This window comes from Thamnophis sirtalis, unplaced genomic scaffold, assembly GCF_051295495.1.
Source record: "Thamnophis sirtalis isolate CommonGarterSnake01/CBP01778 unplaced genomic scaffold, rThaSir2_p1.2 scaffold_5, whole genome shotgun sequence".
Taxonomy (NCBI): Eukaryota; Metazoa; Chordata; class Lepidosauria; order Squamata; family Natricidae; genus Thamnophis; species Thamnophis sirtalis.
In genome coordinates, this window is record NW_028261385.1 from 33,689,102 (window position 1) to 33,761,190 (window position 72,089).

Below are 72,089 nucleotides of genomic sequence, written 5' to 3' on the forward strand. Positions count from 1 at the left end.
CCTTTTCTGTTCAGGAGCTCAAACCATGTGATCCTGTCCACCATTAAACCATCTCTCCAAGCAGTCTCCATGTTTCCAGTGTCTTTTTCCCCACTTGGAACTGAACCCAGATGGACACTTCTTCCAACAGTACCTACTAGGTTATTAGTATTTTATATCTATTTATAAATGTTTATTTATTTATGCTGTCATATAACTATGATGGAAACAAAACAAATGTCTCAATCCATAGATGAATTTTAAAGAGCTTGTTTTTAACACCTTGAAATATGAAATTCCACATTTGCATTGAGATATCCATTTTAATAGTTTAGATATTATTTTTAATAATAGAGTTATCTCTTTCAAAATGATTTGAAAAAAGTGTTTTAGACCTTGGACAACTAGAAACATAGCATTATTTCCAATTCATTTACCTATCAACCATTTTTCAGGGTTTTGCTTGACCCTGAAAAAAACAACCAATGCCCCTACTTTATGATACATGGACTATAGAGCAAGTTCTTAAAGAAGAGAAATCTGTTTAAAATTGGGCTACTTTAATTTATGGCATAGATGCTGTGCTTATGTGAAGTCTAAAGCACTTATTTCATCTGGTTTTAGAAGTGGGTACAACCATAATGTCTAATATTTTATTTAATAAAGCTAAATTCTTGATACTTTAATCTGTTAATTTATGAAACTGCCAAAACTGAAGACAAATTGCTAATATTAACATGGGGAACATATTTAAATTCATGTGCATTTGTATGTATTTCATTACTTCAATAAACATTCTGAAAATACCTTGGTCACAGTTCGTTTCAGGTATTGACTTACTCATTTAGTTCATTTAGTCACTGTTCAAAGTTACAACGGCACTGAAATAAATGACTAATGACCTTTTTTCAAACTAATGACCGTTCCAGCATCCCCGTAGTCATGTGATCAAAATTCAGATGCTTGGCAATTGGTTCATATTTAAAATAGTTGCAATGTCCCATGATCATGTGATCACCTTTTGCAACTTTCTGACATACAAAGTCGATGTGAAAGTCATATTCAATTAACAACTGTTACTGACTTAACTGCAGTGATTCGCTTAACCACTGTGGCAATAAAGCTTATAAAATGGGGCAAAACCCACCTAACAAGTGTCTCACTTAGCAACAGAATTGTTGGGCTTGATTATGGTCAGAAGTCGAGGACTACTTATCTTATTTATTTTATTTATATTTCATATTTAACCACCCATCTCCCTCCAAGACGTTTTTGCTATTATTAAATCCTCATGATTGCTTTGTTTCATATAAAGGGATTGTTGCTACTGAACTGATTCATGTTAAAATATACTGTATTGATCATAAGTCGCAGGGGTAGGTTTTATATATAAGATTTCAAATTGTATTTAAGGTTAAAAGGGGAATACCGTAAGTTGGTTCTCAGAGGTCTTATGGCTAGACATTAGACCAGAGTTCTCAACTCCTCAGAACTTGATAGAGATTCCTCAAGGGACTAAGGACAAAAAAACTCCTCAGCTAAATGTATCACTCAAGCAGTTAGTTTTCTATCACTAGATGCTGGCTGGGAAATTCTGGGAACCAAAGTTCACCCATCTTAAAGTTGCTAAGAGTGAGACTCACTGAACTAGAGCTTTACCTCTTGACTAAGAGTCAAAGGGTTTTTTTTTAAGTAATAGGTTCCACAGCCTGAAAACGTTTAAAAATCTGCTCTAGACAAATAGCCTTAACTAGATACTTGGGACAAGAAAATGTTTATTGTATTTTAAATCTTTAGCTTCTACATGTGAGCTAAAGTATGAGTTTCATCTCACCCTTTACAATGTTTCTTTCCTTCTGTTTATATAGTTGCATCGTAGGCACATAGAAAATAGATCTGGTTGTGCTGGTTTTATTTAAGAAAATGTCAGTGCTATGAAAGCACTGAGTAATTGATTAAGACAAGATCTAAATCTGATTCTTAGAATACAACAAAAGAATCTTTATCTTTTCTTTCAAATGGTTCTGAGAAAAGTAGGCATGTTATTCTCAAATTGCTTATTCTGGATCATATCCTGAGGAGCTTAATTTAATCTGTATGGATGTAAGAAGATACAGATCAATGTGACTTCATGCTTTATGGAGTATTGTTGAAGTCATGGCATTTGAAAATGCTTCCTGCTGAATCATTGGTCCTGCTGACCATTGCTTCAGCCCAGGGCAGGTGTGGGCAATTTAGGGCTCTCCAGTTAATTTCATGCAGTCCTTGGCCTAATTTCAATCCCACCCCACCCCTCACTCCGCTATCTGCCAAGTTTATACTTCTGGTAAGAGCTATGGCATTTGTTCTTTCCTGGGGAAGGGAACAGGGTGTCAGAAAGAGCAAAAAAATGAGTATCCGAAGTAAGATACTTTGGATTTTGCCTCTATTCACTTCTTGCTGTAGGCTCACCCAACCTGCGGACTTCAAACAGATTAAGGAACTATGGGATTTAATATATTTTTGCCTAACTCTGGTTGAGTTAGTGTGGAATTAACTATTACAAATGCCAGCTTCTTTTCAGGTCCTGCCTGGATAGGCGAGAATTGTGGGAAAAAGTTTGTAAGTGAGCTAATAGTATACCTCCACCATCTTCAGGATTCAATTTCTGCATTACAAGTTAAATTTTGCTTATTCAGTATGTGCCAAGGTATGCCAAAATACATGGTCTGGAAGCCAACATACATAAACTCTACTATTTTTCTCTAACTACTATGTGTTCAATAGTCACATAAATAAGCTCCAAATAGTTAATTTTGAAGAATAGTATTATTGCTTTGGCTTTTGTTTTTAAATGATAACAACTGTTTAGCCATTAGTAACCTAGAATCTAGGAGTTACACCAAATACAGAACTAATTGAGTTCCTATGCCATAGTTATAGAGTAACTATTATGGTAACCTGAAAATCCTTGTGCAAGCTATAATAAGGATAATTTAATACTAAATTAAACACATTTTCTCCAAAAATGTAAAATCTATTTACATCCCTATTTATTTATCTTCTGCCCACTCTTACATTTCTTATTCCTCAGAAAAATCTTAAATGTAGCCTCTGGCAATAAAAACACCTCACTGTTGATCTCTAGCAAACGTGAAGTGCTTGCAATCTCCAAATGAGGCTAAAGTAAACTTCCAGTAATCCCAACCACCTAGGCAACAGTGACAGAAGTTGAGAATGCTATGTCATCCCTATCTGGAGTGCCAGATCTATAGCTTATCTCACTCTATTACTTCTAGTAATACTAATAAATGTGTGTATACATAGTTCAGGGCTGAACTGTGAACCCTTTGGTGTTGAGATAAAATGGATGGATGGGCAGAGGGGGATATAGATATCTAAATATCTCTATATGTCTCTGTCTCTCTACCATAACTGCAACCTGGTTAATGTGATAGAATCAAGAAGAACCCAGATTTAAGTTCATCCTCAAACATGGAAGCTCATTGGATGACTGAACCAAGTGCCGTTTGTCTGCTCCATTGACTCATTCATTGCAAGTTACACATCTAATGTACTGATCAATTCTTACATCAAACTTGTTGTTAAAGTAAAACATTTTTAAAAAGACTTTGGAAAAGAAAAAATAGAGACTGATAGCTTCTTGGACACTAGTGATGACATTTTTAATGGATGTCTGGCAAAAAGGAAAATATATGGGAGAACAAATGAAAGCAGAGTCTAATGCAGGCATAAAAATAATAAAACATGTAAATAAAAGAGGAAACTAATACATCCAACTGAATTTAATATAATGTATTCCTAAATAAAGGAGCATAGGTTTACACTCTAAAAGGTAGAATTTGTATCTGAAATACCAAGGAGATAACTCAAAAAGAATTATATAGAAAGGGGACATTAGGAATAAAGTCAAGATTCACAAAACCAGTTCCCTATCTTACGTGCCCTACATGGTGACAATAGTATAAGGTTGGGCGGTCAGAGGGACATTTTGCTGTACAAGTCTTCTCAAAAGTATTTTGTTGCCTTATTTATGTCTTTGTATAAGCCATGTTTACTTGAAAGAATGGTTACTAAGTGAATGCTTCACTAGAAGTTTCTCAGATGCACCCTGAAAAATGTCCAGAAAATACATTGCAAAGGTTAATTTGTAATTTTAAAACATGTGCACATTTAATTCACCAAAAATGTGAAAAACAGCCAAATGATTGTGTGTGTTCATTACTTGCTTCACTACTGAGGTTGTGAATTTCTGTATCCATGGTGGAGAAAGTATAAACTAAAAAATAGCTTTAGGAACAAAGGATTTATTGAAACCACAAAATATTTTAAGTCATTCTGCATAGACTGTAAACTTTCCATAAAACATTTAACAGCAACACTGACTCAATAAGACAATTTGCAAAGAATACTCTATGTGTTCCTTACAATAATTATTTTTCTTCTACCTAAGCATACCAAATATTTTCCCCAAGATCTTCTTTTAAAGTTGCAGAATATTTTCTCTGAAGAACTGCTTTTTTAAAACAATAGGTCTTGAAAACTTTACATGTTCATTTAGCACAGAACTTGTGGATTGGTGTTCTAAAATTTGGGGTGTATGCATCAAGAGCCACAGTGGCACATTGGTTAGAATGCAGTACTTTGGCAGTTTGGGTCTCACCAGGCTCAAGGTTGATTCAGTCTTCCATCCTTCTGAGGTCGGTAAAATGAGGGCCCAGATTGTTTGGGGGCAACATGCTAACCGCTTAGAGAGGGCTGTAAAGCACTGTAAAGTGGTATGTAAGTCTAAATGCTATTGCTAAGGTAAAGGTAAGGGTTCTCTTCGCACATTGTAGATTGTAGATTGTAGAAGTTTATTTATATGCCGCCCTTTTCCCTGGGGGGACTCAGGGCGGCTCACAACCCAAAAGGGGGGGGAAGACAAACTTTTAACATATAAGACAATACATAATTAAAACACAACATTCATACCATTCGGGCGGGTTACAGTCTTAGCCCCAGGCCTGACGGGATAGCCAGATTCTGAGGGCTGTGCGGAAGGTCTGGAGGGTGGTGAGGGTACGAATCTCCACGGGGAGATCGTTCCATAGGGTCGGAGCTGCCACCGAGAAGGCTCTCCTCCGCGTGGTTGCCAGTCGGCATTGACCGGCAGATAGAACTCGGAGGAGGCCTAATCGATGAGATCTAATAGGTCGCGTGGAGGTAATTGGCAGTAGGCGGTCTCTCAAGTACTCAGATCCACTACCATGAAGGGCTTTATGGGTGACAAGTAGCACCTTGAAGCGTATCCGGAGATCGACAGGTAGCCAGTGCAGCTCACGGAGGATAGGTGTTATGTGGGTGAAGCGAGGTGCACCCACAATCGCTCGCGCGGCCGCACTCTGGACTAGCTGAAGTCGCCGAATACTCTTCAAGGGCAGCCCCATGTAGAGCACATTGCAGTACTCCAGCCTAGAGGTCACAAGGGCACGAGTGACTGTTGTGAGAGCCTCCCGGTTCAGGTAGGGGCGCAACTGGTGCACCAGGCAAACCTGGGCAAATGCCCCCCTGGTCACAGCTGACAAATGGTGTTCGAAGGTCAGCTGTGGATCCAGGAGGACTCCCAAGTTGCGGACCCTGTCTGAGGGGTGTAGTGTTTGACCCCCCAGCCTGAGAGATGGAATACTTGCCGAGTTGGTGGGAGGGAAACACAACAGCCACTCGGTCTTATCTGGGTTGAGCACAAGTTTGTTAGCCCTCATCCAGTCCCTAACAGCTTCAAGTCCCTGGTTCATCACGTCCACCGCTTCATTGAGTTGGCACGGGGCGGACAGATACAACTGAGTATCGTCCGCATACTGGTGGTATTTTATCCCGTGCCGCTGAATGATCTCGCCCAGCGGTTTCATGTAGATGTTGAAAAGTAGGGGGGACAAGACCGAACCCTGCAGCACCCCATATGTTAGGGGCCTCGGGGTCGATCTCTGCCCTCCAACTAACACCGACTGCGACCTGTCAGAGCCAAGGTGGCGCAGTGGTTAAATGCAGCACTGCAGGCTACTGCTAGATCAGCAGGTCAGCGGTTCAAATCTCACCGGCTCAGGGTTGACTCAGCCTTCCATCCTTCTGAGGTGGGTAAAATGAGGACCCAGATTGTTGGGGGCAATATGCTGACTCTCTGTAAACCGCTTAGAGAGGCCTGAAAGGCCTATGAAGCGGTATATAAGTCTACTGCTATTGCTATTGTCCGAGAGGTAAGAGGAGAACCACTGCAAAACAGTGCCTCCCACCCCCACCTCCCGCAGTCGTCGCAGAAGGATACCATGGTCGATGGTATCGAAAGCCGCTGAGAGGTCAAGGAGGACCAGGATGGAGGCAAAGCCTCCGTCCCTTGCTCTCCAGAGGTCATCGGTCAATGCGCCCAAAGCGGTTTTTGTGCTGTAGCCAGGCCTGAAGCCGGACTGGAATGGGTCAAGATAGCTAGTTTCCTCCAAGGACCGCTGGAGCTGAAAGGCCACCACCTTCTCAACAACCTTCCCCACAAAGGGGAGGTTGGAGACTGGACGATAATGGTTAAGAACGGCTGGATCCAAGGATGGTTTCTTCAGGAGGGGTCTCACCACCGCCGCTTTGAGTGCGGGGGGAAAGACCCTCTCCCAAAGGGAGGCGGTAACAACCGCCTGGATCCAGCCCCGTGTCACCTCCCTGCTGTTAGCAACCAGCCAGGAGGGGCACGGGTCCAGTACACATGTGGAGGCACTCACAGCTCTCATGGCCTTGTCCACGTCCTCAGGGGCAACATCCTGAAACTCAACCCAGCGATGGTCTACCAGATTATCCCCTTGTGCCTCGGCTGGATCTGCAGAATCGGACTCCAACTCCGACCGAAACCAAGCAACTTTGTCCGCTAGAAACTGGACGTAGTCCTCAGCCCTACCCTGCAGGGGATCCCCCGTGTCCCTCCTATTTAGGGGGGAATGGGTTATCCTAAACAGGGCGGCTGGGCGTGACTCAGCGGAGGCGATCAAGGTGGCAATATGCTAGTTGTTCCCAACTCTAGGGGGCGGTGCTCATCTGTTTCAAAGCCAAAGAGCCAGCACTGTCATGTGGCCGGCATGAGTAAACACCAAAGGCACATAGAACACTGTTATTTTATGCTATTTTTTCTACTTGCATTTTTACATACTTTCACACTAGTGATTCGAACCGCCTAACTGCCGACCTTTCTGATCAACAAGTTCAGCATCTTAGCCCCTGCATCCCTTGTGCAATTGCTATCCCCACCCTAATGTGCTTTTGGCTTAGTTGTACAATTCAGGATATAACTGAATATGTGTCTATAATATGTGAAACAAACTGTTTTTTTCAACAACCTGTTTAAACACTGAACATTTAAAACAATAATGGCTTAAAGGTTGAGATACGATCAGCAAAATTTAAAAATCCAAGTTCATTTTTCTTCAAGTCCCAGAATTCCCCAGCCAGCATAGCTTAAGCATAGCTGGCTGGGGAATTCTGGGAATTGAAGTCCACAAGACTTAAAGTTGCCAAGTTTGGAGACTCCTGTCCTAAAGGGTTAAGTGAAAATCTTTTGCATAGCAATCTCGACAGCGCCAATCGTTCTTACTTGGGACCTGGAGAACTGTCAAGGGCAGCTTCCCCCACCAACTACTTTTCACGTACGTTGAACTTGAACACCCCATCATGCCCCACAAAAAGAAATGCTGGCTGGGGAGAGAAGAGAAAGTGAAAGCCAGCGTATTTCAGCGCGCTCTGATTTTTGGGAGAGCCAAGAAATCCGGTGATACGGCAGCAAAAAGATTCAAAGCACGACCTCACTGCTCCCATTTGTGGTCGCCCATATTTTGCACCCCAGAATTTAACGAGGAGCACCCAGGTTGGGGAAGACGTCTGTTTGGGGGCTTCCGCCCACGCTCCCCCCCCCCCCGCCACCCCTCGCGCAAGCCGTTGACTCGGGCGCGCGCTTCGTTCGTCCCCGAGACCAACGGCCATACGCGCAAGCGGCAGCCTCAACACCCAGCCTACGGGGAGGCTCGCGGGGCGGGGCTTTGCGAGGCCAAAGGTGAACGGTGTCAACATGGCGTCTTCAATGGAGCTGAGTTGCTGGGGCGGCGACTGGGGGTTGCCCTCGGTGCACGCCGAGTGCCTCGTTGTCATGGTAACGGGGGGACTGGCCAGGTCACGCGAGCGAAAGCCTCTTTTGTGGGGAGGAGAAATGAAAACTGCTGCTAGAAATTATAGAAGGCGACGACGTCCTACAAAAAATGGGAGGGTGGTCCGGTTCTGGCCGCTGCAAGAACCGGCCTGGCGGGCACGGTCGCCCACCCTGGAGTAGTCGAACTGGGGAAACGGAACTTCCGCGTTTCGTTGTTGGGCTGGCTTACCCAGAAAGTTCAAACGAGTCTACATAAATCGGGCATTAGTTCTGAAAGGAAATAAAAATGGATTAAATATTGCGACGTTAGCTTTCGGGGTCTGTAGCTTGGTGCATCGCAAGGACGGGCAATATCTCCCAGATTAAATAATTAGGAATTGCCTTTTAATGCCGGTATTAATTTAATCCAATCACCATGTTTGACGATGATAGATGCTCTAATTCAACACATTAGTAAAGCATGGGGTTGAAAAAACTGGTATAATCTGACACCTGCACCATATAATTATTGAGTTGTTAGATTTATGCTTTCCGTCTTCAGAAGGCAAACTTCCTTTGGCCTTATTTCTGAATATATATGTATGTATATGTGTGTCACACACACACACGCATGATTAATGATCAGTCTGACTTCTGAGCGAACATACATGGTGCTAAACTGAAGAAGATATCTGCCTGGTCTCTGAAAATATGATATAGCAATAGCAACAGTCAGCATATTGCCCCCAACAATATAACAATAACAGAGTTAAGGGGCTTTCTAATCCAACAGGATTGGTCAAATAGGAGACACTATACCATTTCAGACAACTGGCTGTCCAGTCTCTTCTTAAAAGCTACCAGTGATGCAGCACTTTTAACTTCTGAAGACAAGCTGTTCCACTGATTAATTGTTCTGTTTGTTATACAGGAATTAATGTTATTGACTAAAACTGCCGTTCACAAATTTGTGCCCTTCAAATACTTGTATTACAACTCTTAATATGCTCTAAAACTCTGAACATTCTGAATGAGATTGATAAGACTTTAAAAAGTAGTATATTCAAGGGCATTGGATTGGGGAAAGTTGTGTTTCATTTGGAAGTCTGGCCTTCTTTCAGGGCTGATTCTAAGGCTTTAGGCTAGTGAAATAATGTCTTAAAAATATGTGTCAGCATTTGTAATTTCTATATTGTTTGTCTTAAGATAAATTAGATTCATATGTGGAAAAAATAAAACTGGATATTTAAATGGATATAGCTTTCTTCTAGTGGCCAATTAATATCCCTCTGAAATTCATAGAATTAATGGATAATTTTCTATTGGTTACTATAGCCTTGATTACTATGGCAAGAGCAAACACAAGCATAAACATTAAAAGAAATAAGCAGCTTCTGTTTTTCGAAGCTGAGCAGTCATTTTCTCTTTTTTTAAATTTCTAAATGGTACATTATTGAATTGTGTTTTTTTTTAACTTTTATTACAGGCTTACGCCAGGTTTTCAGGTGCACCATTGAAAATCAGTATAATAGATAATACATGGAATGCACCAAGAGGTATTACTTTAATTTTTTAAAAGTTTTATGGCACATTTAAAGTCAGACCTGGGCATTTTATGGCCTATGCACTGCATCTGGCCCTTTGACTGCCTCTGTCTGACCCATGGCAGTGGTGGGAGGGGGAGGCAACAAGGAGTAGGTGGGTGTGGGTGCTGGCAGGGTGGTGGCAGTGGCGCCAGCCCTCCAAAACTATCCCAATTTCTCACCCTGATTGTCTGTGTGTGTGTGTGTGTGTGTGTGTGTGTGTGTATGTATGTATGTATGTATGTATGTATGTATGAAGAACTGTTTAAATAAGAATTTGGTTTGACTTGGCTTATAGTCCAGACTTGAAATACAAAGCAAATGGGATGGAATCAAAATAAAGTTTGTTTTATACCTGCACTATGTTACAAGGCAAGTGCAGCAAAATATTGAATAAATTGCTTTGATGCAGTTCTGTTATTTAAAACAGTGGTTCCCAACCTTTCTGGCACCAGGGACTGGCTTTGGAAGAAAAATTGTCTTCCACAGACTGAAGTGGTTTTGCCTGTAACCTAGATCCAATGCACGCCCGGATGGAACTTCGCTTGCACAGCCCAGGTCCTAACAGACCATGGACTGGTACCGGTCTGTGACCTGGGGGTTGGAGATCCCTGGTTTAAAACATAATTGCACAATGCAAGCTATGTGTGAATCATATAATAGGAATTAGGTAGGATAATACATTGTCAACATTTAGAGCTATAATATTTATCTAGTAACAGAATCAAAACCCATCCAAACTCGCCTGGTATGCAACATATAAGCATTATTACAAAGACATGACTTGAATATAAAATTAAATGACAAGGTGGATTACAATCTGATATAACTCAGACTCTAGATACTGAACTAATAATTATCTAATATAATCAAACCAGGGTCTGTTGAGTTACCAATGTAGTTCTTCTGTTTATATGATCTTATCTGATTTAATCTTTTTTAGGTAGTATACCATTATTAATATCAGATGATATTGTTATTTCTCAGCCAGCAAAAATATTAAACTTTTTAAGAAAACAGGTAGGTTTTATAATTACTATTACCTATTTCAGTATGTTTAAAGATTAAGCATGATATACCCTAGATTTGTTTATATTTGTTAGTACTGTATATAGTTTTGTCACAGGAATACTGGAAGAACTGGTGCTAGTTAATTTAATTTTCTATACTAAATGGACAGTATCAGCAGTAAACTATTTGTACTTTCTCTGACATAATTATATCAGGTTTAGATTACTACAAACCATGGCTCTATTAGTGGTATAATAGAGAAGTGGAATTTTTGAAATTGAAGATATAGCACATCCATTACTTAGCATTGATACTAGCTACATAGTACAAATCCTTTTGCTTTGGCAATTGTAGGGTATAGGATGGCAGCATCATTATCTTTGTTCTTTGTATTGCTACCTGCTTAAATTAAGAAGTATTTTTTGTTTGAATGAGGGGGTTGTTCCTTTACCTCTTAAGAGGGGGCCCTGGTTTACTCCCTTCTTAAGAAACCATTGCTGGATCCCACCATACTGGACAATTTTCAGCCAGTATCTAACTTAGCTTTTTTGCATAAGGTGATTGAGAAGGTAGTTGCATAACAGATTCAGAAGGCATTGGAAGAAATAGATTATATGGATTCCTTTCAGGTAACATTCCAGGCCTGGGCTTGGGACAGAAATGGCATAGATCATGCTTTTCTATGATCTTTGATGAGGGTGGGATGAGGTTGTATCCGTTTCTACTTGAGCTCTCTGCAGCATTCAACACCTTTGGCCATGGTATCCTTCAATATTGGCTTAGAGGATTTAGAGTAGGCTACAAAGTGTTGTGCTGGTTTGCTTACTTTCTCCAGAGTCAATTCCAGTTAGTGGTGATTTGGGAGGAGAGATCCTTCCCCCAGCCTTTACCGTGAGGGGTGCTGCAAGGTTTGGTGCTTTCTTCTCTTCTATTTAATATCTACATGAAGTCGTGTGAAAGAGCTTATTCCTCATCCTGATATGAGGTATCATTGGTATACTGATATACCCAATCATATATCTCTGTCTCTGACAAATTAAGTGATGCTATAAATCTCTTATCACAGTGCCTAGAGATTGTGAGGTTCTAGTTGGGGAACAACAGCTTCTGCTGAACCCTGCAAAAACTGACTGGTTTTGGAGATTTACCTGTTCTAGGACTCTGTCATCTTTGGTTCTGGATGGGGTCACACTTCCCCAGATAGATCTATTCTTAGATTGCAAAGCTCTGCTCATGTCTTAGTCACCTCCAGATTGGATTTCTGTAATGGGGCTGCTCTTCTGAGTATTCAGAAGCTTCAGGTGGTGCAGAAGGTATTGCAGTGGCATGGACAGTTATCTGCTTCCAGAACAGCACACCTCTGCTCCAGGAACTGCATTGGTTTGCTTCTGAGTCAAATTCAAGATATTGGTTTTAACCTTTCAAGCTCTTCATGGCAGGAGACCAGGTTATCTGAAGGATTGTCTCTCGCCAATTACATCTGCCCATCCCATTAAGATATACTTTAGTTCATCTGTTAGGAACTTTAACATTTGACAGTCCCTGGAGGTGGGCTTTTTCTCCTGTAGTGTAGTGATTGCCTGGAACAGATTCTCCCACCCTCACCCATATTAGGTTAATTCCATCCCTTTTTGATTTTTCAGTCTTCACCCAAGACTGGCTTTGTTATCATGCCTGGTAGGGTCTCAGGGAACCAAGGATATTAAGAAGGCTCTAGCGTTTAATTTACTGTTTCCTACAGTTGTATTATAGAGCCATGGTGGTGTAGTGGTTAGAATGCAGTATTGCAGACTACTTCTGCTGATCACTGGCTGCCAGCATTTTGGCAGATCGAATCTCACCAGGCTCAAGGTTGACTCAGCCTTCCATCCTTCCGAGGTCGGTAAAATGAGGACCCAGATTGTTGGGGGCAATATGCTGACTCTGTAAACCACTTAGAGAAAAGTTTTAAATTGTTTAAACTCTAATACTGTAGTCTTCTCTTCTGGAACTCAGACTAGATGATCTGTTTCTAAAGGAGTCAAGCAGAAATTAGAAACCTAGAAAACTGCTTATCACTGAATCATATTTATGCAAGTATTATTGACACTAACTGGTAGATTTTTCAGGCAGAGGTTTTTCTAATGCTCCTGAAGGTACATGAGACCTTCAGCATGCAAATGTGATGTCTAATACTGAGCTATGCCTTCCTTCTTTCCTGGTTACTGTTATATCAGACATTGTAGAATTCCAAAATGTTAAAGAGAAGGCAAGCAGTAAAGTAAATAACTGTGAGTAGGAGGAATCCCAGGTGCTAGTAAAAAAAAAAAAGGACTGTTTTTTAACTTGGCCCAAGATGTTTCAAAAAATGTGTTCTTTTTCAAGGGCATTCCTGGAACATACATGAACAAATTGACAGAGTCAGTTCATGGATATTCTAGAAGTGTCTTTGAAAAAGAACACATTTTCTGAAACGCATCAGGGCAAATAAAAATCATGTTTTATTGGCACATAGAATTTCTCCTCTTTTTTTGTTTAACTTTTCTGCTAACAGAAACTGTTTACAAAAGAACCAGAGAAGATTAAGTATCTTGCTCAAATCACAGGCTTCTGCGTAAAGTAAAATTCATGAATGGAGAAGCAGTTAAGAATGGCTGCAGATTGATTTCTACTATAGCATCTGGTCAGCAGAGGGAATTATATTTTGTTCTCTTAGGGAGCTACTGAAACTGGATATTGATATGCCTATTCATTGTAGAACCGAATTGCATCTCCTAAATCCATAATTTCATCAAAATATTCTGATAGGATGCAATTTGAAATGTTTTGAATATTTATCATAGAATAGAAACTAGACATCAACTGCTTTCTTCCTTTCTTTTGTTATAGACTCATGCAAATAATAATTCATCCTGTTATATACTAGTATATACTATATACTCTGCCAAGAGCATAACTTTATAAAAGATATATTTCAAAGGTATACATTGAATCAATGTAAGCAACATTTATATATACTTTGTGGGGCAACATGGCGCTTATGATGATCTGTGAGTTTTTTGGTACTCACAGACTATAAAGCATATTTTCCAAGGCTATTGTAATTTTGAATAGTTGTATTGTAAGTTGAGGACTATCTGTAAAACAGTTGACAAAATATAATTCAACCTGCTTCATTAACCGTAGTTCAAAACAAGCTTGTTTCAGCTCCAGTAATTTATTGGATTCATTTCAATAATATGGAGCTCATCACCCGAGAGAACTGAATTGATTATTGATGACAAATGTATCCATATTCTGATGTTTTAAGAAGTAAGAAGAATTGAATGAGAGTAGATAATTCTGTTGGTTGTTTGGATCTAACAACCTGCCTTTAAAATTCAACAAATAAACAATTTGACATTGTTTTATGGATTTTATAGTCTGAAAGGAGAGCAACATAGCAACATAATTTAGGATGCATATGCACAGTATACACCTTGGTGTTTTGTAACCTGCCTGAAAGATGAAACACATAAGACTCCATAGGAACAACAGCATTATGTTGCAACCATTGCAGTTTAACTTCCTCGGAGAAAAACAAAAACACAACCGAAAACACAACACAACAGTTATCAGCAGAGAGCAGTTCATGTTTAACTGATTCTCCCTTACCCCATGTCAGGCTTCCAAGATTAAGAAAGATACAGAGTAATTCTTCCAGCAGATTTCTGTATTGTTCCACATCTATAGACAAAATCTTGCCAAACTGAAGCAAGCTACTACCTACATGAAGATATACTGTGGGAATTATTAGGGAGGAGCTGTCTTTATCCTCCTTTCACACAAATTATCTGTAATCACTTGTCTCTTCTCTGGAATACACTCCCTTCCTCCCTCACTCCCAGATTACATTCCATCATATTTCCCCTCATTTAGCTCTATCCAGTGGCAATAGATATGAAACCTTTCATTGGCCAATGCATTCTCTTAAGAATTTTAAAAAAATAAACACAAACCAGTTGTAGACATCAAGAACACTCAAAAAAGCTCCATTGGTTGCAGTTTCAAAGCGAAAAAAGAAAACAGAATTTTCCATTTTCAGAACATTTCAAACAGGCATGTCAACTATGTAGAAGAAGAAAGAAATGTTATTTTTTATTATACCATGTGTTTAGTGAAATATAAAATGTGTAATTAACTTCAGTTATTACATCTAGTTTCTTTTTAGAAAGTTTCATATAACTCTCCGCTGCTTTTTTTTGGCATCTAGTTTCTTTTTAGAAAGTTTCATATAACTCTCCGCTGCTTTTTTTTTGGCAGAAATATAATGCTGATTATGAATTGTCTTCAAAGGAAGGAGCTGACACACTGGCATATATTGCGCTGCTTGAAGAAAAACTACATCCTGCTATGGTAAGAACTAACTAGTTTATCAACTTTCATTTAACCACAGCACAGTTATTTCCTTTCCGTCCTCAAATTATGGCCTTTATCTTCTCCCTGGTCCACAAGTTTGACTGACAAACTAAATTGTACATAGCTGTATCAATATTAAAATAATGTTTTTCCACTTACTGTGACTTAGCAAGGTCGTTATGTTTAAACATCCTTTATATTGGAGATGAAGTCAGGTGATTAGCAGTGGGCTTATTGGATGTTCTACATCTCTCCCTGTTGGTTCCCAATAAGCCTCTTCTGTCACCATTCTGCTATTCATTTCCTGCTGAGCTTGAGAGAATTATTTTAATCAATTCCTCACTTTTATATTGATGTAAATATACTTATCAGGGTGGGTGCTTATGGTCAAATTCAGCCTAAAGAGAGCTTTGTGTTTTCATTGGATGGACACCTGATGCTACTCAAGGAACCTGCAAGTGTGTCAGAAGTTGGGTGGATTTGCATTATGGCACTAAAATGTTTAGTTCATATTTTTGTGAATACTTTTTCTACTGTACCTCCTGGTTTCCTCAAGACTATAGTAACATGACAGAGAAATGAAAAACCAGTAATTGTTCTCAGGGAAAACAGCATGGGAATGAGTGGACACTTTATGAACATTTTATGCCAGAATGGTTTGTTGAAACAACAGCATACAAATTGGCCTAAAGCCATCTGACAGAGCCCAGTGTTGCACTCTTTCATTTCTGCTGCAGGAACACAATTGGCAGATGTTTCTCCTGACTTTGTAATATGTTGAAAAATGAGGGCTGCAAAGCAGTAGTATGTAGCCAGTCTTTTTATGCAGCAGGCACTGAAGATACGTAAGCAATACTAGAAATCGCAAGAATTCACTAGTGATTTAGAAAAGCCAGGATAATGTTAGGCAATGGTCAGTAAATTTCATGTTTATATAGGTTTGCATAAGATAAGGATCAGTTATGAATACTTTTTAAAAGAGGCATAGAAAGCTACTACATGTGTCAAAGTTAATATTTTGTCATTTTCTCTTTGAAATTATGTGCCATCAAGTTAGAGTTAACTCTTAGCAGCTACATAGATTGATTTTCTCTATGACTATCTGCCCCTAAACTGATCATTCAAGTCTTCTAGTGATGCATCAGTCTTACAGCTAATTATCCCTTTCTTCTCTTCCATTTTGCTCAGCATTAGCTCCTTTGCCAGAGTTAGGATTTTATATATTGTGTTTAAGATAGCATAATTTGAGCCCTGTCATTTATGTCTTGAGAAAGAACTCTGTGTTGATTTATTCAGTGATCTGTTTGTTTGTTTTCTTGACAGCGCATGGTATTCTCAGGATGCTTCTCCAATGCCAGAGTTCAAAATTGTCACTATGGTACTATTCCTATCCTGCTTCCATGAAGTGGCATAGGGAATACTACTGCTAGCATTATTTCAATTTTTGCAGTATAAACACATCATGGCATCTTTTCAAAGGCTGCCTTAGCCTTTCTACCAAATACTAATCTGTAGTGTATTTCTCGACTACTTGTTCTTTTACTATGATCCTAAAAAGCAGATGCTACTTCAATATCTTCATTGTCAATTCTAAGCCTTATTTTTATACCTGATGTTATTAATTTGGTTTTCTTTTTGTTTAATTTTAATTTTCACTATACTCTCTGACTTTTATTATTAGAGTTTGCAGATTCTTTTCATTTTCACTGTCAAGAATAATGTCATATCATAAGGCAGGTTATTGATGTTTCTTTCTCCAGTTTTAAAATCACCCTCATCTCTTTCAGTCCAGGTTCCCTTAATATATATCCGGCAAATAGGTTAAATAAATGAAAGGATACATCCTTGTTTCACTTCTTTGCCAATCTGGAGTCAATCTGTTTTGCCGTGTTCTGTCCCTACTGTGACTTCTTGACCCTGTATATAGGTTTTACATTAGGATAATAAGATATTCTGGAATCTCCATTTTTCTAAGCACATTCCATAGGTTGACATGATTAACACAATCAAAGGCCTTTCTATAATCAATGGATCACATACTAATTTTTTTGTATTCTGCGGCTTTCTCAATTATCCAGCGTGCATCAGCAAAATGTCTCATGTTTGTTAGCTTTTTCTAAAGCCAGCTTGAACATCTGGTGTTTGTTTTTCCATTTGGGTTGTAATCTGTTCAATGAGCTGAAGTATTATTTTGCTATGTTGGGAAATTAAGGATATTGTATGATAGGTGTGTGTGCATTGTTAAGTTTCCTATTTTTGGTATTGGAATGTAGATTAATCTCTTCAAATCTATTGGCAACTGTGTCATTTTCCAGATTTACTGGCATAGCTTGGTTAGAACTTTTACTGATTCTTTTTTTATTGTTTGCCATATTTCTGTGGATATTCCATCAGTTCCTTTAGTCTTCTGACTTGATAATGACCAGGGTGCTGATTTACTATAATTTCATCTCCTAATATTAAGATTTATGTAAATAGTGAATGTGTTTTAAGGTATCTTGGATGTTGACATTTCTACTGTGTAATATTTCAGTATGCTCCTTTAATCTTTGATATCATCAGTTACTATGTCCACTGGCATTCTTTAGCATACGAAATTGAGGCTGAAACTTTCTTCAGAGATTTTTCACAGCATTATCCTTTTTAAATGTTGGCTTCCATCTTCTGTATCTCTACAGATGTTGTAATAGTGCTTGATGTGTCTTCTAAAAGCTCTCTGAAACTCTTCTTAAGTTCCTTCCTGAGTTTTTTTACCTTTCTTGGCTTTGGCTTCTCTTCTTTTCTTGGCAATTTTGATGTTTTTTCCCCTGACATCCAGTTTGTGTTCTTCTGTTTCTTCATCTTTGGCAGTCTCTTTTCACTTTCCTCCTTAGCCAGTTCCTCTGGTTCTGTGTCAATAACTTCAGAACTTCAAAATAATCCCTGATGTTCTCTGAAAATGGTAGATATATGTTCATATTGTGGAAACTGTCTGTCTTCTTCTTCTTTAGCCCAACTAAGAACCTGCACATGAGTATTGTGGTTTCTAATCTCTTACATAGTCAGCACCTGGCTTTCCGTTAGATGCCATAAGTGAACTCTTCTAACCTATTTTAGCAATTGTAGTCAGTTTGATTTCTATCTACTCCATATGATGCTTCCACAGATACAGGTATCATTTCAGTTGTTTGAAGATAGTGTTAACTATAAAGAAATAATAGATTGGGAGAAATTGATATGTTCATGTCCTCCTTCATTTTTGATTCTTAAAACCATGCAGCGTAACATTTTCTTTAATATTTCCAACTTTGGCAATCCAGTCTCCAATCACAAGCAGCAGATTTTTCTTTCATGTTCTGATGGTTTTAAATCAAATTTGATTATATAACTTAATAATCTCATATTTGTATCACTAAAATTAATGAAATTAATTAATGGGATTTGTATTTGTATGAATGAGCTATGAAACACTTAAGGAAGTGTCTGTTTAAAATCAACATTTAAAGTTATAATTGAAAATGAGATTAATTTAGTCAACTAAATAGGAAGCTTAATCAGTTTTGTAAGTTACACTTATACGGCCTACTTCTTAAAAACATTAGTTCAGCCTAAGTCTGGACTGTGATACTTCACACTGTGAATGGAGATTTGATTAAAATTCAAAAATTCTTGACATTTTTATCATGTAGGTTTCTGCCTACAGTTTGTAAAAAACAAGGCCTGTGATATCACAATCATTAAGCTAATTATGAGATTGTTTGAAATTTCAAAGTTACATTCACACACCATGCTTAACCATAATGTTACTTATCTTGATTTTAGTTAGCATTATTCATGAACTTTCGTATTATGGTTTGCTGTGTTTGAACCAAATTTCTGTGGCTTGTTGAGCAACTGATCAAAACAAGTCATATGTTGGTGTGATATGTGCTCAACTATTGTTACCATGTATGTTTCTCAATAGAGGTGGAGATAGCATCCATGCATGAGTTTTCATTGTCCGCCTTCTGATTGGACTGAGTCTGATTAAAGATAGTTAAGACATGCCCCTTGTTGCTAGCCTTACCCAGTTTTTCAACTCAGTCCACTTTGAGGATGGTCGTCGTTAGCTCCTTTATAGGATTATTAATTGTAGTGTAGGTTGAATAATTATTACATCTATTTGTTCTCATCTACCTTGCCTGGATTGAGGAAATAAGCCTGACCTTTTGGAATTGTCAGCCGGGCTAGAGGGGAAGGCCTTGTGCCCATTGCTCGCCCTGAGGAAACGCTTAAGTGCTCATGTAATGAGGCGGAGAGAGTGGAGCACTCTTTGTCTGTGCCATTACATCAGCACAGATTCCCGCCTCTGTCCAGGCTAACAGACGATTCATCCCTTATCGCTTCTGCGATCGCTGAGGCTGCCTCGCGAAGTTGGAATTTGACGGCTTGCCGAGGCTGCCCCATGAAGTCGGAGCTTTGACAGCTTGTGAGGGCGCCGCGGCTGAGGCGATCAAGGCTCGCACGCTGTAGCATTGCCTTTCAGGCCAGTTTCCCAACCAGCTCTCAGGAGCCGCAAGGAAGACAAAGCCAGTCGGGTTGCTGATTCTTTGTTTACCGCTGGTGGAGCGCATCCCTTTAGCCGCCTCAGGAACACGTGCTTAAAGTGTGGCCACAACACTTCCACCTCCAGCCCTTTGATCGCTCACAGTCGGGCTTCATTGATGGCACTTGTGTAGTGTTTTGGGAGGTGCTCAGGCAGGAAATGATTGGCGTGAGCAGATTAATAGCAGCAGGTGAGAGGCAGTGCTGGGCCTGCATTTCCAGATTGACAGCCATAAGGGAGAGGTTCTCCACAATGTGTGAAGCACAGCGGGCTGTTAGAAAAGGTGCGAGACACCATTTTGTTTGCCTTAGTGACACAAGATTGTGGAGGCTGCTGCTGTGATGGTTAATAAGGCCCTCACTACTCCTGAAGGATTATTGAGCCCTGGCATGGGGGCAGCAGAGCAGGGGCTCCTTATAACAGTGGAAACACCCACCTCTCAGGCCGGTACTGACTCCAAGGGGCAAAAAAAGGCAGAAAAATCTGCTGGATATTCAAAGTCCAAGAAGGCCTCAAAATTGGCCTCCAGAGTGAAGAAGGGGCAGGATAAGCCAGCAAGGGCCCTCTACATCTCATAGGCCCCAACCATCCTCATCTAAAGGGGATCAAGCCTCTCACATTAGCAGCAGATCTTTCCTCATCTCTCCTATTGGACTTGAGCAGGACCCTGGGCCCTTCAGCCCACTATTCCCAAAAACACATCGGGCTTTTGGGGGGGTCAGGCTTGGATTTCCAGGACAATATATTGGCAGGGCAACAGATAGGATCTGGGAGTCATAGGCCTGCTGAGGCCACTTTTACTCTTACAGCTGCGGGCCTCCGCTCTGGCTTAGAACTGAATTCTCTAGCCTTGCCCAATATTCAAGGCATTATTGCATCAGCCATTAGCTAGGGCATAGCAGCTGGGCTACATCAAGGGGCAGCGGCAGTTCCGCCAGTAGTTCTGCCAGTTCCGCCTATGGCCTCACTGGTGGCCCCTCCCACTGCTGCTTCAACACCTGCTTTGCAGGAGACCGTATCTCCACCTCATTCTCAGCATAGCCAGTCCCCAGTGTTGAAGGAAGGAGAGCTCAAAGATGCAGAGTTCTCTGAGGATGAAGAGGCAGTACCTGAAAAAGCCTCGTTCTCAGGTTTGTTCCAACCAGCCCATTTCAAGACTCTGCTGACCAAGGTCAAAGCTTCAGCCAGCTTCGGGGCACAGACACCACCTTCTGCACCCATTGCAACTTCTGCTTCAGCAGATTCCTTTTTTACAGAACAAACTGTTGAAATGGACATAGTTCCTGCTCCTAAGTTGTTCCTTGATGTAGTGCAGAGACAATGGGCATCCCCAACATCGGGCCCTACACCTTCTGTAGACAAAAAATTCTACAATGTGGCCAATGACCTGGGTCAGCTCCTGCAGATCCCGACGATCAACGCCCCATGGTGGCCCTCTACACAGCGACCACTATGCCGGGTTTGCAAGAGGAGGTCCTGAAGCCGGAGGAAAAAGTGAGCCGATCTCACAATGCAGCGTGGTCATCAGGCTTCAACAGTTACAGCAGAGGATCCCAGCTATGGACTCAAGAGCTCATCAGAATGTGACTAAGATCATTGCTGCAGTCCAGTTTACTGCTGATGCGATGTTTAATGCCACACAATTTGCATCCAGGGCCATGGCTTCATTTGTCGCATTCCGCCACTTGTGGCTCTGCCAGTGGCAGGCAAACATGAGGCGTAAGTGGCATCTGGCATCTTCCCCTTACAAAGGGGGGGGGGGTCACTGTTTGCAGAGGCTCTAAGCCGTTACTAATAGAGAATAAGGACAAAAGAAAGATTTTACCATCAGCTTCCTGAAAGGGGACTCCCCGCACGACACCTTATTCCAGGACGCGGTATCTCCTTTCGGGGTCATGATCATAGTTCCTCAGGTTTCAGATCCCAGGGCAGGTATCATCAGAGAAAGAGACAAGAAGCCCTTTCGGGCGGCGGAGGTCGCAACTTTCACAAGTCATAGCTCCCTCAAGACCTCTATACCCATCGAGGGGCAGTTAGTCTTTTTCACAGACCGATGGGAGAGATTACCTCCAACGACTGGGTACAGCGTACCATTAGGTCAGGCTTAGCTCTAGAATTCCTCTCTACACCCCCAAGTTTCTTTATTTGTTGCCCTGTGTCCCTCAATCCAGACAGACAAACCGTAAGGAATTCGGCAATACAACACTTCCTGGACATCAGGGCTGTCCCAACTGGTTCCGGATGACCAATTACATCAGGATTTCTATTCTATTCTTTTTGTTATTCCCAAGGCCTCGGGGGGATGGAGAGAGATTCTAGACCTAAAACAGCTCAACTGTCACTTAAAATATTGCAGATTTAAAATGCATTCGTTGCATTCTATTCTAGCAGGGGTGCGGGAAGGTCACCTCCTCACATCCATTTACTTGACAGAGGCTTAACTGCACATCCCTATTCTGCCTGAACACCGCAAATTTCTGAGATTCTGTTATGGGGGGTGGCACTATCACTACAAGCCCCTGCCATTTGGCCTTTCCTCTGCCCCCGGGCATTCGCCAAAGTGCTGGCGGCATTGGCAGTACATCTGAGGGCTTTGCCCTTGTGTGTCCAATGCTACCTCGATTATATGTTGTTACAATCCAGGTCATTATCTGGAGCAAGGCAGGACTTGGAAGTAACAATTCGCACCTTGGAGGCCCACGGGTTTTCTATAAACATAGACAAAAGTCATCTTGAACCCACCACCCAAATCTTACACCTGGGGACATGGATTGATTCCGCTTCCAGGCAGGTTTTCCTGTCAGGGGATAGGTAAGCGAGTATTAAACAACTGGTTGGGAAGGTATTGAGTCAGCACAGGGTCTCCCTAGCCACCTTGTCCCACTTGCTGGGGAAAATAGTGTCAGCTATCAACATCGTGCCTTGGCCACGCCTACACACTAGAGACCTTCAGTGGTCCACCAGGCACAGGAGGTCGTTTTGCCCAACTTCTGCCCCTCACCTAACCATCCCTTGGAGAGAAGGTGACACAAGTTGGATGTGTGACATGCCCTTAAGGTCTACATCAGTTGCACTTCTGACTTTAGGTTGGAAACGCTGTTTGTGTCGTTTCACCCTGCAACTCTAGGCCGGAAGGTGTCTGCCGCGACTATCGGCAGGTGGCTGTGCAGTTGCAAAGCTAAGGCATATAGTTCACAACAAAAGCCAATGCCTAGAGGCATAACTGCACACTCTGCGAGAAGTGCGGCTACTACGGCAGCCTGGGCTACACAAGCGTCTCTAGATGAGATCTGTAGTCTTCCCCATTCATTACCTACTATAAAATTGATACATTTGCGTCCGCGGAGGTGGCTTTTGGCCGCAGGGTCTTACAAGTGGTCTGTTTGGCCGCACCTGTTTCTGATCAGTCTGTATAAACTCTTAGATTTTGAATTTAGAGATAAAAGCTTCAATAAAAAAATAATAATCTGCATGTAGTTTTGAAGTATTAAAATAAATTGTAATCGTTATAGAATGTGCCTTCATTCTTGAATATTAACATTCTTTATCTTCATGGTACAGCTGTATACTTTTTGGATTGAAGCTGATAATTACTATAATATGACAAAACCATGGTTTGCTTCAAGGATTCCATTTCCATTGAGTTGGTACCTACCTAGAAAGATGTCCAGAGACGCTCTTAATAGGATCTTGCTGACAAAGGGAGGACCTCCGCTCTATAGCATCACTGAAATTGAAGTTCAGGTAAATTTCTTAGTCAATTAAAATTGATGCAGATGTATTATCACTCCATGAGAAATACAGTATTGTTTACTATTCTACTTTATGAAATGGTAGATGTTGAATCTTCAGAATGTAGTGGTGTCTTGTTTGATATTATTTACCGAATATTTACCTTTCTATCAAGGCAGAATATACAGTCTTTTCTTGTGTTTACGGATAATATATTCCTTTGAGAAAGACCCTAATTTTGGAAGCACCTTCATTTTTTCCAGAGCATTATAAAAAGATCCATTTGCTTTCTAAACCAAATCTCTCCTCCACGCACTTTATTACTAACATTAAAAAAAAGATTGATCTAATATGGTGCTATACAAACTAAGAAAAAATGTAACTTTGAAGGCATTCCAGACAAGTACTTTGTTTATACCTTTGTATATTCCAAAGCATTATTTTGGAATCAAATCTGAAGCCCTGCACAGGCTTTTTTTAAAAACAGAAATTAAAACAATAAGGGAAAACAATTGTTTACCATACAGGAACATTTTCCAGAGCTTTTACATAACTTTCTTTGCAGCCTTTGAAATCACTATGAGAGAATTTTCACCACAAAAGTAGTGCTCAAAAAGTATCCACTGTTGTGAAAGCACTCCACAAACATAAGTATTGGAAACATTTTGTGCAGATGAACTTTTCTCCATTTTAGATCTACAGAGATGCAAAAGAGTGTCTTAATCTGCTGTCAAATAGACTAGGCTCATCTCCATTTTTCTTCGGAAATAAGTGAGTATAGAATGTTTATGGTGTTTGCAAGGCATTTTAATGCTACAACATTTTATATTTAAAAATATATTTAAGATTTTGTTTGACTTGCCAGCTTTTAGTATCAACACTTGTTCAGTTCAACTACTGATCACCATAAATTAAATGATGACTAATTAAAAAGAACTTTAAAAAGAATTCAAGAACAGTTTCCTTCCGATTCTATATAAAATGAATTACTTGTACATTGAATATCAGTGGCATAATTTTTCCACAATTTTGAGTCAAAAAAACAAGAAAGTTACAACATACATTCTAAATCAGTCTTAACAATTATTTTTAAAAGCCAAGTTAATCACCAAGAGCCATATACATATTTACTACACACCATATTTACTGCATGTCCTTTGATCATCAACAGGTTACTTAGGCTAATGTGGCCATTTCGTCCCTCTTTCAAGCAGGCAATTACCTCATTGATTATTAATTTAAACCTAAATTAAATTTCTAGAACCCTCTCCAGTTTGTGCGTTTAAAAAAATTAAATTGTAGATATCAGAAATTATTTCTCTGAATAATAATGCAGATTTCCTGCTAGGGCACTATTGTATGGTGCTTTTGATAAAAGCTTTAAATTGCTAAAACTAAGACAATGATGTCTAGGTATTTTCAAGGGTCGAGCTCTCAGATCTGCTCTGCAAAAGGGCTTCACCATCTGTGTTTTTCCATTTTTAGTGGATTGCATGCTGAAGTGATGTTGATTTTTGTATAACATTCAGGATGCTGTTTTCCTTTAATGGTGGAAAATCATCTTTTTTCATAATTACATTCCTGTGGAGAAAAAACACAGCCACATGTCTGAATCAATAATACGGCCATGGAAGAGATTGATGTACCTTGTCTAAATTCCAAGCTAGATTTTCTGGGGCCACATGATAAAAGATTTATCCTGAAGCCACTTCCATCTTTTTATATAAGGGATAGATTTAATTTGATGTCTGCTGATGAAATGTAGATTATATTCCAAACATCAAAATCTGGCTTAGAGCTATTCATTTATCAATTCCTTTATATGAAGACCATCTTCTGGCATTGACAGGTGACATTACTAATAATAGACTTTACACTTCAGAAAAACTGCTGCTTTACATGTACAGCCTGCAGCTAATTACAATTGCTTAGTTGAATGTTGTAATTAATTAGTTTAAGCCCATTTGATGAAAACAAATCTTGACTGATCCTTCATAGTTAGAAAAGATCTTGAAGTAACTGGAAAAAAGGAAAACAAGGATTAGGAAAATTGCAGGATGGGGAGCACAAGCATAAATACTGCGTACAATGATACAATCATGAATTTACTCTGTCACTGAATACTGCACACCTGTATGGGGAAGAAGTTGTCATACCAACAAGATTGAAGTTTATCTTAATGATACAATAAGAATAACATTCGGAACCCTCAAATGTACACCAGTGTTCTGATTCCACATTCTTTCTAACATTGCCCCCTCCCCCCTTATCTCAGGTGAGAACAACAGACAGTTGGAGATTGGAATAAGATAAACAATCCATGGACTCCTAGAGATCTACCAAAACATAAAATATTATATTCCCTGTCTTGCACCAGGCTTAAGTCTAGGAAACCAATTTGGAATAACATACCGCAGTCTTACAATCTAGATGAAGAATGGCGATCAAAATGGATGACCCTTAATAACTATAACCAAACAGATCATGTAGAGCCAATAAAACCACTTCCAGGAATGCAGCTGCCACGAAAAATATGGAGCCATCTGAATAGAATCAGGACAGGCGGTCAGAAGTAAGGCAAAGCTTTTTAAGTGGGGAATGGCCAAAAGCCTGCAATGTGTCCATGGTGCATTGGAACAAACGATGATACATATAGTCTGAGAAAGTCTCTTTAGGAAGTTTAAAGGAACCTGGGATGATCTCATCGCAGCAACAGTAGAAGCAGTTATATGGGTTATTTCCTCAGATATTGAACTATAGCATCTATCTTATTGTGATTCTATGGGGCCATATTATAGTGATTTTATCATGTTTTTACCCTAATTCAATATTTTATTTCGTCTACGTATTGTCCTCACACTTCAAATACATGCTTATTCTGATGCTTTATTCAAACTTATATTTGAGTTTGAATGTATATGGCAGTGCTGGTGAGCCTTTTTCTTATGGCGTGCCAAAATTGTGCTTGTGCCCACTATCGCGTACCCAACCAATCCCCCCTGTCTACCTGCGCATGTGCACGCAACACCCCAAGTTCGGGACTTCCGGTTGGCCCGTTGGGGCTATTTTCGCCGTCCTCAGCCTCCAGAGGCTTTCCTGAAGGTTGAGGAGGGCGAAAACGGCGTCCCTTAGACCTCCGGAAGGGCGAAAAATCAGCTGGCCTGTGCCCGCATGTGTGCCGGAGCTGACGGCTAGCGTGCCACCAAATATGGCTCGTGCACTGGAGCTGACGGCTGGCGTGCCATACGTTCTCCATCACGGGTATATGGTTTATTAGTGTTGTATATCAGCGATTGCATGACCTCTGTGGATGCCATATGCTAAATAAATAATAAATAATGAAGACAAATTAGCCATTTTCACAAAATACAGTGTTATAAACTACTATGAAATAAGGACACAATTTATTGACTAGTTCTATAGTCAAGCATGTTACATTTTTATGAATTCAAAATATTCAAACATAACATTTTACATATGTTTCTGAAAGTTTTTAAAGGGGTTTTCCGATAATAATATCACGTTTTTATTATATCTAGACCTACAACTCTTGATGCCTTCGTGTTTGGTTTTCTTGCACCTCTTTATAAAGCACCATTCCTTAAAGTCCAGTTACAAGAGCATCTGAAGCAGCTTCCTAACTTATGTCACTTCTGTGATGATATTCTGAGTTGCTACTTTAGACGAAACTTCTCAGGTAAATGTACATATGCTTGTTTGCACTAAGTATATACTAGAAATAAATTCTTCACCAGAAATCTTGGAATCTGCCTTATAAATTTGTAAGGGCTTTAAAAATGGTAACGGTTTAGGACTCCATTAGCATATATTATATGATGCTTTCTCTGTGAAAATTCTTGAAATGTTTGTAGAGATTCTTGGTTGCTTCTAATTTTATCTTCTGTGTCTCTTGCCTATTTAGGGACCTCTCCGGAGGGACAAGATACAGTTGATGCGAATCTCCAGAAACTTACACAGCTTGTGAACAAGGAATCTAATTTGATTGAAAAGGTTCTTGTTCATTCTGATTTTCTAATAGATAGGGGCCAGATAGTACTTTTGGCTTTAATCAGCTAGAAAGAGAAAGAGAATGACAGCCAGAACTAGAAAAGAGCACCCAAGGAGAGCACAATCCATCCCAAGTTTTGGGATGCTTCCTACTGCAGTTGGTTTCAGCTGTTTTTATGTTATTTAATCTCTGCTGTCTGTAGTGACCTTCACTGCAAAAAAATATATGAGATGATAGGCTGTTGGGGGTGGGAGGGGAGAGAAGAATGCATTTCTTCTGCATTTATCATCTTTATGTTGCTTTTAATAGTGCCTCATTCTTTAGCTTTAGCCCGTTTCTCTGCCTTACTGAGCAGTTCTGTTGCACAAATATATGAAACTGCCATTGTTCTGGATAACTTAGTCCTAAATTATTGTGTATCAATAATTTAGGTTTTGAAATAACTGTTTGATAATATTCAGTATTAGATTATGTACAAATATTCTCCTTTATTGGTCAATTACGTTTGTTTAAAAATTCAGTATTTGCACTTGATTTAAAAAAGAGGGAGTAGGCAGTACTTGAGTTGATTGTATTTTCTTCCATAGTAAGTAAATATATAACTTGGATACAGAATGGACAATTCACATAATACCACCATAAAATTCTTTAATATATGATATATAAGCCACTTAAAGGAGCAGGCAGATTCATTATAATCTTTGGGTAGGTTTTATTTAATTAGCACTTAGAATCTATACCTAACAATAACTAATATTATTTGATAAAGGAAAGAAAAAAGTCATCTGACAATTAAGGAAGCTATTAAATAGGCCTTATGTATACTTTTATAGACAAATGCAATATGGAAAATGTAGGCAGTAATTTAAGCAATTCTAGAGTTTGAAGGACAAATGTGATCAAAAGGAATATTATGAAATCTAACAAAGCAGGTGGCCAGGCATTAGAACATACCCTAGACAATACTTTTCAGTATTTGGGGGTAGTAAAATTATAAGTCTCTGATTCAGCCTTCAACATTTGAAACCTTTGGATGTGCTTAAATTATTTTGATGTTCTACAAAGGATTCATTAGCCATTTCATAGGCAATAGATAGTAGGAATTCTGGCAAAAGGCATGAAAATAGATTCCCTAAAGAGACCGTCCAATTCAACTAAAAATTAATAGTAAATACTAAAAGAACTAGGACAAATTTTAATGTAATTAAATTTGAATGCACAAACGGTCTTTATTCCTCCTCAACAATATCATTTTAAATATAGTTTTTATGAATTTAAACACATTAATTGTATTTAGTCGTTACCTAGCAACTCTAAATGGCTCAGAATAAAAATATCCAAGATAGTTTAAGGGCATGAAGGTCTTATGACATAGTGACTAAACAGAGGTTTCCCGGCAGTGGTGGGATCCTTCCGATTTAACAACTGGTTCAGTAATCACATGTTTATGAAATCTGCTTTCTAATAATTTACATTTGTTATTTTTTTGTCCTGTTTTCTAAACAACTGAACATTTCCCCCATCTTCTGCATGAGAACCTTTCAGATACCTAAAGATAATTATCACATTTCCCTACAGCTTTCCCAAGCAAAACATATAGAAATCCTATAATTCTATAATTATTTCTCCTACATTTTTCCTTCCAGGCCCCTTACCATATTGGTTGCATTCCTCTGTACATCGTCAAATTTATCAATGCCCTTTCTAAAGCCCAGTACCAATAAAGGAAAAGATCAAGGAGAAAATGCAGTACCTGGAAATAACTCAACGCAGTGTTCTAGATGCATAAGAAAAATGAACACAGTGATCAGGGTTAAATTTCCTTTTGGGCATTTAGATCATCCTATATAATTCTATAAAATTTAATGCTGGGGAAATTAGCAATGTATCTCCACAAATGTTTGACCTCTGAATGCATATATAAATTAATGAGCATGTGATGAAGTGTTTAAGCTTCAGCAGCATTGTGAGCATGAAATGGTGTCTTAATAATATCCACTTGAAATTAACAGCCTAAACTACCCCTGGAGAAGTATAATTCAAATATATTTAAAATAAAGGATAAATTCAAATATTCCATGAGATAAAGGAGTGGTCCCATAAATAGAATTACTATTAGTCAAAATGATTAGAAGCAGTTATTTCCTTAGTTGTCAGATTGTAATGTAAATTAAAGTGTTAATAGAGGGAGACACTAGAGATGCTTGTTCAATCTTGGTTTCATTCTGGTTATTTATTCCAATTAAGTGATGTATTTTTCCTATACAGTCTTTTATTACCAGTAGAACAAATTGAGTAGATAATCAAAAAGAGCAACAGAGAGCAAAAAGTACTATTACTTTGGTAAATTAAGATAAATTAAATTATCTAGCCATTTGATGTCAGTACCCCTCCACTTGGTAATAGATAGTTTTGGGCAGGAGGAAGTTGGCAACTAAGATGGAGCAATCAACTTTTGAGTATTTGTTTCTCTTTGCAGACACATATTTTTTTTTAAGCATAACTTTAAACAGAAGATTTGTAGCTTCCTGTTTGGCAGAAACCAGAACTGTGTGCTTTTATATAACAGTAGATATTCAGTGCCTTGTCAGAATCAGTGGAGGGAACAAATTTTTTAAACGATTGGGTAATGCTCAAAATTGCTGTCTGACTCTAATTTTCTTGCTAAATAAATATTTAACAAGCTCATTTCCTGTTTTGTTATTGGCAGATATTTTAACGTTATTAGTAGTACTTTTCCCTCTCCGTTGTTTGATCTTAAGGAAATAGTAGTATTAACTCTGAATGGTCAAGAATATTATCTCTATTTCTAAACTGCTTTCTTATTTGATGGGAAGCTGCATGGTTTTACACTTAACTCCCTGTGAGAGGGGAAAAGAAATTTGTGCAGATAAATTGGAAAGCACGTTGTCATTCATGTGATGACATAAAATGAAGCATACAGCAATGTTTAGTCACGTCAGCTGAATGAATCAGGCCCACAAAATCAGAACATGGTGAAAAAGAGGGATGAATTACAGAGAACTGGATAGGAAATACAAAGTGTTTCCCATACATAGATAATCTTTAAAGGACCACATCTCCATTTCTTTTAAGGGATAGACAAGAAGTAACATACTTACTAGTCAGAGTTAAGCGATTGAAGTATAAAAAAATTATGCATGGCATTCATAAGGTAATTCATTTAACTCATTAGTTAATATGTTGTTTTTGAACTCAAGAAAATTGCACTATTGTGTACATAATTAACTTATAAAATAAATGATTGGATGTTACAATGTGAACAGTGTTAAGCCTAATTTTATTCAAATATCCAAACTGGCCTTTATCTTGCTTTTGCAGATGGATGATAATCTTCGCAAGAGCCCTCAGCATCCTCCTCGTAAGCTGACAACTGTCAAACTTTCTACAGCTGAGGAAGGAAATAATTCACTGAATCGATTGTCACCCTTATAATTTTTTAATTTCATATTTATACATGTGTTCTAAGAAACTGTTAATCTGTAATCAATTTTTGCACTAAATCTATGTCTTTATGAATCTCTGGCAAAGGATAACTTGACATGGATGCAGGTCCATTCATTTAACCGATTTATTCTATGGTCATGTTAAAAATACTGCACTTAAGTTAACATAGGAAAGATCACTAGGTAATTGTAAAATATGATGTTTAATGTCACCTTTAATGCTGCATAATGCTTGCCTTTTCAGGTCAATATATCCTTTGACCAAAAGCTAGGATTTCACTTTTTTGGAATTCACTAGATTAAGTTTTCAGTTTTGACTGCAATCATGTTGAACCTCAACTTGTTGTATATCAGAATAGGTACTTGATCCCCACTTTTAGCATTTTTGTAGTTTTCTACAATAGCTCAAATACTGAAATTAAAATAATCAGCCTATTAACACAGTGAATAGCGAATGGTATTTGCCATTTTGGAACATTTTGTGCAAGCAATGGTGAATATATGCAATGTATGCTATTTTTAAAAGAATATAGATTTTTTTTAAAAACTAGTCTTACTGCCATCGGCATCTTGTTTCATATTTAAATGTTTATTCAAATCTAGTTTTACATAGAACAGGCCTGGACAAGCCTGATTAACTGCCTGAAAATTGTAGCCATTTTTACTGAGTCCTGTTTTTCCTACTTTGTTCTCTCTTACTCATTGACACCTTTTTCATGTTTCTCCAGCAATTTCAAGTTCTCTGGAATAGGGAAAAACAAGATGAAGTGAAGAGAATGTCCTTCAAACTCCGTTTCTGATTTCAACCATAGCAATTGGCATTACTTCTGTTTAACCTGTTTTGTGCTAGTGATGCAATTGATTTTTGCCTTAATGCAATACATCAACACCAACCTGAATGACCTAGCCTTTTCTCGGGGTTAGAATGTTTCAGTTAATGAATTGACAGAATACTGAGCATGTGCAGTATGTTGATCTTTGCTGACAGAGTTCCTGATAAGCATGGGCTTCCCTAAGTACTTGAACCAAGAATGGTAGGTAATACTCCACTCAGAACTGCTGTATATAGAGCTCTGTCCTTGACACTTTCTTGTTACAGTTCATTTATTTATTTATTTATTTATTCTATAGGATATAAAGGTCTAAAGCACACATGACAATATAATAAAAATAACAGTAGAGAGAAATATAATGCCATAGCAGCACATTGGCATTCATTATAGGGATAGAGCTTGGCATTTCCTGAAAGTCTCTAAATCGGGCTCATTTTGTAACATCTGTCAATAATGGTACTGAGAAACATTTCAGTTTAGCAGTAGTTTTGCCACAATTAATATAACAACATTAATAGTCCAAAACTGGACAGTTGCTAATAGGAGGGGCTGGGTTGTTTAAAAGTCAGATGGTTAGGGATTGGCTTGCAAAAGGAAGGAATAAAGTAAGTTTTATAAGAAGGAAGGGGATATTGAAATATTTAAGTCTTGAGATCTTTGAATAGTATGGAGTTTTGAAGGCACATTTTACAGAGAGGTACTATGAACCTTTTTGTACCTGCATGAAGTAGCTCCCTGGGCCTCTGTAACACAGCTAGTGCCACAAAATAAAAGGGTACACTACCGTGGAAATCTGTAAAACACTGATGAAATAAAATGTGGAAAGTTGCATAAATTTGGGGTGTGATCTAGGCAAGGGCTTTCATTGACTCAAAATTTAATTTTGAATTAAATCAACATAATATTTTTTAGAAAAGGACTTAATCAAAATGGCATTTTCCTTCAATCAACTCATTTTTGGTGGGTATCGTAATTCTACATTTTTTATATGTAAACAAACAGCTTTCTTTTTGTTTGACTTTATTTTGCCAAATCAAACAAATCAACTTTTCTCTAAATTACTTAGAGTATTCTGTGAATGTAGAGGCATAGTTGTCTGAATAAGTTTGTAAATTTTGTATATAAATGTACTTGCAGAATATTACTTTGTAAAATAAAGAATGTAGCAATCTCTTCATGTATCTTGTATTTATAACAATATTTTGGGATGTCTAACAAATTAAAATTTCATGTTACTTCTGTAGGTGTTTCATTTGTTGTCTGGATCTGCAGATACCTATGCAAAAAAATACCTGTGAAAGGAAGTGTTAACTTTTTTTCTTGACAATGGTTTTCAAACAAGGTAGGGCTTCACTCCTCCCCCCACCCCCCAAGTGTTCATAATACAACTTGACAAAAGCAATCGGGTTCACCATGAAAAATTTCAAAATCTACCTAGAGAGAAATTGAAATGTACAACTTCTGACTAAGCCCTTTGACATGCCTGTCACTCTACTAAATTTGATTTTGCTGCTTCTGCGAAAAATAATAGATTTCCTATGATTGCCCATCATAAAGAATTTAATAATGTTTCCTTTATGTAACATTTGAAGGTCCCTGAGGTCTTGCATGTGGCCCTGGGGCCTCAGGTTATGTGTCCCTACTATATTCACACAGGTTCAGGTTTACAAATAGAAGCAACCTTCAAGGCTATGGGAACTCTTCATCTAGGAAAAAAAAGAGTAAGTGAATGCTACTAATTGATCTCAATAGGCCGCTGTGCATTTTTAATTAAACGATCAATATTCTAAGTTTGTAGAAAAGTAGCCAAGCGTGCTGTAGCAATTCATTTTAGCAATAGCAATAGCAATAGCAATTAGACTTATATACCGCTTCATAGGGCTTTCAGCATTCTCTAAGCGGTTTACAGAGTCAGCATATCGCCCCCACAGTCTGGGTCCTCATTTCACCCACCTCAGAAGGATGGAAGGCTGAGTCAACCTTGAGCCGGTGAGATTAGAACCGCTGAACTGCAGATAACAGTCAGCTGAAGTGGCCTGCAGTACTGCACCCTAACCACTGTGCCACCTCGGCTCATTTTAGAGGTTGGATCTGAGAAAAGTTCATTTTTTTATTTCTGCCATTTTTTTTATGTTGGATGTTTTGTATTATAACTTTTTTGTTGTTACTATATCGTCATAATAAAGCAAGCCATGGAATCAAATATACTGATACATTTTCTTCAGAGATTAATATGGTCTAACAGTATGATGGTAGTGGTGGTGGTGATGATGCCAGTAACTATAACTACATTTTGACAATTTAGTTTATTGAGCTTTCTCGTCTTTTAAATAGAATTGTTCAATTCAGATAGTACACTCAATCAAGCTCAAACAACATAGCTTAGATGATATATGAACCTAGCTATTGTAGTTTATATGGCAAAAGCATGTTGTACGAATTCAACTAATTGTGGCTTCTAAAATGATTACATGAACTATAATAGGATATGTGAACCAATGTATTTACTGTAGCTTGCCTTTTATCTCTTTCTCATTCTTAGAAATAATTCTATAGGATGTATTTTGGAATCAGATTGTAAAATCATGACTGATAACCCCAACATTCAGTAATGTAATTATGGTTCTGTAAGCAATTTTCACTTTGTATTATAATTCTTCCATATCTTATTTGCTACTGAGTGATGAGTCTAAAAAGCAGTTTGGGGGAAGTCAGAGATAAATGATATCATTAACAGGATAAGCCTGTATAGCTGCTTAAAAATAAATTCCATGCATTTTGGCGGTACTTAATTCTTATAGAGTTAGAATTCCATCCTAACAGAAGTTACAATCAGCTTTAGGGTCAGGTTTTGGGTTTAAATGCTGAACATTTGTGAAAATAAATTGCAGTTTTTACAACTGCTCTCTTGCCACAGGAAAAACTGCTCTCTTGAGAAAAAAAAATCCCTGAGGCATACAAAAAAGGGGTTTTGGGGGCAATGTTTGCTATTTTCATACCAAATTGAATTTCCATGTTAAAAAAATATACCCTTTGGCAAACTCTAGAAACCAGAGCTTTTTATTATTATTCTAAATGACACTCGATAAAAACAAACGGTTATCAGAATCTAATTTACAGTTTTCCTGTAAATCATATTTTTGATGCCACACATTTTTTATATTGCTATGGTTACCTATTAATGTTATGCTATTCCTCTTCCATTTTTCCAGACCAAGTTCTCTTGTGCTACAACAGCTGGAGAAAATAAAGTATTTATGTCCTGGCTTCATTCAAGTGGAAACATAGATGGATGGCAGGAAACATTAGCTAGTCAGCTGATACTGTACATACAGTACTGAAAACTGTATCTGGGCCTCTTGTTACATAACACGTGTATGCAGAGCTTAGAGAATGGGAGCCTTGACAAGCCAACTTTTCAGCATTAGTTCCCAAAATGACTAATATCAAATTATTGCACAAAGCAGCTTTTTGGATAATGAATTTTTGATCAGTTCTTATTTGCTGGCTCTTGCTCTTCTCTTGTTCTGTGAGGTGCAAAATAATTAAGCAACATTGTATGATATTCAATAAATAAAGACCAGAAATGATCAGGTCTGTTGTGTAGAATCCGAAATGATATCTTTGGGCCATAGAATAATTTCAAGGAAGAAAGCTATGCCTGGACTATAGTGCAGAAGAAAAGGAATAATTCTTGCTTCTAGTGACAATTCAAGAGCAACTTGTTTAGAGGAGCAAAGGGATAGGTTGCCATGTTATGAAGACAGCAAGGATTTGAGTGCCTGTTAAATATTTATGCAAATATGCTTACCAGTATTTTATTTTCCATAATTGATGAAGTTGAATACTGTTCTTGCTCCAGAAAGCAAGTTTCTCTATAGTTTTTTTCAAATCAAGAAATCATAACTTTAAAAAAAACCAGACAAGTTCCTTAGCAAGTAATTTGGATTGGGACTGTGCTGATGGATACTTTAATATAAATCTCCAAGTGAATGCAGAAGTGAAGTAGGGAATAATAATTATTTGGGAAGAAATACACTTTATCCCTTGTTCCTTACAGCAAGGATACATTACACTAGTGTGGACGCATGAGTTGTCAGCTCTTTCTGGAATAGCAACAGCTTAATGGGTGAGCCAGGGATCATGGTGTATGTGTCATATCACACATGAAGCAGAGATTAAGATACTTTTTTTTTCTGAGTTTGGGGATTTTCGTGGTGATTATTTACTTTAAAAATACAGTACAGAACATCTCTTAGAGTTTATGGTAGGTATACCTAGACCTTTTGTCCTTTCTATTATGTTTTTCTGTTTCTTACCTCAAAAACACGAAATGAACTTACCAAATTTTGGCAACTATATTTGGAGGGATTGGGTCACAGAAGAAAAACAATGGAGATACAGATCAACACCTCAATGTAGCAAAGAATGTATAGAAAGCTTCACATTGTAAGGTCTATATGTTTCAAATTACCATTTATTTATTGAATCTGCATGTTATTTGCCTCAGTGTTAAAGCAACTCTAGATACAGATAGTAATGAATAATTAAAACAACAGAAACAAAGGTTCCTTGGTGCTCTCTGAGCTTCGTTATTTTGTTGCAGACATTTCTTTACCCAAATGCCATAATATCATCAGTGCTGTGGGAAGTGGAGTTTGCTCTGATTTTATCTTCTAATGCCTTGCCCTGTCAGTGTTGTTAGGGATTATCCTGGTGGTTCTTTGATTAGCCTGTTTACTGTTAGCTTGTTTGGTGGTTCCTTGATTGGGGCGTTGTTTACTTCTTGATTATTGATCTGCTGTTCATCTAGTTGTTTTGGCATTTTATTCCTTTTTTTAGTCATTGGTGTCTCTTGAATGATATGTCGATGCTGTTTATGTGTACTTGCCTATTGATGGCCAATTTGTCAAAGTGCCAGATTTCCAGGAATTCTGGGCATCTAGTGTTTTTTGAATTTGACTTTATCTAGGCTGACCAGTTTCCCAGTTAAAACTATGGTTAAGTCTATTCATGTGTTGTGCAATTAAGTTTTTATCATTTCTTTTGACTGTTAGTTGGTGTTCGTGGATATGCTCTGCTAGTCTTCTGCTTGTTTTACATAGTGGCTGTTGCAGTCCTTACATTAGAAGACAAACATCTACAAAACTGGCTCTATCTAGATATGTGCTTTATGATCCTCAAACACTGTTCCTTAGGTTTGTTCAAAAATACCATATAATTTTGTTCTCTTTGTGGTCTTCACATATTGTTAAATTAATTAATTCAGTTGCTGGTCCAGAGAAAACACAACAAAGATAAATGTGCTGCATTTCCTCTGAAAACTGCAGGCAGATGTTTCTCAATTGGCAAGAGCTCCTGTCTTGTCCACTTTCTGGTTCCTGAATGGCTGTTTCCTGTATTGAAATTGCCATGCCAACATTCCTTCATTGTTTTTTCACCACTTTGACTTTGCCGTGCCCCCGCACACAATATTTTTCCTCCCCACAAAAATGCAGTGAGGGAAGACAAAAGGAGTGAGTAGGTATTTTCATTGATTAAATTGTGGAGCACTGCAGAGATGGAAAAAATGCTGTTTGCGGGATGAAGCCAGTGGTCATGTGGAAAAGACATAACCCTCATTTTCTCTCCTTTATTTTAGTGGCAGGACAGTCCAGTTTGCACTTCCATTAGTATACCAGAAAAGGCATAGAAGGAGAGACAGCCCTGACGATTGCAAGGGAAAAAAATTCAACCTAATGATGTCTTGTCCAGACTCACTAATGTATATATTTTGTGATACAGAAATTTACTGCCTCAAGGAAAAGAGTGTGAAATAGCTTGCTGGAAATCCCAGAAATTCGGTACATAATTAGTATTGTTCAGCACATGGAATAGGATAGCTTTTGGCAGAAGTGGAGTGTTGGACAGGGGAGTAAAGGGGGGATAATTTAGCTACACTTGGTAGCTCCCACCCATCTGGATGATTTGGATGACAATCCCCATTATCTAATTCTAATAAGAATCATAGTAAGGAGGACAATTCGGAGTTCAATACATCTTAAAGGTACCAATAAATATTATGGATGTTTGGCTAGAATAGGACATAAGGATTCAGTGTTAATAGAGGATTTTAGAAATAGTAAATGAAATGCCAATATGTGGTTATGTATTAAATCTTGGTATATTTTATGATGAAGGACGTTTAAACAATTATAGTCAAATGAAAATGTAGGTATGATGATGGTAACGTATAAATATCTGAGTTAAAATACTTGAGTTAATATGAATTATGTTTGCTGACTGTGGAAGAGATGCACGAAAGTCTTTTTGTAACCAACTAATACACTTTCTACAGTATGTAAAGAAGGATGTGTTGTGTTTGTTTTGTGTTTTGTGTTTGTTTTGAAAATAAAAAATTATTTTAAAAAAAGAAGTAAAACTAGCTGCACATTGAGTTAGTTTTTAGATAGGAAGCTTTAATGTTGCTTAAAATTGGGAGTACACTATAAAATAGCCATTTTCACAAGGATTGTTAGTCTATCTTAACCAGATAATTGTAGATATATATGCATAAATTAAGCCAGAGCATGTTGTTTTCAACTACTCTGACATCTAAAACTTCTGATCTAGTATGTGTGTGTTTATGGCCAACATTTTGATAAAGTAAGATACAGACTAAGAAGAAAACATGCTACTGATACATATGTTTCCCCAGTTTCCAAGAATCGATTCATTAAAGCAGGAACATTTATCTCAGTAAGGTTAGGTCCTCCTAGATTTCTAGACTTAAAAATGAAGACTTGACAGACAGATAACTGCAAGCAGTTAGGTGTATTGATCCATGAAATAAAAAATAACTGCATAACTGTAAATAACTGCAATAATAATGCACAACTGTTTCATTCGAACCAGCAGAAGGAACATAAAAGGATGTTCTAGATTATGAGTTCTTAAAAACCACGTCTTCTGGTAAAATGCTAAAAAAAATGGGATAGGAAAAAAGCAGAGAAATCCAAAACTTAGCAGATGTTTAAACTACAGTATGAGATCAGCAGATCAGATGATTCCCAAAAAGGAGTTGGTGGGTTGAATATAAAATCAGATATTGTTGTTGTCTAGGTGTATTTGTGTATCACACATGCATAGTATAGTAATTGTGCAACTAGATGTTTGCCATTTTACCTGCAAAGGCACTCAATGCTTTACTAGCGGAATTGAACTGAAGCTTGGTTATGGATGTTTCATACTAGAGCTTTTAGATTGAATGTACTTTCCTATTATATTCCATTCTGATACCGGTAGTAGCAAAGTCACAGAATTATAGACTTGTGGAGTTGGAAGGAATCACAGGTATTGTTTAGTCTAATTTTATTTATTGTGCAGGAAAATCAATTAAAATATGCACAATACTGATCTTTGTAAGCATAGACGTATCATGTCTTACATCTTTTCCAAAACTTTCATTGCTACCCTACCAAGTGCCGCTTTGTGGCATATTTCTTGATTGCTAATTCCTTTACTTTGACAGTTGATTCTAAGATAATTAATATCCATGATCAATAGAATATACATGTTATGATGACAGTGATCCGTTATTATTTGTTATTATAATATACCAAATAGCTACATATCCCTCAAATTCTGTTACTGTATGTTGCTTCATCATGATGATAATACAATACAATACAATGCAATAGCAGAATTGGAAGGGACCTTGGAGGTCTTCTAGTCCAACCCCCTGCCTAGGCACGAAACCCTATACCGTTTCAGACAAATGGCTAGCCAACGTCTTCTTAAAGACTTCCAGTGTTGGGGCATTCACAACTTCTGGAGGCAAGCTGTTCCACTGATTAATTGTTCTAACTGTCAGGAAATTTCTACACTTCAATTATCAGTATCTTTATTTTGTATATACATGTCGTTTTCTTGGTAAAATACAGGATTAGCTATAGCAATAGCAATAATATTTATATACAACTTTATAGTGTTTTACAGTTTTCTCTAAGAGGTTTACAGAGCCAGCATATTGCATCCAATAATCTGGGTCCTCATTTTATTGATCTCACAAGGATGGAAGGCTGAGTCAACCTTGAGCCAGTCAGGATTGAACTCCTGGCAGTCAGCACAATTAACCTACAATACTGCATTCTAACGACTGCACCACCATGGAGTAGTTTGTAGTTTGAGCCTTTTCGTGCTCAGAACAAAATGCCTTTGCCCTGGTAAATAAAATGCTATTGTTTTCAGCATCTTCCTATATTGCTGTTGCCCAATGTAAGTGCATGTTTGCTTTACAATAGCTAGACAGCTGGAATGAACTACACACCTTGGCTCACTCTGCTAGAAGTATATACTTCTTTGAGAAACAACCATCACTACTATCAAACTCTGCACCAAGTGGAAGATCCAACAGGTTCCTAACAAACCTAGCAGACACCTTTGTTTCCCAAAAGGTAGAGAAGGGAACAAGGGGGTCGGCCATATTGGACTTAATTCTCACTATCAGAGAAGAAATTATAGAAGGTGTTGAAGCTACAGGAACCTTGGGGGCAAGCGATCATGCAATACTGGAATTCAACATTATGCAAACAAGTAGTAGAACAAACTAGTCAAACTAGAGTATTGGACTTTAAGAGAGCTAATTTCAATAAACTAAGAGAGAGCTTGGGAAGGATTCCATGGATGAGAATCCTCAAGAGGAAAACAACTCAAGAAGCTTGGGAAATTTTGAAAAATGAGGTTATAAAAGCCCAGTCTAGCACAATACCAATGAAGAAGAAAAATAACTGCTCCCAAAAGAAACCAGCATGGCTGCATAAAGAACTCTCTGACAAATTGAAAGACAAAAAGGATAAATATAAAAAGTGGAAAGGGGGGGGGGGACATAACTAAGGCAGAATATCAGCAACTAGCCCAAGCCTATAAAGATGAAGAGAGGAAAGCTAAGGCTCACATTGAGGAAAGGCTTGCCACAAAAGTAAAAAATAACAAAAAAAAAACTTCTTCCAACATGTTATAAACAAGAAAAAAGTTAAGGAAATGTTTCGTCCATTGCTGGGAGAAAATGGCAAGAAGGTGACAAGCAACAGGGAGAAAGCAGAATTATTTAACTCATGTTTTGCATCTGTCTTTACACAAAGGGACACTCATTTACACTCATTTTTTGCATCTGTCTTTACACAAAGGGAAAAAATCCAACCTACCAAAAACAGCACCATAAAAATCAGATTAGGAACACAATTTGAAATAGGGAAGAAAATGGTAAGTCACCAGGACCGCATGGATTATACCCCAGGGTTCTGAACGAACTGGCAGACGAGATCTCAGAACCACTGAACTATATCTTTCAGAGGTCCTAGAGCACCAGGAAACTGCCAGAGGACTGGAAAAGAGCTGATGTGGTTCCCATCTTCAAAAAAGGGGGGAAAATAGATTCAGGAAACTATAGACCTATCAGCCTGATCTCAATTCCATGGAAGATTCTGGAAAAGATAATCAAGCAACTAATTAGTGAACACCAAAAGTAAACAAAGTAATAGCCAAAAGCCAACATGGGTTTGTCAAAACAGATCATGCCAGACTAATTTTATTGCATTCTTCAACAAAGTGACAAAATTAGTGGACCAGAGGAATGCTGTCAATATAATTTACTTGGTCTTCAGCAAGGCATTTGATAAAGTGGACCATAACCTACTATTAGACAAAGTAGAAAAATGTGGGTTAGACACAGTGGTGGGTTTCAAAAATGTTTAGAACCTCTTCTGTAGGTGTGGCCTGCTTTGTGGGAGTGGCTTGCTGGCCATGTGACCAAGTGGGAGTGGTTTGGCAGTCATGTGACTGGGTGAGTGTGGCCAACTTGTAAAATGTGGTGCAACTCATTTAACAACGCTCTTGCTTAGCAACCAAAATGTTGGCTCAGAAATTCTGGCATTTGAAGCATGCAAGTCTTAAAGCTGTCAGTTACAAGACTCTTGCACCCCTAACCCTTTAGAAAAAAAACCCAGGGGTATTCAAATTTGACAGCTTTAAGACTTATGGACTTCAACTCCCAGAATTCCTCCTCCAGTCATGTTGGCTCAGGAACTCTGGCATTGAAGTGTGCAAGTCTTAAAGCTGTCAAGTTACAAGACCCTTGCACCACTAACCCTTTAGAAAAAAACAACCCAGGGATGTTCAAACCTGACAGCTTTAAGACTTTAAGGTTTAGATAGGACTCTTAGAGGTGGGTGTGGCGATTGGTGAGCCAGCCAATCAGTGAGCAGCGGGAGGGGCAAGCGTGCAGACGGTCGGGGGGAGGAAGCTGGAACCGGTTCTAAACGGCACGGTAGATTTGTGGAATCTCTTCTATAGAAGAGGTTAGAACTGGCAGGAACCCACCCCTGGTTAGACAGCATCACCACTAGATGAATTCGTAACTGGCTGACCAACCGTACTCAACTTGTAGTCCTCAATGGAACTGCATCTACATGGAGGGAAGTATGCAGTGGAGTACCCCAAAGCTCTGTTTTAGGCCCAGTACTCTTCAAAATCTTCATCAATGATTTGGATGAGGGGATAAATGGGGAACTCATCAAATTTGCAGATGACACCAAGATGGCAGGAATTGCCAACACTCCGGAAGATAGGCTTATGATACAGAAGGATCTTGACAAAGTTGAACATTGGGCACTATGTAACAAACTGAAATTCAGTGGTAAAAAAAGTAAGGTTCTACATTTAGGCAAGAAAACCAAAATGCACAGGTAAAGTATAGGTGGTACCTTGCTCAATAGTGATAACTGTGAGAGGGATCTTGGAATCCTAGTGGACAACCATTTAAATATGATCCAGCAGTGTGCAGCAGCTGCCAAAAAAGCCAACACAGTTCTAGGCTGCATAAACAGGGATAGAATCAAGATCACATGAAGTGTTAACACCACTTTATAATGCCTTGGTAAGGCCACACCTGGAATCCTGCATTCAGTTTTGGTCGCCACGATGTAGAAAAGATGTGGAGAAGAGCAACAAAGATGATTAGGGGACAGGAGACTAAAACATGAAGAATGGTTGCAGGAACTGGGTATGTTTAGTTTAATGAAAAGAAGGACTAAGGGAGACATGATAGCAGTGTTCCAATATCTCAGGGGTTGCCACAAAGAAGAGGGAGTCAAACTATTCTCCAAGGCACCTGAGGGTAGAACAAGAAGCAATGGATGAAAACTAATCAAGGAGAGAAGCAACTTAGAACTGAGGAGAAATTTCCTGACAGAACAATTAATCAGTGGAACAGCTTGCCTCCAGAAATTGTGAATGCCCCAACACTGGAAGTCTTTAAGAAGATGTTGGCTAGCCATTTGTCTGAAACGGTATAGGGTTTCCTGCCTAGGCAGGGGTTGGACTAGAAGACCTCCAAGGTCCCTTCCAACTCTGCTATTGTATTATCATCATGATGAAGCAACATACAGTAACAGAACTTGAGGGACATGTAGCTATTTGGTATATTATAATAACAAATAATAACAGATCACTGTCATCATAACATGTATATTCTATTGATCATGGATATTAATTATTTTTTGGACAACTTAAATGCAGCAAAGGGAGGATGAGAGAAAAAAAACTATATGCAGAAATCAAAAGCCATAAAATTGCAAAGAAAAGAATGATGGAAAAACAGGGTCAGCTGAAAAGATGCAAAACACTGACAGGAAAGCTCTGATCTGCTGTAGCAAAACAACTGAGACCTATAAGAGAAAAGTTTGTTATCACTAAGTTAGCTAGAGAAGATTTAGAATAAGCAGCACCTGGACAATTTCCAGAAATGCTACCATGATCAACAACAGAATAAACTTTGGGGGTTGTGTGTATGCAATCAAAACTCTGGTCCACTTTATTCTTTGGTGAAATCTCTACTAGCTGCAAATTTCAACAGGAAACACAGCTAATCTCTTTAGCAAAACTGATGTTGGTGTTCTTTCTGTACTCAACTTTTTTAAAAAAAATAAGTCCATGGTTTCTTTTGATTCTTTGAGACCTGATAGACATCATTTTGCCAGTATTGTCAGCAACTTCTTGAAGTTCTTGTGAGTTTACACTGATACCATCAATGATATTTACTGTAGCTGTTTTTCTCTGTTCGTTTTCATTTTCAATTGCCTTTTCATTTTTCCAAGCATCGGGGTCATAAGTAACTCTTGCTTTTATGTTATGTCTCCAAAATAACAGATTTAGTTTCTTCATTAGGGTTCTCAGTAAGCATTTTATTGCCAAATGAAGAACACTTCTTGGAAATCCAGTGTATTCTTAACCATTTTCTTTAGCAACACAATTCAAAGTCATCATTTTTCTTTATTTGCCTTTCTGATACTTTTTACAGCCATATGTCACAAAAATAAAAATCATAGCCTTGAGAAAAATGTACTAGTCTTGTGTGTTATCTCTGTGCTAATGATCCTTCATTGCAGAATTGATCAACCTGGCCCAGGTACAGGATTAAGATCAATTAAGTAGAACTATGTCTTAACCAGAGGTGGTATTCAGCTGGTTCTTACCGGTTCGGGCAAACCGGTGGCGGCTGGAGGCTCCACCCACCAGCCTGAACATAATGTGCCACCTTCTGCACGAGCGGGCTCACATTTGTGAACCAGTAGCAAAGGTAAGTGAATCCCACCACTGGCCTTAACTCTCTGCATTATAATTCTGTGCACAATTGTAGTGAGTTGCAGTGACAGCCACTATAACAATTGCAAAAGCTCTTCAAGAGGGCTCTAATGGGACTGCTGGACTCCACAGCACTTGCTTAAGAGTGCCACGTTCATGCATATAATATTTAGCTTTTAATGTGTGTTTTTTGGAGCTACATTCCCTGGTTGCAGTTGAATATCCATTAGCTGATCTACTAACTCATATGAATACCACAGCATTTCTCCTCCTCAGGCCAAGTAATTTAACAAGAGGATTGCTATTTTTTGCCTAAGATTCCTTGAATATTCTGCAGAGCAGTAGTTAAGGGGGAGGGGGGAGGGAAGCATGTTTTTGTAAGTATGGGTCCAGCTGTGAGCTGGATTAACTGATATAGAGTCTTCTGATCATGACCAGCTGTCTGCAAAGTACAAATTGTGGTTGGCATTTAAATGTGAAAAACAGTGAATGAAGAGAAAAGGAAGGAAGGAATGGTATATAAAATAGATCCCCCCCTAATGTAAGAAGGCATTTCTATGTGGCATTTATCTGCTTTAATGAGAAGTCTAAATCTCATTTTAAGAAAGCCATTGTTCTTACAATGTTATATCTTTAAAAAAATAAAGTAGTTTTTAAGTTGAATCAATGTCATCGTTTAATTTTTATGCTGTTCTAATCACCCTACACTACAGCAACAATGATATTCTAACGACAGAGATTAGAAATAGGCATGCTGCAAAGCAGTGGCAATCTCTTAAAAATATTTCCAAGAAAAAATTTGGGTCCACTATGCATTCTTGCAAAATAAAGATGGAAGCCCAAACCTTTGGCACAGAGGTGGTATTCAGCAGGTTCTGACCAATTCTGGAGCAAAAATTTTGAGTAGTTCGGAGAACCGGTAAATACCATCTCTGACTGGTCCCACCCCCATTTATTCTCTGCCTCCCGAGTCCCAGCTGATCGGGAGGAAATGGGGATTTTGCAGTAATCTTCCCCTGGAGTGGAGGGAGAATGGATATTTTACAGTATCCTTTCCCTGCCATGCCCACCAAGCCATGCCCACAGAACCAGCAGTAATTTTTTTTGAATCCCACCAATGCTTTGGCAGTAGGTAAAGGTAAACTTTGAAGAGAACATCCCAAAACGTGGGAGGGGGGGAGGGAATAGGGAACAGCATCCCAGTTTGCTTTCTGTCAAATGGATGGCTCAGCTTGCCATAGGAACCATTTTGTCAGAGTGACCTTGCCAAGTTCTCAGCGATATCCCAATTAGTTCAACTCTCATGTACGATATCAATAATTCTTTCTGTGCAAACTGCTTGTCCAAAAGAGCACTTGAGAGTCGGATTCAGGCAGAGAGAAAAAAATCTGCCATCCTTTCTTGCTACTTAGTCCAATTGCTAGACAATTCATTTGTTCATCCCCCAAAAAAACTGGACGGACAGTGGTCAAGGAGATTTGCTAATAAAATTGCAAAAAAGCAAAATAAGTTAAAGCAGTTATTTAATCTTAAAGAACATCTATTGCTTGGTAAAATAAAATAAAATAAAAAATTTTGATAGTAAAAGGAGACAAACACACTCCAATCTATGACAGCTGAATCACACTTTGGATTTGCTAATCAATACATGGAAATGACACAATAACACAATAGCAAAGTGTTTTTGCTTACAGCAAAATCAAAAGCCAAATGAAAGATGCTTTCTTTTTCCATCTTCCTATTATAAACCAGTTCATTATGTAGAATGAAAAAAATTCTTATAAGCATCCATGTTTTTATAATGTAACTTATCCATATTATCTTCAAAGCAGAATAAGATGCTTTAGATTTCTCTTAAAATCATGCTAATCCAATCAGTGCTGTAACCCGGAGGAGCAATGGGCGATGACTGGTGTGCCCAGAGAGATGGTTCAGCATGGCACAGGTTCGCCATCACAGCTCTAGTATCTTAAGAACTAACAAGCATATTGAACAAGGTTTTATGGGTTACATCTGTGGCTTAGTTAAGTTTCTTCAGAAGCAGCCTTCAAAGATGCAATGAGGTGGATGACATACTAACCCGAGGCAACATATCTCAAATTCTAATTGGCACAGTATGGCCCTCAGGTTTCTTCAGGACACATTTTATTTCTGTCATTATGCCATGATGAAATTGGAGGAAGGCATATAATAAAATTTCTTTTCTCTGCCCCTGGTACGTCTATTACAAATGGGAAAAGCAGATTTGAAAACAAAAGAGAATTACAGCATGTTCCTTTTGAGCAAGTCCTTAGATTTGCCTCTGTCCTTATTTCCAGATTGGTTTCAAGAATGTATGAAATCCAGAACAACATCTCTGGGTTGACTTTGTAGACCTATGGGTAACTTTAAACACTTGGATTTGTCTGTCAATATCCTTACGACACCTGTAAAAAAGACAGCTCTTCATTCAGTGCTTCTTAAAGATCATTTATAAGATATCCCCATCCTTGCACTTTTGAGACATTTGAATCTGAGTTCCATAATCCCCAGTTGTATGTGTTGGCTTCATTTCCTTTGACTAATATTGCTAGGAATCTTGGGAATTGAAAACAATACATCTGGAAGCCAGCAACCTGAGAAAGCTGCTTGAATTGTTCTTACTATTGGCAAAGGCTAAAGTACAAACCATATGATATTGTCATAAACAGATTTCATCCAGATTATATCTGTGAAAGTCAGGACTCATTTATGACATTAAAAAACCCACACCCATTTGGAATCCGCCCCTACATAAGGCCTAGAATAACATTGCAAAATGAGGAATGCTCATAGGAATTCTGAACTAAAAGAAAAAGATGTATTTAGAAAGAAAACATTGGATCCAAAAATTGCAATACAATAAGATCCTAGGCCAAAATAAATGACCTATTGGTCAACACATTAGCAAATGGAGGGGGGGCACAGTTGCTGACCTGAAAGTCCTAACAACTCAAAGTAGTTGAAAGCACTTTCTCAGGAGTGGGACAAATGGAGATAACCACTATAGCCTCTTTCATACCATTGCTTGCCGGGAGCCTGTTTTACTACTACCACTCTACTCATAAGGGTCCACATTTCTCTGGGTCCCCTGCTGCCATCCCCTGAAACTGGCTATGTTGAGGAGAAGGTTTTAGCTTCTCTTCCTTACCCACACCCACTTTCACTTTCCCCCATTCTCCAGGGCTATTTTGCAGAAAATGGAAAACATATGTAACATATGAGGTTGTATCAAATATGGGGCCATGTTGAACAGAGACTCAACAGTGGCAGACTGTGTTTGGTGCAGGCAAGAGAAAGGTAACCATTGGAATTATTCAACCGAGGACTTAACATGTTAAGTATTGTTTTTCACTGAAATAAACAGGAGATCTATTATCTCAAAAGTGCTTTTTCAAGAGACAACTGGACTTTCTATTTTTTTTTCTTTGAAGTCGTTTCACTTCTCATCCAAGAAGCTCAGAGCTGAAGAAGCTTCTTGGATGAGAAGCGAAACGTCTTCAAAGAAAAAACAGAAAGTCCAGTTGTCTCTTGAAAAAGCACCTTTGGGACGACCATAACCTGGATGATTGAAAATCTCCATAGACAGACGATCCATCAGAATTTTTTACCCAACATCTACTATATTGGCAATGAGGGACTAGACAGGATGAAACAAGTTGAAATTGAATTCTAACAAATGAGTTGCTCTTTATCTATCTTTATCTATCTAGATGTCAAACTCATGTCGACATGGTGGTGTCACGTGATGTATTGGGTCTTTCCCCACCTTTGCTAAACCGGGCATGGGCATGGACAGCGTGTGAGGCCTCCGGCCCATGGGCCAGGAGTTTAACAGCCCTGGTTTAGAAGCCTCTGTATTTGAAATGGCACAACCTTGGCTCTGAAGAAGGTTGGATCTCTGAAAGAGCTGGTTTTATTTGATCAACAAATCATTCTGACAAAAGCAACTTCCCAAAGCCATTCTTACTTCCACAGTATCCATACACATTTTCTTCATTGCCTTTTGTTTAACCTTTTCTCTCTCTTTGAAAATGTCATGAACTGTCTCTTCAGTCATATATTTGTTATGCAATTCAGTTCCCACTGATTGATACAAGCAGAGCTCCAAGTACTTCTACTGTATATATACAGTAAGCCACAATCATTCAGTATCCGTTCACTTTTGTTTTATTCTTTATTTTAGCATATACACTTCTTAAGTAGCCCAGGCACCATTTCATTTGGTTTTCCTGGTATATCCAACTCTCACTTCTATATAATTGAGGGACACAATTAAGCTTTTTATGCAGCCATTTTCTTTTAACATTCTTTTTTTTTGCAACAGATCAGATATATCCACTATATTTCTACAGCAATTGTACATCTTCAATTTTCTCTACCCATTTTCCAATGTTTAGTTAGTGTAATACCAACGGAAACATACTTTTTCACCTGTTCCTGATTTTTCACTCCTTATATATAACTTGCAATTTATTTTCTCTGGCAAACACAGCTACATTATTAAAAAATAATATACATTATTTTTTTTGTTGAAATGCCTCATTGCAGTATGTAATCTCTTCAACGTTCTCTGAAAATGATCTGGCCTGGTCAATAAACCCAATACCACTGACATACAAAATCATGCATGCCTTTACATTCCCAATCAACACAGTGATGGGATTGAAACTTTTTTACTGCTGGTTCTGTGGGCATGGCTTCTTGGGCGTGGCAGAGGAAGGGTAAAATCTCCATTCCCTCCCCACTCCAGGGGAAGATTACTGCAAAATCCCCATTACCTCCCGATCAGCTGGGGCTCAGGAAGCAGAGAATAGATGGGGGGGGGGGGACGACAGTCAGTGGTGGTATTTACCGGTTCTCTGAACTACTCAAAATTTCCACTACCGGTTCTCCAGAACTGGTCAGAACTTGCTGAATACCACCCCCAGGGAAAAGGGCGGCATACAAATAAAGTGACTATGACTATGACTATGACCTCTTCTCTAGCACCATCATGTGCATCATAAATTACACATAGTTTTTGTACATTGTGTTCTGCTCAACTCTTAATCAGTTTATTATCTGCACATGCTGTATTTCTTCATGCATTGTTTTTCTCGCCTATAATATCTAACCTTTAACTCTAAATTATTCACTACCTGTCATAATTAATGTTATCCTGTTTTTTTCCAAATCAGCAAACATACAAAATATTTTCTTTTTCACATTCTTCCATTTCTGAATAATTTGTTAAAATTTCCCCGTGTGCTCATTGTCAACTCTTGAATCCTTTCTTTCACATGTTGCCTCATGTGTAGGTGTTTGGGTGTGAAAGAAAGAGAGAGGGCTATAGCCTACCTCCCAGAGGCAATTCTTATCATTTTGAATTGCTATATGAAAACACTTAGAACTTAGTTGCAGACTGTTCCTGCACCCCTCAGAGCCTAACAAGTTACATCCATGTTTTCCATCTGAATTTTGACAAACAACATCCCAGGCACATTTAACTGCCCTAGTTTTTGCTGTCAGTTGCTGCTGCGATCGTTCCAGTTATAAAGGAAAATGATAACAACCAGTTCCTGTTGTCATGTACAGCTGCAGCTTTCACACCTGCATTTAAAAAGCTGTTCAGCCACTCCATGAACAAACCACATTCATATTATCCCAGTTGCATTATCAACACATGCAACCTTCCCATTTATCAAAGATATCAAAATATTTATGATTATCATTCCCTCTCTCTTTTTTCCAATGTGAACATTTATGGCAGGTATTTCTGTTCTATTCTTTGATACATCACTGTTATCCCCATACAAATATGTAAAGTATTTCTTGTAGCATTTCATTTCATTATTTCATCACTTCATTACATGATTTTTATTCAAAGATGAGCTGCACCTACTTTAACAACTGGTTCGCCAAAAATATCAGCGCGCATGCATGCCCATTTCATATGCACACGCTATGTGCACATGCCTTTTGCGCCTGCGTGCAACACCTAAAACAAGGCTTTTTCAATGGGGGCAGCTACCGACACATCTGCAACGACAGCAACGATTAGTAGAATGGAAGAGTCACGCAGCTCAGCTGGGCTGCGGGGCAGAGAGAGTGAGCCGGAATGTAAGATATCTAGTACCGAATAGCATCGGGGTGGAGGGCAGCCACTGCTCGGAACTACAGGTTAGGGCGAACCAGTCTGAACCAGCAGCAGCCCACCTCTGTTTTTATTTATTGTCAAAAATTAAAGTGCAGTCATGTATTTCATCACTTATTTTTAATTTCTTTGACTCTGCTGGGCTCTTTTATTTAGCTGATTTCTACCCATTTCCAAACAGTTTTACTTGCTTCAAAATTTTCTTTTTCTCTTTTCATCTCAAACTGTTCCTTGCTTTCTTTCACTTCTTTAATGTTTGTATTATCCTTAAATGCTGCAACAATTGTTCTCTTAATTGCATTGTTCTACTACAACCGCTTTCAATTCATCATTCCACTAAGTGTCCTTTATTATATTCTTGCTAGAGTAATGCCATGTAACTTATATGGCAATCTACCAGAATGGGAAGGCAGAGTATGTTACGGGTTCCTTCTCTTAAAGACCTCTATCTAGTGGGACCAAGAAGATACGCTTTCTCCATGGTGGCTCTCTCCCGGTGGAATATCATCTTATAAATCAGGGGTGTCAAACTCAAAACCCACAGGCTAGATCCGGCCCGAGGAGTGCTTAGATCTGGCTTGCGGGTCTGCCCAAGAAACAGAAAAGGACTGGCCCACAATGCCTCTGCCAGTGTAAACGGAGCTCGGTGGGAGACCCTCCTCAGCTCTGTTTTCCCTGGAAGAAGGCTGCAGGATGTTGAGCTGGCCACACCCACCCTGGCCACACCCACTCTGGCCATGCACACCTGATGCAAGGTCAAACCCAACCCTGATGCAGCCCTCAATGAAATCGAGTTTGACACCCCTGACTTAGATTATAAGAGATAAGACAGGGTCCCACCTTGATATTCTTCTGGAAGATCCTGAAGACAATATTTTGCCAGCAGGCCCAGGGACCTGAGACATAAAGACCCCACATCAAGTGTTTGTTTGACTGTTGTCACCAGAAAAGTGGGAATTATTGGGTTTGTTATTTAGGACTTTATTTCTGTAAGCTGCCCAGAGTCAATGTGGGTGAATGGCCGTATATATTTTATTGAATAAACAAATAAATGATAATATTTTCACTCTGAGCAGTTTCCGTGTCCTGTTTCCTTAGAACCATATTCCATGTTTTCCCATAGGTGTACTATTTTTTCCTGCAGTTGTTCTACTTTAATTTTTCTTTCTTTAATTCTTTAATTCTTTCCTTTTTTCCATGTCCATTTTCTCCAAGATGCACCTATATTCAGAACCTTTCACTTTCCCTCTATCTTTCACTAATCCTTTTAATCTTTCATCAAAAGCAATCAAATCAATCATGCTTCTACATTCATATAAACCTAATTCTTTGTTGTGTGTATATATGAATAAATTTACTCCGAAACCCTGTTTTTGGAATAAACACATCTTTTTCTAAACAGGAACTCATCAGCCATTCATTTATTCTTATGTCTCTGGATGGCTCAATTACTTTTTCTGTATTCTCTCATCTCATTCTCCTCTATTCATTCATGTCACCTACTGGAATAATTTTACTGCTGGCTCACATTCATTCAGAATGTTGCACACTTTTCCCCCAAAGTCGTCTCTGATTCTTCCATTATCAGCATTCACTAGAGCATTAAAATGCCGTTGTCACTGGCCTCTGGGTTTCTTTTTCATGTTCACTCACAACAACCTTGATAATACAAATCCATTCTAATATATATTTTAGCTTTTTCATTCACAATTAAACCTATACTTTCACTTCCCATTCCACTCCCAAAAAATCAGATCACTTTTATTTTTATTTATCTCTCTGCTTCCTTTTAGTTCCATAGATACTGCTTTACTGACTTTAATTTTCATTAGGAATTCGTGCTCTTTACTCTTCTTGCATTCCAAATTACAATGTTCCAAATGCTATGATTGTCACCAGTTGGACCCAAAGAAATGGATCTCCACAAGCAAACATGGTTGTTGTAGCTAAGACTTGTCTCTTAACAATATCTTTAATAAGAAAGATTATGCTAGGCTATTACCTTTAATTATACCACCTTGCATGCAGGATTACTTAATTATTGTAAAGTCAATATTAGCTAGTTTTAGTACCTTTTTGCTTGTATCCTACCAATGCAATCAAAATCCACAAGCACACTAATTCTCTTCTATGAAAACTTGGATATCTAATGTAGACCTTACTAAACCAACATTATTTGCATTCCACCAGTTAGGAAGTATATTCATATATTGGTACACTCAGAATGCAATAGATAATTTAGAAGAAAACCAGAAGAAAATAGCATATGGGGTGGACATCTTATATATGGGAATTCTTTTTCACTACATTGTCAGTGGGTTAACTGAGAACTATAAATTATCAGTCATTATTCAACTAAGTTACCTGGGCAAGAGTTACTCTTAAGTGTATGCATTTAGGATTCTGACCTAAGATAGCAACCTTGTTTTTCCTGCCTGCAACTAAATGTTACTAGCCTCGCTTCCGTGAAGAAAGAATACCCACCACCTTTTTAATCCAGTCATTTTCTGTAATATATTGAGGTCTGCAGGATATGACAGTTGAACCAAACATATGCTTTAAGAATACAGGGAGTAAGTTCTACAACTTGAATCAAATCAATAATCAAATGTATATACGATGCAGAACATGATAATAAATAGAGATTGGCATATAAGCAACTTCATGGAATGACAGACAGCAAGTCAACAGTATTCCATTTTGAAGCCTGAAAGAACCTAAGTTAATACACCTTCAGTTCTTCCCAATTAAAATGGTCAATTAAACCTTTGTCTCTAGCACCCCCACCTGACCATGGAGGAATACAGATCTCATCAAAATTCACAAAAGTAGTAGATACCACTAAGAAGAATGATGTTGCCTTAATACATTACGTTTGTATATTTGCTATTAAATTATGGTTTTTTATATTCATGTGATATACTATATCAACTTAAGAAAGAGAAGCAAATGTTATTGTCGTATAACTAAAGCCTGTGCATTTTGATCCAGGTTCAGTAACTTTGTAAATTGATAATAGTTTTGACTCTCAAATAGCATTCATAGTTTTGATGTCAAGTTTCCAAGTGATGAAACCCATTCAAAGAAGAAATGTGCAGGCCTGGGGCTGTTGATTAATATCCAACCCCACTTAGACTGAATGGATTGTGCAATCTTAATAATTGTATTTTTTATTTTAAATTTTTTAAATGTTTTTATCTGCCTGTAAGCCGCCCAGAGTCCCATGGGAGTGGGCGGCATACAAATTTTATTAAACTGAAACTGAAACTGCAAAGTCCATCTTTGAAAACAAATTTATTTTGTTTAGGTAGACATCAAATTGGCAAAGTATGTTGTAACTCCAGATGTGAATTAAGAATGTGGCAAGCCCGAAAAAAACCCTTACAAAGAGAAAGAAAAGGAATAAATGAGTATTTATAGGGAGCTAAATAAAATGGTTACACATATGTTAAATTTGGGCTCGACATTTGATTAGCTTTGTAAATATCATCAATGACAATATATATTAGCTGATGATAGATTTAGTATATATCTTAGAGGGACGCAGTGGCTCAGTAGATAAGATGCTAAGCTTGTCGATCAGAAAGGTTGGCAGTTCGGCAGTTCGAATCCCTAGTGCACCCGAACGGAGTGAGCTCCCATTACTTGTCCCAGCTTCTGCCAACCTAGCAGTTCGAAAGCATGTAAAAATGCAAGTAGAAAAATAGGAACCATCTTTGGTGGGAAGGTAACAGCATTCCGTCCGCCTTTGGCATTTAGTCATGCCAGCCACATGACCACAGAGATGTCTTCAGACAGCACTGTCTCTTTGGCTTTGAAACGGAAATGAACACCGCCCCCTAGAGTCGGGAATGACTAGTACATATGTGCGAGGGGAACCTTTACCTTTACCTTTAATATATATCTTTAAAAAATAAGACTTATTTTGTGTTATTTCATGGTTCAAACTTCTCTCCCGCAAGATGGAAAAACAGGCTATTCTGTTCTTTGACTTTCCTTAATTAAGGGAAAGACTCATTCTTTACTTCCGTTCCTACTTCTTTCTGCACTCTTGGCACTTTTATTTGAAGAACCCAAATGACATTTAGGATTGTTGAGCTTTCCACTGCAGTGGTAAATATTTTCCTTTATGTTTGAATACCAGATTTCTTCTATTCTTTCAGAGGTTTATGCTTCACTTGTGTCTATTTTTATATCCTTACCATGAGCATCATTTTTCCTGAATCACTGGGTAGGAACAGTCGTTGCCGAATTATTATCCTCTTTGAATCCTCTTCTGTCTTTACTAAGATGCTTCCCTTTGGTCCTTAAGGGTTGACTCAGATAGAGATGTGTGGGACGAGATTATGAGTGAATCAGTGCCACATACTTATGTGAGAATAATAATTCAGCTTCCTTTTCCTGTACTGGGCATATTTCAGTATATGTTTCTCTGATGTTTCTCCAATAAATGAGAAAATAAAATTTCTTTCCAGCTTGACTTTGGATCACATTTCCTTCACAATAATATGGAAAAGGATAGCTGTTATTTTATCTCAAGAAGTTTTTCCTTTTTTTTTTAACTTACTAGTCAAGACCAAATTCTGGTGGTCTTTCATTTAAGTATGACCAGATCTTACTATGTTATTTTTTTTAATCAGCCAAGATGAGTTATTGCTTATTAACTTAGTCACAGGAACTAAAAAAAAGTAACTGGTCCCATTGAACTTTGTGAAATTTAGTGTAAATAAGCATAGAAATGCATTATGTAACCGTAATCTGTGCAGGGACCTCAGCACTGTTCTGAACAAAGAGATTTAGAGGACTGTTACAAATTCAATTTTTAATGTATCTTACAAATTTAACTTTTTCCTTGATTTTAGAATAAATTATGATTAAGAATCTTTGTAATAGAAAAGCTCAATGTTCTTTTTCAAATTATAGATACAAAATTGTTTGGGAGCAAAAATACAAATATACACTGTTGTATATTTAAAGTGTGTACATTGTCTTAGAGTATCACATAATTCAAGTATTCGAATTAATGAAGCTACTAAGTATGTAGGTATACAGGGTGGAATTAATTCCAAGATACTTGGTAATGTGGAAGAAAGGAAGGGTTTAGTACTCTGGTGATACAATGGCATGCAAGAATGACCCTGGGAGATACAGGAAGAGCCACAGCCAAGGGAATAGGCAGTTTAGGATTAGGGGCAAATTAAGAGGCATCTTAGCCCACAAAAGGATTGTGAGCATAGCAAACATCTCACAAGGGATCCTTGATCTTGCCAGTCTTGCTCAGATTGGAAGCATGCCCAGATGAACTTATTCTATTTTATTGTAAGGTTACATTAATAGAATTAAACCTATCAAAAGTCTGAAAGTATTTCTCCCCTGTTGCCTTTACAGCCCAAGAAACTAAGGAAAGTCCCTCCTGAAATGTTTGCACGACCCAAGGAAACATTTCCCCAATACTCTAATTGAATTGGTACTAAGAATAACAGAATTCTAGAATAAAACAAATAATATGTTGCTTCAATTTAGAATATTGAATGTTTTAATACTGGAGATTTTCAACAGAAACTATAGAGTACACTTTCAATTCTTTGACAAATTGTAATATAATAGCCAGATTGGTGCCATAGATAATCAATTCTAGAGCCTGGAACTTTTATATTATGTTTGTCTTGGCAGCTCAAGGCTTCCTCGGAAGTGATTATCTGTGTCTAGGGGAAAGTATCTCCAAGGGTAACTAACACACTAGCTCTGTCTCTGATGAGACCTCACTTCCTAGCAGCCATACACATGAACATTTCACTGCCTTCAGGGAGATAATAAACACATAAAAATAAATTTTATAGTGTTCACTGAATGAAGTTCTCCATGCATTCAGAGCTCCAGATGACCTAAGCTTTGTAAAAATGCTTCACCCTTGCAGATACCTTTATATGCACCAAAATAAGCTAGTCGTGTCATAACAAGGCAAGTAGAGTATCTCCTCATAAATTAGTCTAAGATTAACAATATCTTCTAAATAACAGAAGGAAACAACTTGAGGCACATTAGTTATTGCTAAACTATGACTATCAGGAATGTAAGCATGAACAATGGGATTTACAGACTCTAGAATACATAGAAACAATCTAGTAAAAAATCTGGGGGGTTGGATACATCCACATAGGTGAGATATAAAGTATGTTGCTGTACATTTTCTCAATCCACATATCAGATCTCCATTCTGCCTCATTAATAAGCTGGTGAAGGGTGTTGGACTAACAATACACTGTTCAATTCAGTGATTCATTCATGCCAGTGGGAAAAGCCATCACCAGTTGATGTTTCTAAAGTGGTGTAGGGCTGGGTCTAAGAAAGGAAGCAGATGTTGACTGAAAGCAGAGTGGTGAGTTTGGCCATCTGTCAGAAGATGATGGTGAACTTATGACATGTGTGCCACAAGTGGCATGCAGAGCCATCTCTCCGGGCATGCCAGCCGTCACCCAATGATCTTCTGGGTTCCAGCATACAGATGTGTGCTGGCCAGATGATCTTTGCGCACATGGGAGCAACGGAAACAGGAAGAGTAGCTTGCTGGTGTGCATGCGCACACCGGGAAGCTGAGCTTCTGGGTTGCGGTGCATGCCTACGTGCTGGCCAGCTGGTCTTCATGTGCACAGACTCCAGAAGACTAGATGACCGGTGCACATGCACATGCTGGAAACCAGAAGCTCAAAACTTATCTTCCGGTTTCCAGCACTCCCGTGCATGCACACGCTCCTGTTTCGGTACTTGGTGCCGAAAAGGTTCGCCAACACTGATCTATGGAGTGGATGAGGATTCATGCTCCTACTTCTCCTGCTTTAGCAGGAACTCCCTTGAATCACTTGCAGTCTCCATCATCCTATACCTCTGAGTTCCCAACTTATGGATCACCTGTATCATCCGAGCCACCTTATACCCATACATCAGGCACTGGAGGGCTGATAGGCAGGCTGCTCAGTCATATACCTTTGCTGCCAACAACCTACATGGCACAACATGAATTGTTGTGAAGTAAAAGTACATTGTGAATGACTTGTTTGCCAAGTGGGGCATTTCCCTGTACATCTGTCAACCTGTACAGAAAAAAGGCTCCATCTGAAAAGCAGGCTACTTGAAGTTTTACAACCTGCTGAAAGCATCCAATAGGAACTGCGCCAATTCCAGTCCCTTCTCCACTGTCACTTTGGTAGCTGGTGAAGAACCACATTTTGAATATGCAGCAAGGTTTGTATTGGGCTGAAGATGGAAAACACCATTTTCACTCCTGATCAAATCAGAAAATTCCAGGGTTGTGGATGAGAGAAAGGCTATGTTATGAAGATATGATTACTGAGACATTGTAAAGCTTAAATTAATTTTTTTATGGGCATGCCTCTGTCCTTCAAACGTGCGGATTTGTCCTCTATTTCTGGAATTGATAAGCTGCTTCTGATTGGCTGTATCTAATCTCACAGGTTCCTAGATATTCAATGTAGATAGATACAGTATTTACTATTATTTCAGTCTTTATTATAGTCTTCATAGAGCCATAGGGTCTGCAGAAGCTCTAATCCAAGTCAATACCTTTTCTTTCCATCACAAAATTACTCTGTTTCCCTGAAAATAAGTCCTCCTCGGATAATAAGCCCAATTGGGCTTTTTACCGCATGTGCTAGAATAAGTCCTCCCCCAAAAATAAGCCTTCCCTGAAAATATTGCAACACAGCAGCTGCCATGAGGTGACCATGCTCACCGCCTCCTGCACCTAAAAAATAATAAGACCTCCCTGAAAATAAGGCCAAGTGCTTATTTCAGGGGTCAAAAGAAAGTAAGACAGGGTCTTATTTTAGGAGAAACACTGTAGAAGTATTCAGATCAAAAACACCCATTTTGGTATTAGATTTTTTCCAGACTGACTTCCCCTATACCTGGCTTGCTATTAGAATTAACAGTATTAAATACTTTTTTGAAGGAGATGATAGCAAACAATGGAAAATGGAGGTGGGTTTTTTTTTCATGTTTCCGGAAGTTGCTTATGGTTGCTAAGTAACTATGCAAGCAAGAGACCTGCACAATTCCTTACTTGGTTTAGCCAAAATATTGCAGCACTATTTTTGCTATTATTTAACTGGATTTTTTCTTTGCTCACCATGGTTTGAGAATGGTGTTTATAAGCAGGAGAATTCATATATGTTTGAAATTAAGTAGATTGACTCTTTGAGAAATACCGTAAGACAATACTTGTTTCTCCCTCGAAGTGAAGGATGTGGAAGCACACTGGAGACTTGCTGTAATCCACAGATTTGGATGCTTGCGACTCTATGGAGATGAGTAGGACCTTCAGTGTGAGTCATAAGACACTGTAGTTCTGTTACTAATGTCCCAACCTAAATAGACCATAGAGTGACTGCTTTGGGGGTGGAACTAATTAAAGTAACCACCCGACTGGTGCTCTACTAAAGTTGATTTCGTAAAGCAGAGCTAAACGATGAAAACTCTTCCTTTGAAATGATGATGCAGGCAAAAAAGAAGAAGACTGTTATAAAAATGCAATGTAAAATCTTATCTTCCTTGATGCAGCAATTCTGAATACTCTTTTATAAGTTTGGTAGTGGAAGTTCCCCAATCTAGTACTGTGAAGAAGTGCCGGGTTTTATATTCTGTAATTTTAGTGTATCTGAATGGCAACAACTTGGGAGAAGGTTTATAGGAGTATGCTGTTGAAGAGATCTTATCAGTGGTAGGTTCCTACCAGTTCGACCAAACCGGTAGTGGTTTGGCGTCCTGGGTCGCTGGAACCGGCAGAGACTGAGGTCTGCCATGCCCCTGAACCAATTTTCCAGGTGGCGCCATAGGTCCCACCATCTTGTTTTTCAGTTCTGCTCATGCACAGAACAATTTTAATAGCGCTGAGCATGCGTGTGCGCATGGAATCCACCCCTGGATCTTATACCAAGGTGTGATCCTTTTATTCTTCCCAAAGGATTTATGACATATTAGATGTTAACCATTAAAATTCACTAATATTTGCATTATGGTTTAATAAATCAATGAATGTCAAGGTTAGATTTATTTACATACAATTACACTTTCAGCACTGGCCAAAGAGAGAAATTACAGGCAGACAAGTTACATCCATCCATCCAGGAGATATCCTAGTACAAATGGCATAACCTATTCATTTTATGTTCCCAGAGTCTTCCAGAGCATGTGTTTATATTTAATTGTTATGTTTTATTGATTTTATTGTAACACTTTTAATTGTTCTGAGCCACCCAGGATCACCGATTGTCAGGCAACATACAAGTATAATAAATATTATTATGGTTGATCGCACAGTCAGACCAACCCTGTAACTGTTTGGATATTTGCTGTTAATGAAATATTTTTATTCATTATCATCTTACTCATGTTTGTCACTGTCTTCCCTCTTACATCATAAAGAGTCTCATAACACCTTTCATATTAGCAATTTTTACTAAAAGCATAAGCATTTCCTGAACTAGAGCAATATGTGGGACAAACAGACCAACCTCTGCACAAATTAATGGATCCAAGCATAATATCAGGACTCAAAACAAGGACAAAGTAATATCAAAGTATTTAAGTCTCCCAGGACACTCCACCACAGATCATTAACTATTTTAGAAAAACGAACTTTAATAACACAAGTGAGCAAGAGATTGCTGAAGTCACTTGCATGAAATAATTCCAGCAAACACAATAGGTTTTTAATGTGCTCCAACTATTAATTGGGAAGGTATTTATGATGTGTCTCATCCAACCTGCTCCTGCTTAACCAACCTCCCTTTCTCCTCCCTTCTCCATTACAGTTTAAATCCTAGATTAGTTTAGCCATTACATGCATCTGATATAGCATATACCTTAATAAAAAAAATTATGTCTGAAAAGGCGCCCCCCGACTCATTGTGGTTTTTCATTTCATTTATTGAATTTATAGGCCGCCCAATCCCGGAGGACTCCGGCGGCTTACAGAAATGAAAAATATTTAAAAAGGGTTAAAACAATAAGATACAACAAAATTAAGAAGAAGCACAACATGCACCCAATCAAAGGGGGGCTGGACCTCAATCAAGAGGTCAACAGCCCCAGGCCTGCCGGAAAAGCCAGGTTTTAATAGCTTTACGGAAGGCCATGAGAGTGGGTAGGGTCCGGATCTCTGGGAGTCGCTCATTCCATAGGGCCGGAGCGGCAACAGAGAAGGCCCTACTCCGAGGCGTCGCCAGCCGGCATTGTCCAGCTGAAGGCACCCAGCTACCATAGACTAGCATGAGTTTCCTGATAAATTCTCCATGGAATTTATCTCCCTTTTACTCCTCCAGCACACTGTCATTTTCAGCTAATCTTGAGTCCAAAAAGATAAAATGTCTGTTTTCCTATTAACAGGATGCAAGATCTTTTATTTAAAGCTACAGAATTGTTGATAGTCTATTTGGCTGTCTCTTTTTTTTTAAAAAAAATGCCAAGGTTAGCTGTGTGAAGTGAGTATTTATTTTCAATCCCGGTTCCTAGCTTTCTACTGGTTTCTAAATAATTACCAGTTTATTGAGTGGTTGTTTCATTAATTGTCAGCAGATGGGGCTAATACTTTAACAAAGTCGATAAAAGCGTGATTGGCTGGCTGGGATTTACACATTTTATTCCTTACTATTAAACATGTTGCTTCCACCAATTGTGTGACCAAAAAGATGCTGCAGTATCAGCCTATTTGGAGTATGAGGACAGAGCTTAATAATGTGTTAAATTGATTCTTGGCATGCATTGTTGTTTAAAAGCAGTAAGAAGAACCAGAAATCTAGCAGATGCTAGATGGTTCATCACTAGCTTCTAATCTGCTTTCTTCTTGCTTTTTCTTAAGGAACACTCGAATTACTAGCCCTAAAGCTAAGAAACTGATGGATTGTCATAGTGCTCTTAGACAATATTTTCTTTGTGGGGTCCTTGGTGCTGGACTTTGTCAGCACCCCAAGTCCTTGATGATGAAGACAATGACTTGTGGAGTCCTTGTTTGCATTCAGACCTTTTGTTATCCAACTAGCTAACATTTTCAGGGCTGGATATGTTATGCCCGCAAAATAATCAAGCTCAGGGAGCAGTTCAGCTCGGAGCTATATATATTCTTTTCTATAAGATTTTATGTCTGAGGGTATCCTGTCTGGGTAGATTAATGTGCTTCCTTGTGATCAAGATAAGCATGTTGTTGAATAAAAAGTAGCTTTGTATGGTGGCAGGAAATATTTAGTATAATAAAGACAACATGAACTAATGTTACCTTTTCATATCGTACTTTCTTTCTTGGAACTCAAGGGGATGTATGTGAGGGTCTCTTCTAATTTTATTCCTATGATCCACTCTTTCATAGATATGCTATTAAATAATCCAAGGTCACCTGGTTACCTCCATCTCGGGTAGAGATGTGAACATGATCCCAGTCTACCACAACCATTACATTGCAGCAAAGGTTTTTAACTTTTATCCAACTATTTCTGTTGCTTGCTGTTAGGGTTCCAAATAGCATCCAAAAGTAAATCAGAGTCCAAGGCAAAGTATTGCTCAAAGTTCCAATTTATTAAGAGAGCCATGTTGGCACATCTGGGAAAACCCGAATCTAAAAACTTCCCAGTTTTCCCCACCCAGTTGAAAGTTCAAGATCTTGCCCCCACACCTATAAGTCCATCACATGGTCCAATCTCCCACTGCCATGCTGGCAGTTCCACCCATCCAGTTCCGGTCAGGTGCAGAGGTATAAAGACAAAGGATGATATTTGCTTTCTAGAAAGAATTTTGTTATGGCTACATAGCATCTAACTCCGTATAATCCCCCCTCCCATTTTGCCACAATAGAAAATGCATAGTAGAATAACAGAAAGTGTGGCAGGCCAAAGATCCAAAAGAAAAGATGGCGGCAGGCCTGACACTTGCAGTATTCCTTTCTTTGTTTTTATAGGCAGAGACAATCATTCACACAACCATCCTTCCTTTTTTTTCCCTTAAACCAAAATGTCGCCATGCATTCAACCCCAATCAATAGGCCAGGTGACAACACATTGGCTTCTGACCCTTGCTTCCCCATCCCCATTGCCTGTTAGCAGGCAAATTAAAGCCAGAGCTTATTACAGGTTTACAAAAATGGACCATTCAAGCATGCAAAGTAACAACCTGTGGTTATTTATTGACTATGACGCTGCATGAACTGCATGGAGTAGAACTTTATCTTCTAAGACTTGTGTAAGGCATAGCAATAAATCCTGCTTCTTCCAAACACTCAACCCTGTATGCCAGAATTTACAATAGTTGCTCATAGACAAAAATTCAAGGCTGGAAAAGCTGCTTTATTGTAGATGGGAGAGAGGGGAGGAAGGGAGGAGGAAGGGATTGAGAGAGGGAGGGGGAGAGGGAGAGAAAGAGGGAAGGGGGAGGGAGAGAGAGAGAGAGGGAGGGAGGGAGAGAGGGGGGGGGGAAGAATGATGGAACAAAGCCCTATATGTAAGTCTCCTTCAGGGTTTAATTCTAGACTTTTTCCTTCTGCCTTTTCAAGTCAATGGAAATATGATAATTTTCTTATTGCCCTTGAGAATAGGAAAATACCTGCAGAGCTTTACATAGTAATTATTTAGGCTGCAAACTGCTAGTTTTCACCTTGTCAGCTTCAGCTCTAATACTATCTTCCTCTATGTTTTCTCTTTCCTCTTGCAATCATTTTTTATCAGCATCACCCAGGTATCTTCTCTTCCTTGTAAGAGCGGCTTCAGTGAATATGTTCTGTACCAGAGTCTAATAAGGGCCACTGTTACATTTCCAATCTGGATGTGCACAGAACAGGCAGAAATTATGATGCCAAGCTTCACGTGGCTATATTTTATTTAATATCTGGCTGTTGAATACTCTAGCCCTTGGAGGGTCAAACTGACCCACTTCCCAATAGGCCCTAACTGGAGTATTTAAAGCATCTGATTGCAAAATATCCCCTTCCTCACAAGCACAATGCTTAGTTGAGGTTTCAGAAGACAGTATTAACAGGATGCTTACACATTCCATTCTGCTATCTATGAAGTTGAAATCTCAGATGTGTGAGCAGAAGTGTAGGAGAGAGGGACTACAACAAAAATAATGGCATCTTCTCTTCACATCTGTCCCCTATCACAATTTCCTGATTTAGCATCTACCAGTCTTGGAATAATGTAGACAAAATTGTTGAGATGCCCTGACAAATAAGTTCATTCCATGTTAGACACGCCCATTTTAAACTGCCCAATCAAACCTTTTCATTCCAGCCCACATTCTGTGCAAATGGTTCCATATCAATGGTATTACTCTTGTACTGGGTGCTTACCCTGTGAGTCATGATGCATTTTCCAGTTGGTGATCTTGAGTTCTAACTGGATTGTTGGGAGATAGCCCCCAGCATTTTCAGAAAATTGTCTGAACTATTCTGCTTCCAAAGGTGGGTTGCCCATTTTGCACCTCTATTATTTGTTAGGAGATTTATAAATCCTATTCAAGTTCAGTTCATAAGAAAACATTTACATCTGAGGCATCTGTATGATTAATATTGTTTGAGAAAGGTAATAACTTTGCTGGATTCTCAATGTTTTTGGCATGTCCTTGGAGGATTGTACTTGCTCCAAGTGTTCAATCAGTGGCTGCCAGATCTTTGACTGAGATTACCGTAGTAGGGATGCCAGACATGCGGGCTGATTCTGCCTCACTTGTCATATTAGCTGATTATCATGGGTTGCAACTTACTTTTGATGTTTGAGTAAGGCACTGGTGACCTGAATATTAGCAAGTTGGCAAGAGGAGCTGTAGCTATTGTTTAATTTGAATTTTAGATAGAAAAAGGGCAGATCCTGCAATCAGATATCATGCCATTATATCTATTGTCTTCAAATACTTAACCTCATCTGAAAACTGCTTATAGCGGAAACATATAAACGCAATCCAGCTAAATGTTGTTTTATTGCAGACAAGGTAGAAGCCCGGGGCATAGAAGATATATCTCTCCCCTCCCTCCCTCCCTCCCTTTTTCTCTCCCCCCTCTGGATTTAAATTATAGGGTTGGGATTTTCAAGGCTCAGGGTTGACTCAGCCTTCCATCCTTCCAAGGTGGGTAAAATGAGGACCCGGATTGTTGTTGGGGGCAATATGCTGACTCTGTAAACCGCTTAGAGAGGGCTGAAAGCCCTATGAAGCGGTATATAAGTCTAACTGCTGTTGCTATTGCTATTGCTATTGCTATTGCTATTGCTATTGCTATTGCTATTGCTAAGGTAATAGATATTAGGCTACTGTCTTCTCAGCCTTAAGTTTACAAAACATCTGCTGAGTCTTCAGATTGTGGTTCTGTCAAGCCTGAGAACCACCTTTCCAGCTTCTTTGACCAATAGGTATGTGCTAAAAGTTATTGTTATTACATGGCATAGATTATATAAAACAATTTAAGTGGTAAATAAATATTTAATGTCGGAGCAAAGGGGTTGAAAGTTTAATTTCAAAGAGGACTTTAAAAAGGGAGGGGATAGGAAAGCAAGTGCTATTTGCTGAAAAATGTATCTTCAGATCAGTGTTGACTCCAGGCAATACCAGGACTAGTCCTTGCAGTTTTTGTGGTGAGATTTTCAGAAAGGGTTTGCCATTGCCTTCTTCTTCAGGCTGAAAGATAACAACTGGTCTGAGATCACCCAGCTGGCTTTGTGTCTAAGATAGAACTAGAACTACCATTTCCTAGTTTCTAGCCTGGTGCCTTAATGACTGTACCAAACTGGCTGGGGCACACAACTGCAGAACGTTTGAGAAACACTGATGTAAAATGCAGTGGTGGGATTCAACGCAGTGGTGGGCATGGCATGGCTTGGTGGGTGTGGCAGGGGAAGGATACTGCAAAATCTCCATTTCATCCCAATCAGCTGGGACTCGGCAAGCAGAGAATAGATGGGGGTGGGGCCAGAGATGGGTTGCTACCGGTTCGCATCAGTTCGGGCAAACTGGTAGTGGTATTTTGGCCTTGGTTGCAGAATCAGCAGCGACCCAGGCTGGCCACCCCCACCCCTCCCCAAACTAGTTCCCCGATTGCCACTGCTGTTGCCAGCATGTTTTTTAGTAATTTTTTCATGTTCTGCACATGTGCAGAACAATTTATAGTCAACTGCGCATGCACACATGCATGCGTGAAGCGAACCGGTAGCAATGCTGGCAGCAACCCACCCCTGGGTGGGGCCAGTCAGAGGTGGTAGTTACCGGTTCTCCAAACTACTCAAAATTTCTCCTGCTGGTTCTCCAGAACTGGTCAGAACCTGCTGAATATCACCTCTGGTATAACACAATACTTGAAGCTTGTTCTTTGGTTCCTTCATTACAGGCAGTCCTTGTTTAATGAGAATTCACAGTCACAACAGTGATGAAAGTGCAATTTTTGTGACCAATCATCACATTCACAACTTTCACAGGTCTGTAAAGAAAGGAAAGCCGAAGTAAGATCATAAGCACAGTTGTGGGTTTTTTTTAGTGAACACTTCACTTAATGACTGAGTTGCTGGACTCAGTTATGGTGGCTAAATGACAACGGCAAAGGAAGTGTCTGGAGAAACATTGGTAATATTGGCGTCATCCTGGCACTGCTGGCAGGAGACTTTGAAGTTTATGTAACAGCTGAATCACATTGTTCTGCTTCCCCCCACCCACCCCTTTCCTTCTTTTCTTTTTAAAAAAATTGCAATAAATTCTTAGCTTAGTCGCTGAGGGATAGGCTTACTTTTAAACTGACAAAAGATTTTCGCAGCCTGTTTAACATAAAATCAATACACTTCATTAAAGAAATGCAGTCCTGCTTCGTGGGATTTCCCCAATTAATTGCAAACAGTTTTGTTGAAGCCACCATTATCTGCATTTGTCTTATTTGACTCCTGGACATTTTGCAAAGGATAGATTGAGGAAAAGTAAAAAAATATTCAAAGAGAGGGTGGCCCCAGGGTGTATTTCAAAAATTAAAGATGGCTATGGTAGTCCAATTGAAAGCCTGCCTGGTTTGGGTGGTAGGTTTCAAAAATTGTTCGAACCTACTCTGTGGGTGTGGCCTCCTTTGTGGGAGTGCCGCCCATGTGACCAGATGGAAGTGGCTTGCCGCACATGTGACCGGATATGAAGATGCTGACGACACTTGTCAGAACCACCTTAAATTACCTCACACACAGCACTGGCATGCATAAGAATATGATGTAAACTTGTTTTTCAAAAAGCATCTTTGGTTTGCGTTAAAACAACTTCAACACACGCAATGTTCTGATTATACCACAGACGCAGTAGTCATCCTTACTTTTCACAGAGGCACTGAGTTTTATAAATATGAGCATGATAGTGTAGAATAATCATATCCAAGGACCAGTGGTGGGTTTCAAAAAATTTTGGAACCTCTTCTGTAGGTGTGGCCTGCTTTCCGGGTCCACTGGTGGAACCTCTTCTAACCGGTTAGGTAGATTTGACGAACCGGTTCTACCGAATAGGTGCTAACTGATAGGAACCCACCTCTGCGCACCACCATCCTATCTGCTATTGTTTGGGCAGCTTTTTGGAATTGCAAATTTGGAACATAGAAACAGAAGACAGTCCTTGATCAGCACTGAAAATTAGCCTTAGTCAATGGTTGATGTCTCTGTGTATGTGTGTGTGTGTGTGAGAAGACTCATTTAGAATTTAAAGTTTCAAAATATTCTGCTCCAAATCCCAAAGCTCGGAGCAGGGCCAAATGGCGTTATATAAAAAGCATGGGTATATTTAACGTGCCCATTTTGTTTCCATACTAAATAGCAGCTGCAGGGGCCTGTCAAGAATTGCAGGAGTCAAGGAAGGGTAGCTGTAAAGAAAATGAAAAGCTCTGGTCTCCACATTTGCAAGAATATCATTTGTACCCCAGGGTGTGAAGCTGGAATTGAACCAACCTCTTTTTTTTTTTCCCCTGGGACAAAAACCAGTACACCTGATTTGGATATCAATACCATTTAAAGGAGTGGAATTCTGGTTCTGCTCTTACTTGACAGTGGAAATTAGTGTTTATCTTTGATAGACAGTCATTATTTTTTTTCCAGCTCAGGCTCCAAGGATTAAAGAGGATAAGCTATGCTGTACCTAGGAAACATCTGACTTCTCCCCAAAGCTTTTTAATTTAGCCTTACTTGCTACAAAAAATTTAAAAAGCAGAAATATAAAGTTGGAAGAGGTTTTTTTCCCCCTTTTCTTTTGGTTTCTAAGTGTTTTTTTTTTAACTTTTAAGGTTGTTTTGTTAATTATATATGTTAAGAATGTTTTAAAAAGCACAGATATATAATAGATTAGCTGCCAAACTCAAGTAAACATGCCTGGAAAGTCGTTTAGGAGGCCCAGAATAGGCTGCATAAAACAAATACAACTGTACTTTCCCAGAGAAAAGGATGCTTGGAAGGAATGGCTGGGAAGTTGTCACTGCTGCTGCCTACCCTTCAATTGCTTCCCGCTGCTCCAAAATAGAGCCAACCCTGCACTTGGGTACTTGTTAAATGGGCTACTCATTTTCAACTGTGAGAGATTTTAGGGAGGCTGAGGAAGGAATGGATGAGATAAAGATGGAAGATGGAGATGGTGGTGGTGATGATGATGATGATGATGATGATGATGATGATGATGATAATGATGTATGATCAATTCATTGCTGACTCTTGGCAACCACATAGATTTTCTCCATGATGGTCTATCCACAACATAAACAATGAAGAGACAATGGATGAGTCAATTGCAGGGGTGGGTTCCTCCCGGTTCGCACTGGTTCGCACGAACCAGTTCGTCGGTGAACCCGGAAGTAATTAACTTCTGGCCCCTGCCAGCGCATCGCAGCTCACTTGCTCATTCCCCCACCCATCCGCAGCTCACTCTCTCGCACGAACCGGTTCGTCGGTGAACCCGGAAGTAATTAACTTCTGGGAACGCCGGTACCGGTCCTGGCCCCTGTCGCTGCAAAGCGCCCTTTTGCTGGCGCATCGCAGCTCACTTGCTCATTCCCCCGCCCATCCGCAGCTCGCTCCCTCGCTCCCCTGCCTGTCCACACTAAGCCCAGCCTGCTGCTCACTGATTGGCTAGAGTCCATCCAATCAGTGAGTGGGCTGGAGGCGAAGCGAAGCTTTTTTCGCGCTTGACCTCCATTTGAAAATTCCCTTCGGCCTTCACTTGCTGCTTCCCCCTCAGGTAAGCAACAAAGCCCCAGCAGCGGGACTCGGGAAGCTTCGGGTGGGTGGTGGCGGCTCAGCTTTCGTGAGGGAAGGCCTCCAGGCCTTCGCTCACAAAAGCTGCAGGCTCGCGTGCATTACGCGGCTGAAGCTGGGTGGGGGGTGGCAGTAGCGGCGGTGGTAGCGGCTGAAATGGAGGGGGCGGCAGCCTAGCTTTCGCGAACTAGGCTCGCGTGCACTACGCGGCCGAAGCTGGGGTGGGCATTAGCGGTGGCGGCGTTAGCGGCAGTAGTGGCAGTAGCAGCTGAAGTGGGGGGGGCGGCCTAGCTTTTGCAAGGGAAGGCCTCCAGGCCTTCCCTTGCAAAAGCCGCAGGCTCGCGTGCACTACGCAGCCGAAGGCGGGGGGTGGTAGCAGCGGCGGCAGCATTAGCAAGCCACTCCCATCCGGTCACATGTGTAGCAAGCCACTCCCACAAAGGAGGCCACACCCACCGAGTAGGTTCAAACAATTTTTGAAACCCACCCCTGGTCAATTGATACCTAATTTTTGATTGACAGCTGCCAAAGTTAGTTGAAAGATGAGCAGATATCTGCCTGCCTGCCTGCCTGCCTGCCTGCCCGCCCACCCGCCCGCCCGCCCGTCCGTCCATCCATCCATCCATCCATCCATCCATCCATCCATCCATCTATCTATTTATCTAGCTATCGTCTTCAGATAGCACTGGCTCTTTGGCTTTGAAACGGAGATGAGCACCATCCCTAGAGTTGGAAATGACTAGCATAGTATATTTACATACTGTATATTTATCAATGGTGGGTTCCTAACCGGATTACTACCGGTTCACGCGCATGCAGAGAAGCGTCCAGGCGAATGGGCAGAGTCTCCCACCACCACCACTACCGGTTCGCCCGAACTGGGCTGAACAACCCTGTAATTCTTTGCATTGGGATGGAGATGAGGCCACTGAATGGAGTTTGAGCGTTTATTGGCTGGATGCCCTTCCTGATGCCTATACAGAGCTTGCAGACAATTGCTCATTACACTCAGAGAAATATCTACCTCTACCTAGGATCCAGCTCACAGCCTCTTGATTGTGAGGTGGGAGCTCCACCTCTAGGCTACCATACTACTCATGGTCAGCTATATAAATGTCTTGAATAAATAAAAATCACATAAACCCACTACGCACAACTGGAGAGGAATCTGAAAAGGTGCATTTCAAATTTCTCAGAGAAGCTTGACTGGTTTTAATGCACTGTTAATGAAGGTCAAAATTCTTATTTGCATTTCCAAAATTCCATGTTTACTTCTGTTTAGCATTAAAAAATATCTTCCTGAAATCTGTATGTTCTTGCTTGCTTGGTCTTTCCAGTTGTGTTGGACCTGAAACCAAGGAACTAATGAAAAAGAAGCTTCTAGTACCCTTCAGTCAATAGGTGGTGCATGAGCATATCGCATCTTTGTATATTAATTAATATTAATATTTGATATTTAATCCATTATTTTAACATATCATTAATATTAACATAGTAACCTAAACATTTTTTCCTCCAGAAAGTAATTCAATACCTGCAACACAGTGCATGAAAAATAGTTAAGTGGTGAGATTCTATTTAGGATTTCTCTGCAAGCGTTGAGCACATGATTCCACTGAATAGAAATAACTGGGGGAAAGATTTTGGGCACCATCCAAATACCTTGCAGGCCTGTGGATGGATTACATGTACTCTGTTAGCTTCTCAGTTTTTTTCCCCCCTAAGGAGAGCTTCTGTGATCTGTTCTTGAAAGTTCCCCACCGTTGCAGGGTTCCTGTTTGTTGTTTGTGTCGTGTTTCTGAATAGAAGGGAAAACTTACAGAGGCCATCAAAGACTGAGTATTTCTCTGAATCATGGCCATTGCATATAAAGGGGAAAAAATCCATCTCAAGTCTTTTTACCAAATTCTTCTTTTTCTTTCTCTTTGATTTGTATGTGATTCAGAAGAGAATGTTCAGCTTTGCTTTGCAAATTCTGGTACTTCCATGCCTGTATGCAGGTTGAGAAACCCTGATTGTTCCAGTACAAAAACAGGATAAGCTGCTTTAGTGAATTTGTACTTGATAGCAGAGAGCAACTGCCCTCTTTCTGCATTGAGAAATAGGAGTCTTCCAGTACTGTAGTCTAGCAGGATGCCAATCCGGACAGGCTGTTCAGTCACCATAATTTCACTGATCTCGCCATTGTGCAGAACTTTATATGCAGGACTGCAAAGAGCAAAACAATATAAAATCAATACAGATCTATGGCAAAGGTCCATCGCAGAATTTGTTTAGTCCAACACTATCTAAATATCATTTGATCCCAACCTGACTGCAAAGGCCAATTTATAACCGACTCCTTGGGTAGACAAAAAAGTTTCTGAGATCTGAAAAGTACTGTACAGAACTCCACCACCTGTTCAGAAAGAGATCTCAACAGGTTACTTTATTTTTAGATCTTGGGACTAAGGATCTGGAATCCCATTGCTTAATGATACATTCCAACATTTCTCTTTTGCAATGAGAAAAACCCTGAATAGAAACCTAGTTTAATTTGAATATATACACAGGATCATTCAAAAAGACAAGCATTTGATTGGATTTATTTTAGGCAAGGAAAGCAATTCCTATTTTCTGAGTTATTGTATACTCTTTGAGATATTATATATCATTTCTCTGCTTCATGTCCTTCCAAATGCATTGCTCTGCATTCTCAGGCAGGTTTCAGGCTGGGAAATGTTATTGTAACTAAGAATTAGAAGAGTTGCCACTCAGCAAATTAAAAGGATGCCAGATCAAGAAAGGGGCAGCTCTACATAATGTATTGCCTATAACAGTGATGGTGAAACTTTTAGACACTGAGTGCCCAAACTGCATGGTTGCGCATCAGTGGTGGGATCCAGCCGGCTCGCACCTATTCGGGAGAACCGGTTGTTAATCTTTTAAGCAGTTCGGAGATGATGTATGATGGAGAACCGATTGTCACGTCGATGTGAGTGACATTGAGTTGGCCATGCCCTCCCAGTCACATGACCACCGAGCCCCGCCTACCCAGCTGGTCATTAGGGCAGAGAACCGGTTGTTGAATTATTGGAATCCCACCACTGGTGCGCATGCCCAAACTGGAAGGTGCATGCGCACACACGAATGATGTGCACATGTGTGAACAAGCACGTGTGCGGACGTGTGCGTGTGCAGCAGAGGCCCAAGCCCAGCTGGCCAGCAGGAGGTGGGGCATCCCAACACCGGCAGTGTGGCAAGAGGTAAGATCTCTTTCTTTTGTGAGCTTCTGTTTCATTGTTTGCAGGGAAACAGAAGCTCACGAAAGAAACGCCATGGAAATCTGATCTGGGCTGAGCAGAGAGGGTTCTGTGTGCCACCTCTGGCATGCGTGG

At 39.3% G+C, this 72,089-nt stretch overlaps 2 protein-coding genes across 2 annotated transcripts in view; one reads left to right on the forward strand and one right to left on the reverse strand.

The window, feature by feature from the left end:
* The first annotated feature begins 8,029 nt into the window (after positions 1 to 8,029).
* Positions 8,030 to 32,933, forward strand: MTX3 (metaxin 3). The gene is made up of 9 exons (XM_087715601.1): positions 8,030 to 8,140; positions 9,603 to 9,672; positions 10,643 to 10,719; positions 14,992 to 15,084; positions 23,213 to 23,395; positions 24,078 to 24,154; positions 26,923 to 27,080; positions 27,306 to 27,394; positions 30,735 to 32,933. Exons 1-9 carry the CDS (start codon positions 8,060 to 8,062, stop codon positions 30,846 to 30,848), a joined length of 942 nt encoding a protein of 313 aa, XP_087571727.1. The 5' UTR covers positions 8,030 to 8,059; the 3' UTR covers positions 30,849 to 32,933.
* A 37,497-nt stretch (positions 32,934 to 70,430) lies between these two features.
* Positions 70,431 to 72,089, reverse strand: part of CMYA5 (cardiomyopathy associated 5) — a 64,248-nt gene continuing 62,589 nt past the window's right edge. Inside the window, exon 14 of the mRNA XM_087715602.1 lies at positions 70,431 to 70,920. Within this exon, the coding sequence (XP_087571728.1) occupies positions 70,668 to 70,920 (253 nt within the window). The 3' untranslated portion in view covers positions 70,431 to 70,667. The remainder of the gene's footprint in view (positions 70,921 to 72,089) is intronic.

What these genes read in the sequence shown, in the direction of transcription:
- MTX3 (XM_087715601.1), top strand. Translation starts at nt 8,060, where the DNA reads ATGGCGTCTTCAATGGAGCTGAGTTGCTGGGGCGGCGACTGGGGGTTG. An exon ending in TACATGGAATGCACCAAGAG is followed by an intron (nt 9,673 to 10,642) that starts GTATTACTTTAA and finishes AATCTTTTTTAG; the next exon opens with GTAGTATACCATTATTAATA. An exon ending in CCATTTTTCTTCGGAAATAA is followed by an intron (nt 24,155 to 26,922) that starts GTGAGTATAGAA and finishes TATTATATCTAG; the next exon opens with ACCTACAACTCTTGATGCCT.